General features: G+C 41.3%; 1 protein-coding gene across 2 annotated transcripts; it reads right to left on the bottom strand.

Moving 5' to 3' along the window:
* Nucleotides 1–17571: 17571 nt before the first annotated feature.
* Nucleotides 17572–53304, bottom strand: GLDN (gliomedin). 2 transcript variants are annotated; one of them, XM_077263741.1, is made up of 10 exons: nucleotides 52784–53304; nucleotides 45904–45955; nucleotides 37330–37347; nucleotides 27381–27497; nucleotides 23445–23600; nucleotides 23105–23233; nucleotides 20729–20812; nucleotides 19600–19728; nucleotides 19115–19265; nucleotides 17572–18337 (listed from the first exon to the last, which is right to left on the bottom strand). In XM_077263741.1, exons 1-10 carry the CDS (start codon nucleotides 53156–53158, stop codon nucleotides 17872–17874), a joined length of 1677 nt encoding a protein of 558 aa, XP_077119856.1. In that variant the 5' UTR covers nucleotides 53159–53304; the 3' UTR covers nucleotides 17572–17871. The 2 variants fall into 2 exon arrangements, with proteins under 2 accessions (XP_077119856.1, XP_077119857.1); XM_077263742.1 differs by lacking the exon at nucleotides 52784–53304 and adding an exon at nucleotides 52755–52772.
* Nucleotides 53305–72089: the final 18785 nt, after the last annotated feature.

Raw genomic sequence — 72089 nt, 5'->3', positions numbered from 1 at the left:
GGACTGTCCAAAGCAAAACTGAAGGAAAGTATTTTTGTGGGTCCGGATATTCAGAAACTCATGAAGGATGATGAGTTTGAAACAAAAATGAACGCTGTTGAGAAAAGGGCTTTGGGTTCTTTTAACCCCTTCATGACCCAGCCTATTTTGGCCTTAATGACCTGGCCGTTTTTTGCAATTCTGACCAGTGTCCCTTTATGAGGTAATAACTCAGGAACGCTTCAACGGATCCTAGCGTTTCTGAGATTGTTTTTTCGTTACATATTGGGCATCATGTTAGTGTTAAACTTAGGTCGATAATTTCTGAGTTTATTTGTGAAAAAAACGGAAATTTGGCGAAAATTTAGAAAATTTTGCAATTTTCACATTTTGAATTTTTATTCTGTTAAACCAGAGAGTTATGTGACACAAAATAGTTAACAAAATAACATTTCCCACATGTCTACTTTACATCAGCACAATTTTGGAAACAAATTTTTTTTTGCTAGGAAGTTATAAGGGTTAAAATTTGACCAGTGATTTCTCATTTTTACAACAAAATTTACAAAACCATTTTTTTTAGGGACCACCTCACATTTGAAGTCTTTTTGAGGGTTCTATATGGCTGAAAATACCCAAAAGTGACACCATTCTAAAAACTGCACCCCTCAAGGTGCTCAAAACCACATTCAAGAAGTTTATTAACCCTTCAGGTGTTTCACAGCAGCAGAAGCAACATGGAAGTAAAAAATGAACATTTAACTTTTTAGTCACAAAAATGATCTTTTAGCAACAATTTTTTTATTTTCCCAAGGGTAAAAGGAGAACCTGGACCACAAACGATGTTGTACAATTTGTCCTGAGTACGCTGATACCTCATATGTGTGGGTAAACCACTGTTTGGGCACACGGCAGGGCTCGGAAAGAAAGGAGCGCCATTTGACTTTTTGAATGAAAAATTGGCTCCAATCTTTAGCGGACACCACGTCGCGTTTGGAGAGCCCCCGTGTGCCTAAACATTAGAGCTCCCCCACAAGTGACCCCATTTTGGAAACTAGACCCCCCAAGGAACTTATCTAGAAGCATAGTGAGCACTTTAAACCCCCAGGTGCTTCACAAATTGATCCGTAAACATGAAAAAGTACTTTTTTTTCACAAAAAAATTATTTTAGCCTCAATTTTTTCATTTTCACATGGGCAACAGGATAAAATGGATCCTAAAATTTGTTGGACAATTTCTCCTGAGTACACCGATATCTCACATGTGGGGGTAAACCACTGTTTGGGCACATGGTAAGGCTCGGAAGGGAAGGAGCGCCATTTGACTTTTTGAATGAAAAATTATCTCCATCGCTAGCGGACACCATGTCACGTTTGGAGAGCCCCTGTGTGCCTAAACATTGGAGCTCCCCCACAAGTGACCCCATTTTGGAAACTAGACCCCCCAAGGAACTTATCTAGAAGCATAGTGAGCACTTTAAACCCTCAGGTGCTTCACAAATTGATCCGTAAAAATGAAAAAGTACTTTTTTTTCACACAAAATTTCTTTTAGCCTCAATTTTTTCATTTTCACATGGGCAACAGGATAAAATGGATCGTAAAGTTTGTTGGACAATTTCTCCTGAGTACACCGATACCTCACATGTGGAGGTAAACCACTGTTTGGGCACATGGTAAGGCTCGGAAGGGAAGGAGCGCCATTTGACTTTTTGAATGGAAAATTAGCTCCAATCGTTAGCGGACACCATGTCGCGTTTGGAGAGCCCCTGTGTGCCTAAACATTGGAGCTCCCCTACAAGGGACCCCATTTTGGAAACTAGACCCCCAAGGAACTTATCTAGATGCATAGTGAGCACTTAAAACCCCCAGGTGCTTCACAGAAGTTTATAACGCAGAGCCGTGAAAATAAAAAATAATTTTTCTTTCCTCAAAAATGAATTTTAGCCCAGAATTTTTTATTTTCCCAAGGGTAATAGGAGAAATTGGACCCCAAATGTTGTTGTCTAGTTTGTCCTGAGTACGATGATACCCCATATGTGGGGGTAAACCACTGTTTGGGCGCACGGCAGGGCTCGGAAGGGAAGGCACGCCATTTGGCTTTTTGAATGGAAAATTAGCTCCAATCATTAGCGGACACCATGTCGCGTCTGGAGAGCCCTTGTGTGCCTAAACATTGGAGCTCCCCCACAAGTGACCCCATTTTGGAAACTAGACCTCCCAAGGAACTAATCTAGATGTGTGGTGAGCACTTTGAACTCCCAAGTGCTTCACAGAAGTTTATAACGCGGAGCCATGAAAATAAACAATAATTTTTCTTTTCTCAAAAATTATTTTTTAGCCCACAATTTTTTATTTTCCCAAGGGTAACAGGAGAAATTGGACACCAAAAGTTGTTGTCCAGTTTCTCCTGAGTACGCTGATACCCCATATGTGGGGGTAAACCAATGTTTTGGCACACGTCGGGGTTCGGAAGGGAAGTAGTGACGTTTTGAAATGCAGACTTTGATTGAATGCTCTGCGGGCGTCAGGTTGCGTTTGCAGAGCCCCTGATGTGCCTAAACAGTAGGAACTCCCCACTAGTGACCCCATTTTGGAAACTAGACCCCCAAGGGAACTTATCTAGATGTGTGGTGAGCACTTTGAACCCCCAAGTGCTTCACAGAAGTTTATAACGCAGAGCCGTGAAAATAATAAATGTATTTCCTTTCCTCAAAAATATTTTTTTAGCCCAATTTTTTAATTTTCCCAAGGGTAACAGGAGAAATTTGACCCTAAAAGTTGTTGTCCAGTTTCTCCTGAGTACGTTGATACCCCATATGTGGGGGTAAACCACTGTTTGGGCACATGCCGGGGCTCGGAAGGGAAGTAGTGACGTTTTGGAATGCAGACTTTGATGGAATGGTCTGCGGGCGTCATGTTGCATTTGCAGAGCCCCTGATGTGCCTAAACAGTAGAAACACCCCACAAGTGACCCCATTTTGGAAACTAGACCCCCCAAGGAACTTATCTAGATGTGTGGTGAGCATGTTCAACCCCCAAGAGCTTCACAGAAGTTTACAACGCAGAGCCGTGAAAATAAAAAATCATTTTTCTTTCCTCAAAAAAGATGTTTTAGCAAGCAATTTTTTATTTTCCCAAGGGTAACAGGAGACATTTGACCCCAAAAGTTGTTGTCCAGTTTCTCCTGAGTACGCTGATACCCCATATGTGGGGGGAACCACTGTTTGGGCGCACGTCAGGGCTCGGAAGGGAAGTAGTGACATTTGAAATGCAGACTTTGATGGAATGGTCTGCGGGCGTCATGTTCATTTGCAGAGCCCCTGATGTGCCTAAACAGTAGAAACACCCCACAAGTGACCCCATTTTGGAAACTAGACCCCCCAAGGAACTTATCTAGATGTGTGGTGAGCACTTTCAACCCCCAAATGTTTCACAGAAGTTTATAACGCAGAGCCATGAAAATAAAAAATAATTGTTCTTTCCTCAAAAATTATGTTTTAGCAAGTAATTTTTTATTTTTGCAAGGGTAACAGGAGAAATTGGACCCCAATAGTTGTTGCCCAGTTTGTCCTGAGTACGCTGGTACCCCATATGTGGGGATAAACCACTGTTTGGGCGCACGTCGGGGCTTGGAAGGGAGGGAGCACCATTTGACTTTTTGAACGCAAGATTGGCTGGAATCAATGGTGGCGCCATGTTACGTTTGTAGACCCCTGATGTGCCTAAACAGTGGAAACCCCTCAATTCTAACTTCAACGCTAACCCCAACACACCCCTAACCCTAATCCCAACTGTAGCCATAACCCTAATCACAACCCTAACCCCAACACACCCCTAACCACAACCCTAACCCCAACACAGCCGTAACCCTAATCCCAACCCTAATCCTAACCCTAATCCCAACCCTAACCCTAATCCCAACCCTAACCACAACTGTAACCCCAACACACCCCTAACCCTATCCGTAACCCTAACTGCAAGCCTAATCTTAACCCTATTTCCAACCCTAGCCCTAATTCCAACCCTAACTCTAATTCCAACCCTAACCCTAAGGCTATGTGCCCACGTTGTGGATTCGTGTGAGATTTTTCTGCACGATTTTTGAAAAATCTGCAGGTAAAAGGCACTGCGTTTTACCTGCGGATTTACAGAGGATTTCCAGTGTTTTTTTGTGCAGATTTCACCTGCGGATTCCTATTGAGGAACAGGTGTAAAACGCTGCGGAATTCGCACAAAGAATTGACATGCTGCGGAAAAAACAACGCAGCGTTTCCGCACGGAATTTTCGGCACCATGGGCACAGCGGATTTGGTTTTCCATAGGTTTACATGGTACTGTAAACCTCATGGAAAACTGCTACGAATTCGCAGCGGCCAATCCGCTGCGGATCCGCGGCCAATCCGCTGCGGATCCGCAGCCAAATCCACACTGTGTGCACATGCCCTAACCCTAACCCTACCCCTAACCCTAACCCTACCCCTAACCCTAACCCTAGTGGAAAAAGAAAAAAAAATATTTTCTTTTATTTATTATTGTATTGGGGGTGATAAAGGGGGGGTTATTTATTATTTTTTTATTTTGATCGCTGTGATAGGTTCTATCACAGCGATCAAAATGTACTTGTAACGAATCTGCCGGCCGGCAGATTCGGCGGGCGCACTGCGTATGCGCCCACCATTTTGGAAGATGGCGGCGCCCATGGAGAAGACGGACGGGCACCGGGAGCCTCGGTAAGTATAAGGGGGGGAGATCGGGGCACGGGGGGAGATCGGGGCATGGGGGGGCATCGGAGCTCAGGGGGGTGGCATAGGAGCACGGGGGGAGCGGACAGGAGGACGGGGCAGCGGAGCACAGGACGGAGGGGACTACAGGACAGATCGGGGGCTTGGGGGGGCGATCGGTGGGGTGGGGGGGCTCACATCAGGATTTCCAGCCATGGCCGATGATATTGCAGCATCGGCCATGGCTGGATTGTAATATTTCACCAGTTTTTTAGGTGAAATATTACAAATCGCTCTGATTGGCAGTTTCACTTTCAACAGCTAATCAGAGGGATCGTAGCCACTGGGTGGTGAAGCCACCCCCCCTGGGCTGAAGTACCATTCCCCCTGTCCCTGCAGATCGGGTGAAATTGGAGTTAACCCTTTCACCCGATCTGCAGGGACGCGATCATTCCATGACGCCACATAGGCGTCATGGGTCGGATTGGCACGGGTTTTCATGACGTCATGGGTCGGGAAGGGGTTAAAGAAGTTGTGATTAAATTTGTAAGTAACGACAAAAATTCAAGATTTAAGTCCATCCTGGAGAACATGCTGAAAAGTTTCAAAGGCTTGGGTAGTATGATGAATTTGAAGTTACATTTTTACATTCCCATTTGTACTATTTTCCTGAACACCTGCTAGTGAAGAGCAAGGAAAAAGATTTCATCAGGATATCAAAGAGATGGAATGACAATATCAACGTAAATGGAATGTGAATATGATGGGGGACTACTGCTGAATGCTACATAGAGAAGATCTGCAGGCTTCCTATAAGAGAAGGGGTATTAAGAGAAGCTGTGAAGAGAAAAGGAAAAGGCACAAGAAATAATTTCCAATAAAGTTTCAGAATGAATGTTCTAATACATTTTTATGTTTTCAAATATTTGTATTGATTTCAAATAAATTTTTATAGTAAATATTTATAATAAATGCATATTTAAATAAAAAAACAAACTGAGCTCAGAGAATGAATCCTTAATTGGATTAGATTAGTGGTGTGAAAATTTTACAGTCTCAATATCCAAGTAAGATCAGAGGCCTGGTGCCCTCACTGTCTCTGGAGTAGATTCCTCAGATTTTGAAGTGAGTCATAAATCCACCTGACAGATTTAGTCCTGTGAAGGATATCAAAGACTTTAATAAGTTTGTATTCCCAACCCCTTCGTTGTTTTTGTGATTTAAAGTTTCTGTTTAATATGACAGCTTTCATATTGTTTATGTTGTGTCCTGGATACAGTACTGTTTGGCCACTGATAAAAAATTTTTTAATTGTAATCATATGGCAATGAGACCTCATCCTTGCTTTCAGTTTCTGTCCTGTTTCTCCTACATAGAGACCCCTAATAGGACATATAGTGTCGTGACAGTCATTCAGCCGCAACACATGCAGCTGCGGAGCCGAACAGCTGATCAGCTGGAGTGATCCTGGAAGCCGGGTTCCCTCTGTAGCTTATTCGGTAATTGCTATAGCTTGCCGAATAAACCCTGACCCAATCAAATTCCCTTATCTCTAATAGTGAGCATTTTGAACCCACAGGTATGACACAGAAGTTGCTAATATTAGGTTGTCGTATTGAATATGTCATCATTAGTGTTGCGCAAGTATTCACTACTCCAGTTTGCATTGAGTGCTTGGGTATGCACAGAATATCGCAGATGCTCAAGTGACATGCTCAAGTTCCTGCCTCTCATGCCTTGTGCCTGTTAGACACCCCAAAAAAAACATGCTGGGAGCCGCAATACTCCACACATACACGAGCACCCAAAGCAAACTTGAGTAGAGCGCACTTTCGCTCAACACTAGTCATCATATAATCATTTTTATTTTAATTTTGGAAAAAAATAAAAATTTCTAACCCCAACCCTAACCCTAACCAAACCCTAATGCCAACCCTACAAACCCTTACATTTTTTTTTATTTTAATCACTGTGATAGAGTCTATCAGAGTGATCAAAAGGATCCAATAGGAACAATTTTCTATTGTTGCCAGGTACCGGCAGATCTCGGCGGGCGCACTGCGCATGCACCCGCCATTTTTTTTTCCAGGAAGATAACGCTGGGCCGGGGACAGATCAGGAGTGCCCGGGGATGGTAGAGGTATCAGGTGTTCTTGGAGGCATCATTTCTCTCTCCTCTGACATGTATATCATATCAGAAGAGAGAGAAATCATTGTAACAACTGGCATACATTTTTTGTGATCGCCGTTATCAGTGAATAACCGAATAACTCGGGCCCTGATCATGTTCTCTGGGGTCTCAATTTCCAAAATGGGGTGACTTGTTGGCAGTTTCCACTGTTTAGGCACAACAGGGGCTCTGCAACCAAAACATGTTGTCCTCTATCGATTCCAGCCAATTTTGCACTCCAAAAGTCATATGGTGCTCCTTCCAGTAGCTTTTCACCACATATGGGGTAGTAGCACACTCAGTAAAAATTTCATAACAAACTATATGGTCCATTTTCTCCTCTCACTCTTGTGAAATTGCAAAATGTGGGGCTAAGTCAACATTTTTGTTGGAAAAAGTAAAATTTTCACTTTTTCCTTCCACATTGCTTTAATTCCTGTGAAGCACCTGAAGGGTTAATAAACTTCTTGAATGTGGTTTTGAACACTTTGAGGACTTTAGTTTTAAAATTGGTGTCCCTTTGGGGTATTTTCTATCTTATAGGCCCCTCAAATTCTCTACAAATGTGATGTTATCCCTACAAAAATTGGTTTAGTAAATTTCATTGGAAAATTGATAAATTTTTAACCCTTGTAATTTCCTACTGAAAAATAATGTTTACAAAATGATGCTTATGTAAAATGAACATGTGGTAAATGTTATTTATTAACTATTTTGTGTGATATATCACTCTGGTTTAAGGGCATAAAAATGACAAATTTTAAAACTGCGATTTTTTTTTTTGCCAAAATTTCGCCATTTTCACAAATGAATGCAAAAAATATTGGCCTACATTTATCACAAAAACACAGTCTCAGAATTAGTGGGATACATTGAAGAATTCCAGTTATTACCACATAAAGTGACACTGGTCGGAATTATTAAATTTGGCCTGGTCAGGAAGGTTTTCCAGGCTAGAGCTAATCTTCTTTAGACACAGTATCATACAGTGTAAACTACATTGTATATATTATATTATTAATATTATAATATTATAATTAGGATTCGGCTCTGCTTGCCAGTTTGATAAGTAGTCATGTGATCGTTCTTTAGCATACTTGTAATCCTATACCAACTAACTTCTCTCAATGCTTTAACATTAGCATTCAGAGAAGCAGGAAGATTAGCTAACTGTATGTGAGCGATCACCTGATTATCGTTCCAACTGGCAAGTTGAGCCAAATCCTAACATTGTGTAGACAGTGCATGACAAAAATTAGCCATGATCCAAAAAAACCTTCAATGATAATGCATTGATTTTGGATAGATGAGTCAAGTCCACTGGTAAGTCCAATGTTCCTTTGCCTGCACACCTTTTTAATTCTGAAAATAGTGACCTAAGATTACAAAAATCATCAATGTGATCTTTCACATCAAAATCAAATCAAAAGATTATCTTGACTGGAATTTCTCCATCAAACACTAGACCTTCACCCACAACTACAAGCCACTGAAAAACTAGTATGGTTACACAATTCTGAACTTCCACGATTCTAAGCATTTTAAATAGGCATCCTATGTATTTGGCATGAAATGTTGATTGTTCATAATTAAATTGAGTCAGTATGAGAGTTTTTTTTTATAATTTTGTATTATAAACGTCATTTAAAATGAAAATATATTCACAGGCTACCAACAAAACATAAAGCATTTACACAAATTACAGCATACAGAGAAGACAAGCCAGAACAACGTCTCCATTACTCACACATGCTTAAGGCTTGTTATTGTTAATCTTGTTAAATTCTAGAAATTATTTAGTATAATTATATTGCTTTAAGGTACTTTAACCTGTACAATATGATAACACGTGCTTAGCAGAAACCTGTCATGTTTCTAATGCTATTAACCTAAGATGTAAGGTTAAAGGGGTTTCCCACAAACAAAGTTTATTTTAATCAACATTTTAATCAATATAATAATAATAATTTCCACAGTTGGATGTGTTTAAAAAAATGTTCCTGTGCTGAGATAATGTTATAAATGTGCCCCTGCTGTGTACTGTGTAACGGCCGTGCCTGACCGTACAGGAACATGGTCTGATCATACCACAGCTCCTGGGCAGGGGAGGAAGCAAAAGAGAGTATACAGACAGGACAGCATGGGATCACAGTGGATTCTTACTTTGAGGTAAAACATTTCTTAAAAACAAGCAGTGAAATGCTTTGCCTCACAAAAAGAATCAGCTGCAATCCCATGCTGTAATGTCTGTAAAGTCTTTTGCTTTCTCCCCTGCCCAGGAGATGTGGTATGATCAGGCCATGGTCCTGCACTGGAATATTTTTTTTAAACACATCCAATTGTGGAACAGGTCATTATGAGTTCATAGACACCAAACATGTCTAGGTTCTTCTTTATCTAAGTGGTAAAAAAAAAATTCCAAAGTTTGCTAAAAAAAGAAAAATTGCTCAATTTTCCGATACCCGTAGTGTCTCCATTTTTTGTGATCTGAGGTTGGGTGAGGGTTTATTTTTTGTGCGCCAAGCTGACGTTTTTAATGATATCACTTTGGTGCAGATACGTTCTTTTGATCACCTGTTATTGCATTTTAATGCAATGTCACCACGACCAAAAAAATGTAAATCTGGCATTTCGAGTTTTTTTCTCACTACGCCGTTTAGCGATCAGGTTAATCCTTTTTTTTATTGATAGATCGGGCGATTCTGAACTCAGCGATACCAAACATGTGTAGGTTTGATTTTATTTTTATTGTTTTATTTTGAATGGGGCGAAACGGGGGAAGCACGGTGGCTCAGTGGTTAGCATTGCAGTCTTGGAGCACTGGAGTCCTGGGTTCAAACCCCACCAAGGACAACATCTGCAAAGAGTTTGTATGTTCTCTCCATGTTTGCGTGGGTTTCCTCTGGGTTCTCTGGTTTCCTCCCACATTCCAAAGCCATACTGATAGGGAATTTAGATTGTGAGCCCCGTCGGGGTCAGCAATGATAATGTGTGCAAACTGTAAAGCGCTGCAGAATATGTTAGCGCTATATAAAAATAAAGATTATTATTTATTATTATTAAATAGGGTGATTAGAACGTATGCTTTTTTTAAATTTTTTCATATTTTGAAACACATTTTTTTTTAACTTTTGGCATGCATCCATGGGAGACTAATAGATGCCACAACTCGATTGCCTCTGCTACATAGAGACGATCCTCAGATCACCCCTATGTAGTAGAATTACAGCATTGCTATGAGCGCCGACCACTGGGTGGGCGCTCATACCAATCCGGCAACAACAACCATGGAGGTCTCAAGGAGACCTCTGGTTGTCATCCCGATGCACCGCTGACCCCCGATCACGTGACAGGGGTCAGCGGTGTGTTTATTTCCAGCCCGATGGTCAGAAGTGCTCATTAAATGTCGCTGTCAGAGTTTGACAGCGGCATTTAACTAGTTATTATGCGTGGGCGTATTGTGAATCCGCCCACGCCTATTGCGGGCACATGTCAGCTGTCTGTTGAAAATTGCCAGAGCCCACCTCACAGCAGGGCTTCTGACATCGGACGTACTATCCCGCTCGACGTCAGAAAGGGGTTAATCAGAACGTTAATTGGATTACAATTATGTCTTGCTGGCTTACCAAAAGCATGGCTATCTGGAGAAAATGAACGTTATTCCTCTGGGAAGCCGCCAGCTTTCAGTCATAGAGGCATGCATGGAGTGGCTATATGCAATGGGCATTACATAGTGAGTAACGGCTGTAAGAAAACCCCTGCACTTTAATTGACAGCTCCCTCTGAACAGATGCACTGCAGAGCAAGCTGTCAATCAAAGTGCCCAAGTGTGATGACAGCTGTTGCTCATTGCGCACGGATCGGTAACATAAACGCTCCACGCCTCTATGACTGAAAGCTGGCGGCTCCCAGGAGGAATAAAGTACATTTCTCATGGCGTTTCCCAGTATTGTAATGCTATTAACCTGTAGATTAACCCTATATCTGTGGATGACAGTGTTTGGAGACATGACAGGTTCCTTTTAAGCTGTTAGCAAACACACGTTAAGATACAGTATTTCACATTGTGTTTGCTATACGGAATGTATTTAATTAAAATTCAGAGAAAGCCTTTTTCTATTAATTACCTCCTAAAGATGATGAAATTAGATGGAGATGATGATAAACTACAATACTATAAAATTACCATCTTTGTATTTTCATAATTAGAAATTTTAAGCAAAAAACTGATCACAATTTGTAGTACATAGGGAAACGTATCCAAACTGGTTGAAAGCAAAGATAGAATAACTGCTCACAACAACCAATCAGATTCCTTTAATTTCTAAGAGACCCTTTAAAAATGATAACAGCTATCTGATTTGTTGATATGGGAAACCACTCTGATTTGCTTTGAAAAGTGTTGATACATTTTCCTTAAAGTCTGTTTTCTTCTGTGGATCATCAGCATTGTCATTTGTGATATAAAAGATTTTCTTATGTAATAAATTAAATGCACAAATCTAAAATCTAAATGAGGTAGATCCATAAATATTATTCAGTTTGAGTCTTTAGAAATTTTCATAAAACTGTTGTGGTTTTGCCATTTTTTTCTGATATTTGATTTCAAGGAATGAATTTGATCATTTGCCCAGGGTTGGAAATACCAAATCTAGCTACATGCACCACCATCAGCATATTAATACATGACTCCAACATTTCCTCCCCTGGTACTCGATGAGCTATTATGAAGCCGACGGCTGGTAAGTATAATACAAGGGACAGGGAGCTTAGAATTGACTCCAATGGTAAAATGGAAAAAAATGCTGGAGTTGTGCTTTAACAGAAATGTGTAATTTACAATTCAATCAGAGATCTTCGAGGTTACACTACAATGATATGTGTTTCCTAATACTCCATACATCTCTATCTGTCTGTGAACATTGGTGAACATTTATTATGACAGATTCCTGGCATAATTAGTTTAAAAAATAGTATTAAAGGGGTTTTCCTATTTTTTTTTTAACCTCTGGAATTCCACCAACACTAAGAACATAGAGAAAGCATAGAGGCCCCGTCTCACATAGCGAGATCGCTAGCGAGATCGCTGCTGAGTCACAAGTAGGGTTGAGCGAAACGGGTCGGCAATTTTCAGAAGTCGCCGACTTTTGGCAAAGTCGGGTTTCATGAAACCCGACCCGACCCCTGTGTGGGGTCGGCCATGAAGTCGGCGATCTTCTGAATATGGAATCGGAATTCCGATACCGATTCCCGATATGTTTAAGATATCGGGAATTGGTATCGGAATTCAGATTTAAGTGTAAAATAAAGAATTAAAATAAAAAATATCGCTATACTTACCATCTGATGCGCCCTGGTACTAAGCGGGAACCTTCCTTCCTTAGAATCAGCCTTCCAGGACCTTGCGGTGACGTCGCGGTGACGTCGCGGCTTGTGACTGGTCGCGCGGCCGCCCATGTGACCGCTCGCGCGACCAATCACAAGCCGCGACGTCACCGTGACATCACCGAGGGTCCTGGAAGGGCTGATTCTTAGGAAGGAAGGCTGCCGGAAAGAAGCAGGGCGCGTCCGAGGGTGAGTATATACCTAATAGGAATATACTCACCCTCGGCTTCTTTCCGGCAGCCTTCCTTCCTAAGAATCAGCCCTTCCAGGACCTTCGGTGACGTCACGGTGACGTCGCGGCTTGTGATTGGTCGCGCGAGCGGTCACATGGGCGGCCGCGCGACCAATCACAAGCCGCGACGTCACCGCGACGTCACCGCAAGGTCCTGGAAGGCTGATTCTAAGGAAGGAAGGTTCCCGCTTAGTACCAGGGCGCATCAGATGGTAAGTATGGCGATATTTTTTATTTTAATTCTTTATTTTACACTTAAATATGGATCCCAGGGCCTGAAGGAGAGTTTCCGCTCCTTCAGACCCTGGGAACCATTGGAAACCCAATGCACTGCATTGGGTTTCTAGTTTCGGCCGACCCCGACCCCGACTTTTTTATAGGATCGGCCGATTTCACTCGACCCGACTTTTGAAAAAGTCGCGTTTCGTGAAACCCGACCCGATCCTATAAATGTAAAGGTCGCTCAACCCTAGTCACAAGTTTTGTGACGCAACAGCGACCTCAGTAGCGATCTCGCTATGTGTGACACGTACCAGCGATCAGGCCCTTGCTGCGAGATCGCTGGTCGTGTCGGAATGGCCTGGACCTTTTTTTGGTCGTTGAGGTCCCGCTGACATCGCTGAATCGGTGTGTGTGACACCGATCCAGCGATGTCTTCACTGGTAACCAGGGTAAACATCGGGTTACTAAGCGCAGGGCCGCGCTTAGTAACCCGATGTTTACCCTGGTTACCAGCGTAAATGTAAAAAAAAAAAACCGTACATACTCACCATCTGATGTCCGTCAGGTCCCTTGCCGTCCGCTTCCTGCTCTGACTGAGTGCCGCCGTACAGTGAGAGCAGAGTGCAGCGGTGACGTCACCGCTGTGATCTGCTCTCACTTTCCGGCCGGCAGACAGTCAGAGCAGGAAGCAGACGGCAAGGGACCTGACGGACACCGAAAGGCGAGTATGTACTGTTTGTTTTTTTTGGTAACCAGGGTAAACATCGGGTTACTAAGCGCGGCCCTGCGCTTAGTAACCCGATGTTTACCCTGGTTACCCGGGTGCTGCAGGGGGACTTCGGCATCGTTGAAGACAGTTTCAATGATGCCGAAGTCGTTCCCCTGATCGTTGGTCGCTGGAGAGAGCTGTCTGTGTGACAGCTCCCCAGCGACCACACAACGACTTACCAACGATCACGGCCAGGTCGTATCGCTGGTCGTGATCGTTGGTAAATCGCTATGTGAGACGGGGCCTTAACTTGCCGACAAACTGTCACACTTTTGGGAAAGTAGTGCTTCTTGTAAAATAATTAAAAGAAAAAAACTTTTGGTATCGTGTTAGACAGTTGAAAAAATAATGCGCTCAAAGGTAAAAACAAGATAATCTTGTAATTATGATTCCTTTTAGTGGCTAACAAAAATGAAATAAATGATGATACAAAGCAAGCTTTCGAGACTTCTTCATTAGGCATGGCATAACAAAGTATCTGAAGAAACACAAATATATCCACAACAAAAAATCGGATGCACGGCATAATAAATGCACATTTAAATAAACAAACAAACTGATCTCAGAGAATGAATCCTTAATTGGATTGGATTAGATTAGTGGTGTGAAAGTTTTCTGGTCTCAATATCCAAGTAAGATCAGAGGCCTGGTGCCCTCACTGTCTCCGGAGTAGATTTCTCAGATTTTGAAGTGAGTCATAAATCCACCTGACAGATTTAGTCCTGTGAAGAATATCAAAGACTTTAATAAGTTTGTATTCCCAACCCCTTTGATGTTTTTGTGATTTAAAGTTTCTATTTAATATGACAGCTTTCATATTGTTTATGGTGTGTCCTGGATACAGTACTGTTTGGCCACTGATAAATGTTTTTTTTAATTGTAATAGTATGGCAATGAGACCTCATCCTTGCTCTCAGTTTCTGTCCTGTTTCTCCCACATAGAGACCCCCAATATGACATATAGTGCACAGAATTAAGTGCACCACATTAGAAGAAGAACATGTGAGTGTCCCGGGAATCTTATAGTCCTGCTGTGCATTGCGGACCGGTATCCTGTCTTTGGTCTCTACATGAGTGCAGGTTTCGCTGCTCTTCACATTGCAAGCATAGCTTCATCTTAGCATATCTGAGGGCATTGAACTTCAGATCATGATGTTTCTTAAACTTGAAGGTTGCCTGTAGCACAGCAAGGGAGGATCTTTGAATATTGTTTTTAGCCGGGCATCGTTGTGTAGGCTGTGGTGAAGGTTTTTTAGCAGTTTTTCTCAGTACCTCAAGCTGTGGGTTGTAGGTCACCACCAGAGGACTTCAAGGGATCCTTGAGGCTTGAATGATCTGTTGCAGGCTGGTAGCCTTGGTTTGTGACATAATTTATTTTATTTTGTTAGCCATTAAAAGGTATCATAAGATTATCTTGTTTTTCCCATTCTTGTAATGTTTTTCCAATTTTTGTAAAATAGTTAATGAGAGCAACCTGGCACTGTTCAGTATTCGTGCTGCATTCGGCAATTGCTGAATTCTGTATTGAGATATATGACTTATGCTACCATACAATTTCATATTGGCTTATTAATAAGGAGTAAACCTGTGTTAGTAAATGTGTTCCATTGTATACCGTATTTTTTGAACTATAAGATGCACTGGACCATAAGATGCACCTAGGTTTTAGAGGAGGATATTAGGAAAAAAATTGAAGCAAAAAATGTGGTAAATTCTGTACTTAATATCCCCTATCCTGGTATATATGGTCCCCTCATCCCCATCCTGATACACATGGCTCCCTCATCCCCATCCTGGTATGCATGGTCCCCCTCATCCCTATTCTGATTTCCATGGTCCCACTCCTCCATACCCTGGTATGCATGGCTCCCTCATCCCCATGCTGGTATGCATGGCTCCCTCATCCCCATCCTGGTAGGAATGGTCCCCCTCATTCCTATCCTGGTATGCAGGGTCCCCATCTCATCCTAGTTTGCATGGCCCCATCTCTATCCTGATATGCAGGGTCCCATGCTTAACCTGTATGATTGGCCCCCATCCCAATCCTGGTATGCATTGTCCGATCCTTACCCTGGTATGATTGGCCCCATCCTTATTTTGGTATGACTGGCCCTAAACCCCGCTCCTGGTATGCATGGCTTCATCCTTATGATTAGCCCCCACCCAACCACCCCCAACCTGGTATGCATGGCCCTATCCTTATGATTGGACCCCACCCCATCCTGGTGTGCAGAAAACATTAAAAAACAAACCATTATACTTACCTTCCCATCGCTCCCTCGCAGCGTTCTGTTCCAATGCCAGCAACTGCTTTATGCTTGTAAGTAGTGCATGGCAGGGACATCATGCGCTCCTCACAAGCAGAGCACAGCTGCCGGAATACTCAATGCTCTGCATGCTGGGACTGTGTGCGCGCAAAGCAGTGTGTATTCATTGCTCTCTAGCAAGCACAGTGTCAGCCGGAGACTTCCTGCTGCTGCCGACGGTCACGTGTGCCGATACTTAAGAGAGATTAATATTCATGGAATGGGGTGAATATTCATTTCTCTTACATAGCGGCACATATGACTTCCAGCAGCAGCAGGAAGTCTCTGGCTGACACTATGCTGGCTAGAGAACAATGAATACTCACTGCTTTACACACACACAATCTTGGCATGCAGAGCATTGAGCATTCCGGCAGCTGCCCTTTAGCTTGTTAGCAGTGCATGATGAACCTGCCATGCACTGCGTACAAGCATAAAGCAGTTGCTGGCATCTGAACAGGATGCTGCGAGGGAGTGCCAGGAATGTAAGTATAATAGTTTGTTTTTTTAATGTTTTTTGATGGGGTCATGCATGCGAGGATGGGGGTGGGGACCAATCACACCAGGATAAGGAAAGGATGAGACCAATCATACCAGGATCCAGATGGGGCTAATCATACCAGGATGCCATTAAGGGAAATAAATATTCATTGCCCTCCACACCCATGGGCGTGGAATGCAGTGAATATTCATTTCTCTTTAGCAGCGGGTGCAGGAGTTAGCCACAGCAGCCGGCTCCTGCCTCTGTGACCCCCTGCTCTGCCGAAACCGCTCCCCCACCTCCCCTCCATAGCCAGAACTGGTACATCTAAACTATAAGATGCACCCCCCATTTTCCTCCACAGTTTTGGAAAAAAGTGCATCTTATAGTTCGAAAAATATGGTATAAAAAGGAATTGGATTGCGGTGAAAAGGTAAATTGGAAAGTTTGACACTTTTCCTGTGGAATCTATGTACAGAAGTTTTGGAGGACTAGATAATATCTCTTTAACTACCATTACAAATCTGTTTACCTACTTTCTTCAGGCTCTAAGGGTACCATTACACTAAACGATTTACCAACGATCACGACCAGCGATACGACCTGGCCGTGATCGTTGGTAAGTCGTTGTGTGGTCGCTGGAGAGCTGTCACACAGACAGCTCTCCAGCGACCAACGATGCCGAAGTCCCCGGGTAACCAGGGTAAACATCGGGTTACTAAGTGCAGGGCCGCACTTAGTAACCCGATGTTTACTCTGGTTACCATTGTAAATGTAAAAAAAAAAAAACACATACTCACATTCCAGTGCCTGTCGCGTCCCCCGGCGTCCGCTTCCCTGCACTCCTCCTGCATCCTGTGTAAGCGCCGCCGGAAAGCAGAGCGGTGACGTCACCGCTGTGCCCTGCTTTACGGCCGGCCGGTGCTGACACAGGATGCAGGAGGAGTGCAGGGAAGCGGACGCCGGGGGACGCGACAGGCACCGGAATGTGAGTATGTGGTTTTTTTTTTTTTACATTTACAATGGTAACCAGGGTAAACATCAAGTTACTAAGCGCGGCCCTGCGCTTAGTAACCCGATGTTTACCCTGGTTACAAGCGAACACATCGCTGGATCGGTGTCACACACACCGATACAGCGATGACAGCGGGTGATCCAGCGACTAAATAAAGTTTCAAACGATCTGCTACGACGTACGATTCTCAGCGGGGTCCCTGATCGCTGCTGCGTGTCAGACACAGCGAGATCGTATGGATATCGCTGGAACGTCACGGATCGTGCCGTCGTAGCGACCAAAGTGCCACTGTGTGACGGTACCCTAAGGAACAATCTTTTGCTTCATTGATTGATACTGACAGCAAAATGACTGTATACCTAATTCTGTCAAAAGAAATTTGCCAAAGCAAATACTTGCAACAAAGCAGAAACAAGTAAACAGCATCTCTTATCAATTGTATCTTTTTATGAAAATATTTATTTAAAAACGTAAAATGATGATTCCAGAATTATAAACCAGAGTTGAAGGCTCATAAGATGTCCATTTATACATGAAATGTGAACCCATTTTGTACATTTTGTAGGTACCCTGGTTGCAGTTTCCCTTATCTAAGTGCTGGATACAAAGCGCACCGGATATAACATCAGATATCCATCTTCCCATGCATATAAATGCTGATCTTTAGGGTTGTAGGACAGCATGGAAAGAACTGATGTTGATGATCTAAGGTCAAAACTAGCATCAACCTGCCTCTGTTTCAGGAGATCAAATGCAAAGGTCACCCTCAAATCTTTGGTGTCTGTAACATAAAGAATTCCACATGCAATAAAGGCATTGCCCGCTTTGGACTTTGGGTATGTTGTGTTAATGTGCTGAGTGACGGAGAAGGTTTTGTCATCCAGGTGAGCAACCATGATACTTTTATCTGTGTCAGAGGAGTAGATGATCCAGAGATCTTTCTCATCAGCTGCCACTTTAAAGTAAGATTTAGAATTTGAGAAGAGATAGCTACGATTGTGATAAGCTGCATTGTCAATGCCGAGAGTCTGGAAGATTTCAGTGTCAAGTTCATACCTAAAAGATGAAAAACACAAAAATAGTCATGTCTATTTCCCAAGTCAACAATATTCAGTATTTATTATTGGTCTGACCAAAGATAACTTGTTTGTTCTCCCCATGTTTGTGTGACTTACCTTTCACACTCCAAAAACATGTGCTGGTAGGTCAATGGTCCCAGAACCACAAACAAAAACTGCTGCACTAGAAACACTTTATGGGGTATGCTGCAATTTCTATCATACCCCATTGGCTGATGTCTAATATTTTTGTAGCACAAGAACAATATTTATTACTGTTATTACTTAAGGGGGTTGTCTAGATTTCTGATGAAAGACTACAGGCACTTTAAATGACTACAGACTTCTGAATCTTTACATTGGGTGCGTCACATGCTATCATGATTCTTAGGTGTTGCTGGTGAGAGCCAGCGATCACGTGACCAGAAGTATGTGATTTGCATACACATGGTCACGTGCCAACTAGACATGCTCAGCATGTCTAGCGAGAATGTGACCGGAAGTAGGTAAAGGTTATATGTACAGTCACGTGACCGACCGCTCTGGCTGACAATACTGGAGGATCCTGACAGTGTGACGTGCACACACCCTAAGTATTCAGAAATCTGCAGTCACTTAGAGCGCCTGTATTCTTTCATCAGAAGACTGAACAAACCCTTTAATGCTGTCTCCCAAATTAAATAGGGAAACCAATTCTCGGTCAGTAACTTAAGTCATGATGGCTGATTGTGAAGTGAAGAACATTCTTGTAATTGTGGATGAAGGAATACTTTACCTTACAATTTTATTAGATCCTCCCTTGTGGTAATACAGTGAATTGTCATACACTAGATGGCCGCATCCATGGTAGAACCAGCGCAGCTTTGTAGACTTGTAGTCATCGCTCAGCAGAGTACTTATATTTTCATATTGCTTTACTATTAATCCTGTAAAAAGGAATAAAGAAATAAAATATAAGCCAATACATGTAGGTCACATAACCCTGCTGCCACTGTCATGATAAGGATGCAATTTTTTTCAATTTTGGGGTCATCTTTGCATCCTCTGACAACTGGAGTATCTTATGACAGAACCATTGTACAGAAAGGTTCTTTCCACACTAAACATTTTGGCATATGCTGGGGCAATGGAGGATTCTAGAAACATTCGTCATATGTGCTTAGTGCTTTCCAGGTGTAGATGTCAAATGTAGCTCAGGAGCAAAGTAAATAAACTAATCAATGAAAAACGAATGTAACAAGCTTCACAGCAATGCTGCACCTGAGAAATGTGCCACAATCCAAATTCTTTCATCACTCGTTTGGTTTGAGAAATCCGTCATCCAAGCTCCAAAAGTCTCTTTTACTTTGGCAATGTGAATTGGATCCTCTATCGCCTTTATGGTGCAGTCTGGGTAACAAACACACGTTATTAGATATCAGCAGGGCATTAATAACGGGAGCCTGTCAGCAGGATTGTGCTCAGTAACCTACACACAGTGTCCGGTCGGCGCCGTTATACTGATTACAATGATACCTGGTGATGAATTCCGCCTTGTGGTTGTCTAATCTGTGTTTGTAATTTTCATTGTATGCTCGTGCTCTGGGGTCAGCCTGGAGAGGGTCTTCATGTGGTGCTCTGATTATATATGCATCTGTATGGCTTATGACAAGTCCCTGATCCCTCAATGACCTGACCCTTATTTTACATACTGAATATAATATGGATTGAAAAAAAAAATCACATTGAGCAGGCAGGTGGCGCCGCCTGCGCTGCAGCATGATCGCATGTATAATATGCATTTAATTGTGTTATTTGATGATATATATTTATTCATAAAAAAATTTTCTTTCAAAATGCAGTGGCATCTATCAGCAATCCATAAATGCTACTGGTGCCATTTTGCTAGAGAAAAAAAATAGTCTCCAAAAAGATGGTGCCAGCAGCGCCTGCACAGTACAATCTATCGGCTATGTGTTAGATCACCAATAGAGCTATTTTGAGAGAGAAATTATTTTTCTTTCAGAATAAATGTATATCACTAAATAAAATAATTTATCGCACATTATAGATAGAATTGTGCTGCAGCACAGGCGCCGTCACCTGCTGAATATGATTTTTTTTTCAATACATATTATATTTAGTATGTAAAATATGGGGCAGGTCACTGGGGGATCAGTGACCTGTCAGCAGTCTGCATCATGAATAGCCAATCAGAGCACCACATGAAGACCCCCAACAGGCCACCCCGGAACTAAAAATAAAGATTACACTACAACCACAAAACAGATCTCATCACCCCAGGTATCATTGTAATCAGTATAACGGCGCCGACCTGACACTGTCTGTAGGTTACTGAGCACAATCCTGCTGACAGGTTCCCTTTAAATAACATAAGAAGCTTATTTACCATCTTTCTTTGGAGGAACGCCATTGGTCTTCTCACTGGATTTACCAGCCATGGTGTCATCATTAGGAACGTCACAAGTCTCACCTTAGAATTCGATATGAGATCGGGTTAGTACATATTACAAGATTCAGCTACTTTATATATTTCTTATTAGGAAAAAAGCCTATAATTTATCAGGAGAGTAGCTTTATCCGAAAGCAGTTACGTGTCTGTGAGTTGGATGAGATAATACTCTACTACACCCCAATTTACATAACAGTCCCCTATTTCCAGAGAATTCTTCTTATATGGATCTCTAGGGCCATAATATAACCACCTCTTACATTATGGACAACACTCCTGCAGATAAAGGATTAATATTTGCTGTGCTATTTATATTATATACTGCGCTCACTATCGGTATAAGTAGACAAAAACAGATTCAAGTCTATGGTACACAATGACAACTCGTTCCCACGTAATGGTCCTCCATGGTGGAATAACACCTCTAATAATACCTGTATAACGCTGTATTCATGCCTCAGCAGGGGGCCACACTGAGACACACATACACGTGTATAAGTCCTAATATTTTGTATATGTTTGGTGATGTCTACTGGTAGTGCATGATTAGATCTAGCTGACGGATACATGAGTGCTATTTTCTTGATTTCTAACGTACACATTAACATTGGAAGAAATCCAAAAATGCTCTCTCAAGACGTTATCTGTCCCAGTAAAAGTGTCAAGGCCCATGACAGCAGCACATGGAAAGTCATCAGTGCGTATTTGGGTTCTGGTAAGTAAATACGTTTTCAAAACAATTAGACACTTTGTAGTAGTTATGTTAACTCCATGCGTCCATGTACAGTAATACTGAGTCCAACCATCTCAGTAAACATTATTGAGAAAATCACAACTGCAGAGAAATATAATTATGATTTGGCTTATTTTTATAGCACCATCATATTCCACCGCACTTTACAGATATCATCATCACTGGCCCCATTGGGGCTCACAATCTACATTCCTTATCAGTATGTCTTTGGAATGTGGGAGGAAACCGAAGTACCCGGAGGAAACCCACGCAAACACGGGGAGAACATACAAACTGCTTGCAGATGTTGTCCTTGGTGGGATTTGAACCTGGGACCCCAGAGCTGCAAGGCTGCAGTGCTAACGACTGAGCCACCCTGCTGCCCTATATAATATAGTGTACATTTATGTTTTATGGGCTCCCTGGAAATGATAACGATAGATAGATAGATAGATAGATAGATAGATAGATAGATAGATAGATAGATAGATAGATAGATAGATAGGCGATAGATAGATAGATAGATAGATAGATATGAGACAGATGATAGATAGATAGATAGATAGATAGATAGATAGATAGATAGATAGATAGATAGATAGATAGATAGATAGATAGAGTCCAAAAAGTCAGAGGCAGCACACCATTGCAAATGATTTCAAAAAGTGTTCAAGTTTAATAGCCCATCATGGCTTGAGAAAGGCTCTCCATGAGCTGAAACGTCGCCATGATGGGCTATTAAACTTGAACACTTCTTGAACTCATTTGCAATGGTGTGCTGCCTCTGACTTTTTGGACTCTCATTATAAGGTTTGGTACATGCCTGAGGGGCTTTGCACCCAGAATTTGGTTTTTCTGTGCTGCTCTCACTTTTTGCTATAGATAGATAGTTAGATATGTGATAGATAGATATGAGATAGCTAGATAGATAGATAGATAGATATGTGATAGTTAGATATGTGATAGTTAGATATGAGATAGATAGATAGATAGATAGATAGATAGATAGATAGATAGATAGATAGATAGATAGATAGATAGATAGATAGATAGATCTATGAAGAACTAAGAACAGAAGTGCAGTCAGGCTTGGTGTAAACAGGTCATGTAGAACATAGTGGTGCTAAATGGTAGAAAACCACCAACTTATTCCTTACCAAAAGGTACAATGTTCTTGGACATGAGTAGGGTCTATCATTCTCTGCCCCCAATAGTTGCTATGACTGTAATTACCTTCTGATATGTCTGTACGGGAAGAATCCTTATATATTTTGTAGAGATAAACTGATACAGCATAATGTTGAACCATTGGAAAATAAGCACGCATGACATGAGACACGCAAATGCATAGGTATTTATCACAGTTTGCCCCCATCCAGGAACTATAACAATAAGCTTTCTTAATTATCAGGAAGATATGTAAATTGCATGATTAAAGAAATCAAGCATGGAGAGAGGGAAAGGTTACCGAGTACAATTGCATAAAACATTTAGCTCTCAGTTAAATTATCCTGATTGACCTGTTTAGGGGACAATGTGGCAAAAAGTATATTCAGTAAATTATTAAGGAAATCAGTTACCTGTGCACTTTGTACTGAATTCCTGTACAACTGGCTGAGCTTTGACTTTCTTCCTGCCTGGAGGACCCATGGGACCAGGAGGACCTGGTGGACCTGGTGGGCCTGGAGGTCCCATTTCTCCTTTCATACCTACAGAATTGTTTACATATGATCAGAATGGCAGACATTGTATATTTCCTCCCTTTGGAGTTTTGTACCTTGAGTCCATGGAAGGTACACCCGTGTGGGAATACATAAAAATGAACATACTGTATTACATATGTACTGGGGACGGAGGTATTTTGTGGGGGTATTCATTCATTATTCAAGAAACTGCATTTGTTTTCCAATGTTCATCTACCTTCACTAAGGACGTCATTAGAAGTGTCACCTTGGTCCCCCTTCTCCCCCTTTTCACCCCTTTTTCCGTGCATGCCTTCTTTTCCAGAAGAACCAATTTCACCGGAATCTCCCTTCTCTCCTTTTTCACCTTGTTCACCTTTCATTCCTGGTTCACCTAAATAATAAAGAAAAACAAAACGCTCCATGTAATGTAACAACATTTTATGCTACCGCCTCTAGTTTGCCGAAAACCTGCGGATTATTGTTGGGTAACAGTTTGCTGATGCCATAGACATTACAGCACTCAATGTCCTTGGCGTTCATTTGTAATTCGAGCAGGTCATGTAGAATTTGTCTTTGGGTGAATGAAGAAGCAAATTATGCATTATGTGTCAGTGGCAGTTCACCTTGTTATGTACAGGAGCTTCCATGGACACTGGGACATGGCAAAATTGATTGGCCTGAACTTAAAAAGGAGTACGTGTCTGCCAAAGACTAAGAGATAGATTCACTTTTACAGTTGAACACTGTTTATTTATGCTACAGGAGAAATGGCTATCTGCCCGATGGAGAGAATTATGCTTCTGATATATTATCCTTTCACGTAAACATTGGTTTTAAGAATTTTCTGTATGCAACGCAGATAAGTAATATTAAGGTGCTCTTCAACAGTGGTATCTGTAAAAGCCATATTTAGATTATGTTCACATGTTGCATTTTTGCAGGCCCTGGCGATGAGCCTGCACCTTTTCCGGCATGTGACAGCTAATCTGATCAGCTGTCATGTTCCCTAACAGCCATGGCAGGAATCGTGATCCACCCGTGGCTGTTAACATGTTAAATGCCGCTGTCAATCTCTGACAGCGCCATTTAACATGCACGCGCCGTGTCACATGACCGCGGATCACCAATGGGTTGGCATGACAACCCGGGGTCTGCAGCTGACCCCTGTGGTTCTCATAGCCAGGTTGCTATGAGCGCCATCCAGCTGTCAGTGCTCATAGCAAGTCAGCATTTCTGCTACATAGAGCAGGGCTACAGACGGTCAGATGATCACAGCTTCAAGTCTCCCATGGAGACTATTGAAGCTATTGTAAAGTGGAAAAAAAAGTTTTTAAAAATATAATAAAAAATAAAAGATCAAATCACCCCCCATTCACTCCATTCAAAGTAAAACAAAAAATAAAAAATACACATATTTGGTATTGCCTCTTTCGTCTGATCTGGTATCAGTAAGCACGTCAGCTCGGCACGCAAAAAATAAGCCTTCATGCAGCCCCAGATCACAAAAAATGGAGACGCTACAGGTTTTGGAAAATAACTTTTTTTTTTTACAAATTTGGATTTTGTTTTCACCACTTAAATAAAGTAAAACTTATACATGTTTGGGATCTACGAACTCATAATGACCTGGAGAATCGTAATGGCAGGTCAATTGTAGCATTTAGTGAACATGGTAAAGAAACAAAGCAAATAACAATTGTGGAATTGCACTTTTTTTTGCAATTTCACCACACTTTGAATTAATTTTTTTCCCATTTTCTAGTACACTATATGGCAAAACCAATGTTGAAGTTCAAAAGTACAACTCGTCCCACAAAAAACAAGCCGTCACACGGCCATATTGATGGAAAAATAAAAAAGTTATGGCTCTGGGAAGGAGGGGAGCAAAGAATGGAGATGCAAGAATGGAAATACCCCTGGTCCTTAACCCCTTCACGACCTCCGGCGTACTAGTACGGCGAAGGTCGGATCCCCTGCTTTGAAGTGGATTCGGGTGGTGAGCCGAGACATATCAGCTGTTTTGAACAGCTGACATGTGCCGGCAATAGCGAGTGTGAAATCGCGATTCACCCACCGCTATTAACTAGTTAAATGCCGCTGTCAAACGCAGACAGCGGCATTTAACTACCGCTTCCGGCCATCCGGACTGAAATGAGTGCATCGCAGACGCGATGCGTCGGCATGACAACCTGAGGTCTCCTTGAGATCTCTATGGTTGTTGATGCCTGATTGCTATGAGCGCCACCCTGTGGACGACTCTCATAGCAATGCAGTATGTAGCAGAGCCGATCGAGTTGTGCCAGCTTCTAGCCTCCCATGGAGGCTATTGAAGCATGGCAAAAGTAAAAAAAAATATTTAAAAAAAAAAAAAATGTTTAAATCACCCACCTTTCGCCCCATTCAAAATTAAACAATAAACAAAAAAATCAAACATACACATATTTGGTTTTGCCGCGTTCAGAATCGCCCGATCTATCAAAAAAGGATTAACCTGATCGCTAAACGGTGTAGCAAAAAAAAATTCGAATCGCCAGAATTACCTTTTTTGGTCGCCATGACATTGAATTAAAATGCAATAACGGGCGATCAAAAGAACGTATCTGCACCAAAATGATATCATTAAAAATGTCAGCTCAGCACGCAAAAAATAAGCCCTCACCTGACCCCAGATCATGAAAAATGGAGACGCTACGGGTATCGGAAAATTGCGCAATTTTTATTTTTTTTGTTTTAGCAAAGTTTGGAATTTTGTTTTTTACCTCTTAGATAAAACATAACCTAGACATATTTGGTGTCTATGAACTCGTACTGACCTGGAGAATCATAATGGCAGGTCAGTTTTAGCATTTAGTGAACCTAGCAAAAAAGCCAAACAAAAAACAACTGTGGGATTGCACTTTTTTTGCAATTTCATCGCATTTGGAATTGTTTTCCTGGTTTCTAGTACACGACATGGTAAAACCAATGGTGTCGTTCAAAGGTACAACTTGTCCTGCAAAAAATAAGCCCTCACATGGCCATATTGACAGAAGATATGTATACTTTTATTGGATTTTTTTATTTACGTAAATAAATGTATTTATTGGAAAAATATTCGTTTCTTTTTTTTCGTTACTTAGGGATTTCTAAAAAAATATTTTTACACTTTACATTTTTTACATTGTCCCAGTATGGGACAGCACTTTATAACATCATATCGCTGATCTGATGTTCTGCAATTCATCTGCACTGCAGGGCATTAGACCAGGATCTGACAGGCAGGGAGGATGCGTCTCAGGTCCTGCTCTGAGCAGGCACTGACACGCCACCTTCCCTGAAGGACCACGTGGTCATCTTGTGGCCGGGGGTCTCCATGGAGACCATCAGGACAATGCAATCGAATCACGTTGTCCTGATGAAAGCGTGCAGGTAGCCCCATCCCTGCGCAATGCCCCTCTATATCACTGTCACTACTGACAGCGACATCAGAGGGGTTAAATGCCCATGATTGGTGCTAGCACCGATTGTGGATGTTCTTGTGGGCTGTCAGCTGTCACATACAGCTGACATCCGCACCCGATTGCTGCGGCGCTCAGCGTGCAGCCGCACGATCAGTGCGCCGCAGTTCCCGCAGAGCAGTACTAGTATGGCGCATGTCGGGAAGGGGTTAAAGGGAATCTGTCAGCAGGTTCTTGCTATGTAATCTGAGACCTGCATGATGTAGGAATAGAGAGCCTGCTTCCAGCAGTGTGTGACTTAACGGACTGATTAGTGACATTTTGATAATTTCCATGTTTTCCCTGCTGTAGATGTAGCAGTGGTCAGAAAGCTGTGTGGTGTATAACCCGGCCCACACGCCTGATTAGCAGATTCCTGTTTACACTATACATTGTCAGCAAGCTGGCAATCAGGGGTGGGGCGAAGTTACAATGACCAGTTAGCCCGTCAGTGATAATCTGCTACTGATAAAACGCTGATTGTACTGAAACTTCAGTACATAGCTTAATAAGTAACACGTCCCTGGAATCAGGCTCTTTTGGCCTACGTTACTTGCTGGTCTAAGATGAAATATCATAAAACTGCTGACAGATTTAAATATTGCATAAGATAGATAGATACATAGCTATTATTGTTAACATCTGCTACAACAATCATCTGTATTGGAACACAGCAGAGAAAACAATCACATTACCAATTTTTCCTCTTTTTCCAGAAGCACCCAGTTCACCTTTGTGTCCTGGAATACCAGGAACCCCATCAGAACCATTAAATCCTGGCATCCCATCCATTCCATCAAATCCAGGGGGTCCTACAACAAACATGTCAAATCAGTAAAAAAAACAGCCTGTAATGCAACACTTGCTGTATAATGCTTGGCATCAAATTGAAATCCTTACGTAAAATATTTTCTGTGTTGAAGGTCCAACTGTTTTTCCTGGCAAAGGAGCGTGTGTCAACAGAGGTGGCACAAGGATTTTATAAATATGGTAGCTGACCTAAATTATAACCTCTCTTGAGAAAATCATGAAAAGTTGATTAAAAAATGGTCGTCAACAAAATGGGTTCAGTATGCGTGTATCTGATGGACCTTAGAATCCGTATGTAAAAATCTAGTCTGAATAAGACGTTGGTTTACTCGAAGGTGGTCTTTTTGGGGCAGTGTCCCTAAATAACTATGTAACACTTTCTAATGTGACCCCCATACCAGATGCATCAAGATTAGTGATGATGAGCGAATATACTCGGTACTCGAGATTTCCCGAGCATGCTCGGGTGTCCTTTTTAGTGCTCGGAGATTTAGCTTTTATTGCCGCAGCTGAATGATTGACATCTGTTAGCCAGCATGAGTACATGTGGGGATTCCCTAGCAACCAGGCAACCCCCACATGTACTTATGCTGGCTAACAGATGTCAATCATTCAGCTGCGGCAATGAAAACTAAGTCTCCGAGCACTAAAAAGGACACCCGAGCATGCTCGGGAAATCTCGAGTACCGAGTATATTCGCTCATCACTAATCAAGATATCTTGATATAGGCTACTGCACTTTTGCAAAGTGAAATATCTCTTGTTCTTCCAACTTGACATATTTAAAGGAAACCTGTCAGGCAGCTCATGCTGTCCTAACTGTGGGCAGCACAAAGCACAGCTGGCGGTATGATTGCAGCAAGGTATATTCTTCTCTGAAATGCTCCAGCAATCTTGCCTTGCGCAGGCGTGTACTATGGAGGACAGAGAATGAACTTCAATCCAATATTGCAGCCAGCATGCAGCCAGCGGGTAAGGAAAGGGTGAATCAAACACCCGAAAACCCCGCCCATATGACTGAAAATTGTTCCCTCCAAATTCAGTTGACAGAGTCCCTTTAAGATCCGCAAACTATAATCACTCTGAAAACACTGGAGCATTTCATAGAATAATTTATTTGGCTGCAATTCTGCATCCAGGCTGCAGTTCAAGCAGCCCGTGGTTTCAACTTTCCATTAATTGCTTGTACTGGGAAATGTTTCAGTTTCCAGCATCACAATACTTTTCTGCACCATGGCATAGTTAATGCGTTAAGTTAAAAATACTACTTCTGCTTGCTGATATTTAGGGTAACAACTTATTAAATCGCACACGACTGCTTATATGGAACAGAACAGCCAAGACTTCCATGTGTAACATATAGAGAAAATCAACACAAACTTGATGCAATGGTGCCATGCTACATAGACTGAATCCTAGCCAACCATTTCCTCTATCTTTTGCAGATGTGGGGTTTCCCAAGGTACTATTTACCATATTTTTGGTGATTGCATTTTCATCAAACATTTCAGGGTTAAGTTAAGACAGCTGTTTTAGGCTATGTGCGCACATTGAGTATTTGCTTACAGAAATTTCTGCAAAGTTTCTGCATCTCTTGGCAGGAAAAACGCTGCTGAAAAAACACTCGTTTTTGCCACGTTTTTGTATGTGTTTTTTGTATGTGTTTTTGCAAGTGTTTTTGTACAGCAATCAATGCTTTTTTGAGCTAAGTAAAGATATTTTTTTAAAAAGTTTTGTGATGTAATTTTTTGGTTCAACACCACTTTTTTCACGCTGATGCAGTGGCATCGGTAATGGCATTAGGGCTTCAATAACACCTAGCTCTAGGCTTAGTAATGAAAGGTGTCAGCCCGACACCCTCATTACTAAGGCGATAAGTAAACACAAACATAAACACACACATTGTCACCAGCCTATGTAGGAGCGTTAACAGAATGAACCGACATATTCTGTAACCAGACAGCAACTGTTAATGTTAAACAAAAACAAGAAAAAAAAATTGTGTGGGCTCCTAATTAATTTTAATAACCAGCAAAGGGAAAGCCCACGGCTGAGGGCTGTTGTTAATATTCTGGGAAGGAGCCAATAGCCATAAAGGTTCCCAGGCTATTAATATCAGCTCACAGCTGTTTGCTTAGACTTTACTAGCTAATTTACAGGGGGATCCCAGAAAAAAATTGACATAGGGTCCCCCTACAAAATCAAACTAGCAAAGTCTAGGCAGACAACTGCAGGCTGATATTAATAGCATAGGAAGGGGACATGGATATTGGCCCCTCCCAGGCTAAACAGCAACTCTCAGCAGGCCGAGAAAATTTGCATCTATAAGATGCGCCAAATCTGACGCTTAGTGTTGCTTTTTCCACTTGCCCTGTAGCAGTGGCAAGTGGGGTTCATATTTGTGGGGTTGATGTCACCTTTGTATTGTCAGGTGACATCAAGCCCACAGGTTAGTAATGGAGAGGCGTCTATATGTCACCTATCCATTAGTAACTCCATAGTGAAATTGTATAAAAACACAGACACCCAGAATAAAGTCCTTTATTTGAAATAATGACACAGACTTCTTTAATAATCTTAATTAAACCATACTTACTGAACGCCTAATCCACCAAAGCCAACGTCTCCTGCAACAAAAATAAAATAAACAGCAATATTCCTTACTGGTCCACAGAGAAGATAATCCATAATGTCCCACGACAATCCTGATCACTTTGACAGCAGTTACTGATGTTACTGCTCTCAAAGACAGTCGGCGATACACTGATAAGAGGTAATCGCTCCCGCAGTGTATCACTGAGCTGCCCTGAGAGAGTTCACTGGAGTTCATCAGCTGATCAGCTCTGGTGATATCCCTTAAGGCACCACTGCTGCATGGGAAACTTCCCACACAGCGGTGCCATAAGTGAGAACAACGGAGCTGATGAACTCTGGTGAACTCTCACGGCAGCTCAGTGGTACATTGAGGGAGCTATTACTTCCTGTCAGTGTATCGCCAGCAGCTGGGTAGAGCAGTAACATCTCCTGATGTGACTTTTCTACACGTGAGATCGCCGTGGGACACTTGGGATTACATGGACTACGGCGGACAGATGAGCATATGTTGGTTTATTATTTTACATTATTTCTATGAAACTAAGGCTTTGGGGATTTGGTGTTAGGCGAGTATAATTTTTTTAATTTTTATTTGAATATGTATACAATGTTACTCTTTTTTTTTAACTGTGAGCACAGACTTCGGCAGATGAGACTACGTCTCCCATCAGCTGCACCTGCTGTCACAGTTATCAGTGACACCAGATGTAGCCCGATGAGAGCAGTAGTCTCATCAGCCCACGCCTGCGGGTCACAGTCACAGCTGCGGGGTCACCCTGACATCTGCCAGCATGATCCCGCAGCGCTCTGGTCAACAGTACTGGCGGTAGCGTTATAGTGGGTGACAGTCACAGCTGCGGGGTCATGCTGATATCTGCCAGCATGATATTACAGTGCTCTGACCAATGCTCTTACCAGCAGTAGCGTTACCACCGATAACAACTACCGTACCGATGTTTCTCACGCTGTCACACAGATGACAGCTTGAGAAACACCATAGAAAGTCAGTAGAATGCAAAACAAAAACTCAGCAAATCTGCAAACATTTTTATACCTGCGTTTTTGCTGTAGATATGACTGACTCAATTGAAGTCAGTGGGTGAAAAACGCTGCAGAAACGCACAAAGATTTGACATACTGCAGAAAAAAAGCACTGCAAATACTTAAGGAAATGTACTGGTCATGTGCACAACACTTCAGGACTGTCATTAAATTAGCTTGCATAAGGATTCCATAGCATTTTTGGCCCATTTCCGCACGGAAAAAAAATGCTGCAAAAACACATGAAAAATGGCACTGTGTGCACATAAACTTAGAGGGGTTTTGGAACTGACCTCCTTTTGGACCCATTATCTTACTTACTAAATGTCTCTCCATTTCCAGTGGGAAATAACCACCAGACTGTTCCTCTATATTTTAATGGCAGCAAACTCACTGTCTCATTGACAGACTTTGGTAGCAACCTTTCCCTTGTATGTAAATGACCAGAATGTTGGATATATGGAATATGTCACTGCATTAATTAATAAACTGGATCGCTTTATGTGCATTTGGTCTCTGAGGGATGCACACTGGATCATGCATCAACTCTAATTCTTGGTCTCATCAGATTTTAAGGCTCATCTTTCTTGCTTTTCCTTTCTATATCCCTGCATCCTCTCCCTTATGTGTTTAGTCCTGTTTTACAGTCGGTAAGGAAAGTATTCAGACCCCTTTAAATTTTTTGCTCTTTGTTTCATTGCAGCCATTTGGAGAATTCAAAACAGTTCATTTTTTTCACTCTGCACCTCATCTTTACTGGAAAAAAAACAGGAATGTAGAAATTTTTGCAAATTTAATAAAAAGGAAAAACTGAAATATCACATGGTCATAAGTATTCAGACCCTTTGCTCAGACACTCATATTTAAGTCACATGCTGTCCATTTCCTTGTCATCCTCCTTGAGATGGTTCTACTCCTTCATTGGAGTACAGCTGACAGGACTTGATTTGGAAAGGCACATATCTGTCTATATAAGACCTCACAGCTCACAGTGCATGTCAGACCAAATGAGAATCATGAGGTCAAAGGAACTGGCCAATGAGCTCACAGACAGAATTGTGGCAAGGAGCAGATCTGGCCAAGGTTACAACAGAATTTCTGCAGTACTCAAGGTTCCTGAAAGCAATCATGGGAGAAGAGCCTTGGTGAGAGAGTTAAAGAAGAACCCCAAGATCACTGTGGCTGAGCTCCACAGTTGCAGTAGGGAGATGGGAGAAAGTTCAACAAAGTCAACTATCACTGCAGCCCTCCACCAGTCTGGCCTTTATGGCAGAATAGCACGATGGAAGCCTCTCCTCAGTGCAAGACATATGAAAGCCCTCATAGAGTTTGCTAAAAAAACAGATGAAGAACTCCCAGACTATGAGAAATAAGATTCTCTGGTCTGATGAGACAAAGATAGACCTTTTAGGTGATAATTCTTAGCGGTATGTGTGTAGAAAACCAGGCACTGCTCATCACCTGCCCAATACAATCCCAACAGTGAAACATGGTGGTGGCAGCATCATGCTATGGGGGTGTTTTTCTGCTGCAGGGACAGGATGACTGGTTGACATTGAAGGAAACATGAATGCGGCCAAGTACAGAGATATCCTGGATGAAAACCTCTTCCAGAGTGCTATGGACCTCAGACTTGGCAGAAGGTTCACCTTGCAACAAGACAATGACCCTTCGCACACAGCTAAAATAACAAAGGAGTTGCTTCAGCACAACTCTGTGACCATTAGTGACTGGCCCAGCCAGAGCCCTGACATAAACCCAATTGAGCATCTCTGGAGAGATCTGAAAATGGCTGTCCACCAACGTTCACCATCCAACCTGACGGAGCTGGATAGGATCTGCAAGGAAGAATGGCAGATGATCTCCAAACCTTGGTGTGAAAAACTTGTTGCATCATTCCTAAGAAGACTTATGGCTGTACTAGCTCAAAATGGGGTTTCTACTCAATACTGAGCAAAGGGTCTGAATACTTATGACTATGTGATATTTTGGTTTTTCTTTAATAATAAATTTGCAAAAATTACTGCATTTCTCTTTTTTTCAGTCAAGATGAGGAGCAGAGTGTAAATTAATGAGAAAAAAATGAACTTTTTTGAATTTACCAAATGGCTATGTAAAAGAGAAGTGGGCACCACTAATATATAAAGAAATAATGTTGATGGCGGGGTGCTACCATTGCGCCCAAGTGGAACAAATTTTATCAAATGGCTGCAATGAAACAAAGAGTGAAAATGTAAAGAGGTATGAATACTTCGCGTACTCACTCTATGTCCACATGAAAAGAAAGAAAAGTGGCACTCACCACATCCTGGAATTTAAAAGTACTTTAATCCAAAAAACAGAACATCCAGGTGGTACACAGTAGGAGTGCAAGAGAGAGGTGGATAACAGCTGTTTTGCACTACCACAGAACTTCTACGGGTTCATCTTGGACCCATAGAAGTGCTGTGGTAAGGTGAAACTGCCGTTTTCCACCTCTCCCGCCCACCCCTTGTGCACCGCATGGATGTCCTGGTTTTTTTTAAAAATCCTTTCAAGACCTGTAACACATAGGTAAGTCATGAGTCATGTATCCCATTTTGATGCGGGCATCTTTCAGGCACTCGACAGCTGATCTAATCAGCAGTCAAGTGCACCTAACAGCCTCGGATGGAATCTTGATCCACCCATGGCTGTTAACATGTAAAGTTCTGCTGTCAATCTCTGACAGTGGCATTTAACATGATCGAGCTGGAAGCGTGTCACAAATCACGCCCATCGGCACCCCTGTCACATGATTGCGGAGTGCTGAAGGGTTGGCATGACAACCGAGGGTCTGCAGAAGAACCCTGTACTTTTCATTGCAGATCTGCTATATGACCGGCGTTCATAGCAGATGATGATGATTTTTGCTACACATAGCAGGGCTGAATCCCTGCTATGTGTAGCATAATCAATCAGATTATTGCAGCTTCATGTCTCCTAAGAGACTATTGGAGTAAGTAGAAAAAATTGTTTTTAAAAATATTTAAAAAATTTAAAAATATAAAAGTTCAAATCACCCCTCCTTTTGCCACATTCAAAACTAAATAAAAAAGACATATTTGGAATTGCTGAGTTCAGAAATACCAGATCTATCAAAATCTAAAAACAGTTAATCCGATCGATAAACTACGTAATAAAAAAAAGTCAAAACGCCTAAATTACATTTTTGGTCACTGCAAAATTGCAATAGCAGGCGATCAAAATATCATATCTAGCTCAAAATGGTAGTAATAAAATCATCAGCTTGGCACGCAAAAAATAAGCCCTGACCCAGCCCCAGATTCTCAAAAATAAAGATGTGAGGGGTCTCGGTAAAATGTTGCCATTTTTTTTGTATTTTATAAACTTTGGATTTTTTTACCACTTAAATAAAAAAGAACCTAGACATGTTTGGTGTCTCTGAACTTGTAATGACCTGGAGAATCATAATTGAAGTTCAGTTTTAGCATTTAGTGAAATAGTGTAAAAAAAAAAACAATTGTGAAATTGCTCTTTTTTTGCAATTTAACTGCACTTGGATTTTTTTCCGCATTTTCCAGTACACTATATGGTAAAATCAATGGTGTTGTTCAAAAATACAACTCATCCTGCCAAAACCAAATCCTCATACGGCCATATTGAAGAAAAATAAAAAAGTTATGGATGTGGGAAGATGGGGAGCAAAAATGGAAACTCAAAAATGGAAATTCCTATGTTCATGAGGAGGATAAAGGACTTATGAATTCCAAGATATGGTGAGTGCCGTATTTCTTTCTCTTCCTGTGGACATATTCACTTACTCTTGCTGACCACCACTGGAATTCCTGCTGACTTTAATGTCATTTTATATAAGTTGAAATGTGTGATATTTCAATTCTATTTTAGATATGTTATGTTGTGTTATACTTCCTTTGGCTGCTAGATTACAGGTCCTTCTCAAAAAATTAGCATATAGTGTTAAATTTCATTATTTACCATAATGTAATGATTACAATTAAACTTTCATATACTATAGATTCATTATCCACCAACTGAAATTTGTCAGGTCTTTTATTGTTTTAATACTGATGATTTTGGCCTACAACTCCTGATAACCCAAAAAACCTGTCTCAATAAATTAGCATATTTCACCCGACCAATCAAATAAAAGTGTTTTTTAATACCAAACAAAAAAACCATCAAATAATAATGTTCAGTTATGCACTCAATACTTGGTCGGGAATCCTTTGGCAGAAATGACTGCTTCAATGCGGCGTGGCATGGAGGCAATCAGCCTGTGACACTGCTGAGATGTTATGGAGGCCCAGGATGCTTCAATAGCGGCCTTAAGCTCATCCAGAGTGTTGGGTCTTGCGTCTCTCAACTTTCTCTTCACAATATCCCACAGATTCTCTATGGGGTTCAGGTCAGGAGAGTTGGCAGGCCAATTGAGCACAGTAATACCATGGTCAGTAAACCATTTACCAGTGGTTTTGGCACTGTGAGCAGGTGCCAGGTCGTGCTGAAAAATGAAATCTTCATCTCCATAAAGCATTTCAGCCGATGGAAGCATGAAGTGCTCCAAAATCTCCTGATAGCTAGCTGCATTGACCCTGCCCTTGATGAAACACAGTGGACCAACACCAGCAGCTGACATGGCACCCCACACCATCACTGACTGTGGCTACTTGACACTGGACTTCAGGCATTTTGGCATTTCCTTCTCCCCAGTCTTCCTCCAGACTCTGGCACCTTGATTTCCGAATGACATGCAAAATTTGCTTTCATCAGAAAAAAGTACTTGGGACCACTTAGCAACAGTCCAGTGCTGCTTCTCTGTAGCCCAGGTCAGGCGCTTCTGCCGCTGTTTATGGTTCAAAAGTGGCTTTACCTGGGGAATGCGGCACCTGTAGCCCATTTCCTGCACACGCCTGTGCACGGTGGCTCTGGATGTTTCTACACCAGACTCAGTCCACTGCTTCCTCAGGTTCCGGTCACCTCTTCTCGTTGTACAGCGTTTTCTGCCACATTGTTTCCTTCCAACAGACTTACCATTGAGGTGCCTTGATACAGCACTCTGGGAACAGCCTATTTGTTGAGAAATTTCTTTCTGGGTCTTACCCTCTTGCTTGAGGGTGTCAATGATGGCCTTCTTGACATCTGTCAGGTCGCTAGTCTTACCCATGATGGGGGTTTTGAGTAATGAACCAGGCAGGGAGTTTTTAAAAGCCTCAGGTATCTTTTGCATGTGTTTAGAGTTAATTAGTTGATTCAGAAGATTAGGGTAATAGGTCATTTAGAGAACCTTTTCTTGATATGCTAATTTATTGAGACAGGTTTTTTGGGTTATCAGGAGTTGTAGGCCAAAATCATCAGTATTAAAACAATAAAAGACCTGACAAATTTCAGTTGGTGGATAATGAATCTATAGTATATGAAAGTTTAATTGTAATCATTACATTATGGTAAATAATGAAATTTAACACTATATGCTAATTTTTTGAGAAGGACCTGTATAGTCAATAGCCTTCATTCATCAAGACCGGCTATTTTCTTGATGGTCTTCGTGAGGGGTCGTGATGGAGTTAGTGGAGTTGGTTTTGTTTGAATGCCTCTTCATGAATTTGGAGCATCTGACAAGTGGCTGGAGTAAGACTTCTGGTGTAAGGAACGCCACAGCTGGTCATGAATTAAACGAGTTGTGGCATCACGGTCCATCGCACAAAAGTCACACAAATTCTTCCAGACCTGGGAAACTGCAAAAAGTTCCAACATTTTTGTGCAACTCTGAGTTGCGACAAAATTTAGTGACTTTTCAAAGCAATTTATCCCAGACTTCTGGCTAAATTACTTTGATGAATTGGGGCCAATATGTCTACTATGTTTGATCACCTTGTAATAACCATAACTACACAATGTACTAATTTATTCTGACTTTATTATGATGTTTTCCATTACCTACACTATATATAAACTTTTAATAACAATGCAGTTAATTAAAAAAAAAAAAGCCATCTATGCTTCAGCTCCAAAAAGAACAAAGTTATAGGCATTAGCTGTTCAAAGTGCACATAACAATTACACTACTTATATACTGTATGGGCCACTTGCCAGGTGGGATTGCCACAATTATACTTTTTTTGATTCATGAAGTGATAGTATTTGAACATTACGAAATAAGATTACTGGTAATTAAGAAGGTGAAATATTACTTACCTGGAGGCCCAGGCGGACCTGCAAATAAAATGAGTATAATTATTAAAATTGCGAACACTTTAAATTATATTGTTAAAATATGCTGTACAGCTGGAATTTACAGGCAGCCCATGCAGAGAATAGATTAGGCATCACTATGTATCTTCCTAATGAGCAAGGAAAATAAAATGGAAAGGACCAATAGTGAAAACCAATTTTCAACATTAAATCAGTTGTCTGGGATTTTTTTTCTAAGATTGGGAGAGGGGCAGGACAGAAAAGGTGTTAAAATAATGATATAAATATTGTAGGGCAGCTGTTTTGTTTGTCCTCATCAGTCCTCCAGTGATAAGATCATCAGTCATGTGACACATGACTGTGGCAGCCAATTGGCTTCAGCAGTGTGGTCACATGATTTAGGGTATGTGCACACGCTGCGGATTTTGCTGCGGATCCGCAGCTGTTTTCCCTCAGTTTACAGTACCATGTAAACGTATGGAAAACAAAATCCGCAGTGCACATGCTGCGGAAAAAAACGCACGGAAACATAGCGTTGTTTATTCCGCAGCATGTCAATTCTTTGTGCAGATTCTGCAGCAGTTTACACCTGCTCCATAATAGGAATCCGCAGGTGTAAAACCGCAAGTGGAATTCGCAAAAAGAACGCTGTAAATCCGCGGTAATTTCGCAGGAAATCCGCAGTGCGGATTACCTGCGGATTTACAAAAATCAGTCCCGCAGCGTGTGCACATATCCTAAGGGCTGTAATGTTAGCATTGCAGGAAGGGAAAATAGCAGAGACAACTGGAACAGTCGTTCCGACATGGTGGGGTTTGACTAGGTAAATAAAATATATTTTATTATGTTATTATCACACCTCCTGTTCTTACCTATTTTTTTATTTTTTTTTTAAATATCAAACAACTCCTGTAATTGTGATGCCTTTGAGACATAATAGGGTTAAACGATGTGGGTTTATGCTCATTTGAGAGTATAAAAGATATGGGAAGAAAAAAAATTAACTCCATCTGTGCAAAACCACAGTGTTTTTGGCTGCTAGATTTGTGGCTTTTTTCATGATGTCTCAGGAATTTATCAAAAGCTGCACACAATTACAGCCAATATTGTAGCATTATGAGATTATACAGTACATACAGCATGGTAGCACTAGGAGACAAGACTATAGACATTTTATTGTAGCACTATGAGACTATACTATATACACAATATTGTAGCACTATGAGACTAAACTTTCCACACAGTATTGCAGCACTATGAGACTAGACTAGACTATATACACAGTATTGTGGCACTATGGGACTATACCATACACACAGTATTGTAGCACTATGAGACTAGACTATTCACACAGCATTTTAGTACTATGGGACTATACCATACACACAGTATTGTATCACTATTAAACTATACCATACACACAGTATTGTAGCACTATGAGACTAGACTATACACACAGCATTTTAGTACTATGAGACTATACTATGCACACAGTATTGTAGCACTATGAGACTAGACTATACACACAGCATTTTAGTACTATGAGACTATACTATGCACACAGTATTGTAGCACTATGAGACTAGACTATACACACAGCATTTTAGTACTATGGGACTATACCATACACACAGTATTGTATCACTATTAAACTATACCATACACACAGTATTGTAGCACTATGAGACCATACGATGCACACAGTATTGCAGCACTATGAGACTATACCATACATACAGTATTATTGCACTGAGACCATACGATACACATAGTATTGTAGCACTATGATACTAGACTATAAACACAGTATTGTAGCACTATAAGACTATATCATACACACTATTGCAGCATTATGAGACTAAACTATACACACAGTATTGTAGCATTATAACAGTAGACTATTCACACAGTATTGTGGCACTATGACAGTAGACTATACACACATTATTGTAGCACTATGAGACCATGCCATATACATGATATTGTAGCGCTGAGACTCTAACATACACATAGTATTGTAGCACTATGAGACTCTATCAGATGATACAGTATTGTAGCACTATAAAACTAAAATATACAGACAGTATTGTAGCACTAGGACACTAGACTATAAATACACTATTGTAGCACTTTGAGACTATACCATACACATAGTATTGCAGCACTATGTGACCATATGATACACATAGTATTGCAGCACTATGAGACTATATCAGACGATACAATATTGTGGCACTATGAAACTGGAATATACACACAGTATTGTAGCACTATGAGACTATACTACACACACACACAGTATTGCAGCATTATGACACTGGACTATACTATACACAAAATATTTTATCACTGTGCCACTATACCATACACGCATAATTGTAGCACTGTGAGACTATACTACACACACAGTATTAAAATCATATAGAGAACAAGCACCACCAAGAATCAATAGATAAAAAGATATCAAAGCTTTATTGTAAACAATTACATAAAATACAAGGAAGTGACAGAGGTAAGCCAACCTGAGTGGGATCACAATATGTACCAGGCACCAACAGGTGTATAAGAATTAAGTAATTTATATATACCCAACAGTAATAGTAATATAGGACCTTAAATAGGAAAGTATATACCAGAGCAAGCAAACTCCAAAAGGGCTGTGTACCACATCTAGAGACAATCAAACAAGAGGTGTCTGAATCCGATCATACGATCATGATAATTACCTGGGAGTGCCTGGAGCCATGCGATGCCCACCTTCCCCAACGTGCGTTTCGGCGCTACAGCCTTTCCTATTTAAGGTCCTATATTACTATTAGTATTTCAGTGAATCCATTCTTTCTATTCCACATGTTTATTTTGATTTTTGTGGATATAGGCCTTGTGTGTGTAGCATTTTGACACTAGACTATACTATACACACAATATTGTAGCACTATGCGACTCTAGAATACACAGAAAATTGTAGCATTATGAGAATATACTATCCATACAGTATTTAAAACCAAGGAAATGAGCTGTAACACATGTTGGTATAAGTGCAATGTAAAGGTGCCCACTCACAATGTGGCTATTTAACAGACAGAACCTAAGATAAAAACAAAATGAGCAAATACACTGCAGTAAGTATATGAATAAATAGGAATAGTTGACAATATTTTGATCACAAAAGAGTAAAAGTCATCCCATCGTAAAAAGGTGTATCCATATGGAACAGACCATAACTCTTGTATTTGACCTCATTATGTGTCAGGAGACCTCAATATGGATGGGGACAAAGCAGGACAAAGATCCAGCTATTCAGACTCCTGCCCATAGGAAAGCCATACAGACAAAACACTCATCCCAAAAAGGGGGAGGTCCCCCATCCATTGTGTAAGTGTAACAGTGTGTAAAGGCCCCGTCTCACATAGCGAGATCGCTAGCGAGATCGCTGCTGAGTCACAAGTTTTGTGACGCAACAGCGACCTCAGTAGCGATCTCGCTATGTGTGACACGTACCAGCGATCAGGCCCCTGCTGCGAGATCGCTGGTCGTGTCGGAATGGCCTGGACCTTTTTTTGGTCGTTGAGGTCCCGCTGACATCGCTGAATCGGTGTGTGTGACTCCGATCCAGCGATGTCTTCACTGGTAACCAGGGTAAACATCGGGTTACTAAGCGCAGAGCCGCGCTTAGTAACCCGATGTTTAACCTGGTTACCAGCGTAAATGTAAAAAAAAACAAACAGTACATACTCACCATCTGTTGCCCGTCAGGTCCCTTGGCGTCTGCTTCCTGCTCTGACTGCCGCCGTAAAGTGAGAGCACAGCAGTGACGTCACCGCTGCGCTCTGCTCTCACTGTACGGCGGCTCAGTCAGAGCAGGAAGCAGACGGCAAGGGACCTGACGGGCAACAGATGGTGAGTATGTAGTGTTTGTTTTTTTTAGTAACCAGGGTAAACATCGGGTTACTAAGCGCGGCCCTGCGCTTAGTAACCCGATGTTTACCCTGGTTACCCGGGTGCTGCAGGGGGACTTCGGCATCGTTGAAGACAGTTTCAATGATGCCGAAGTCGTTCCCCTGATCGTTGGTCGCTGGAGAGAGCGGTCTGTGTGACAGCTCCCCAGCGACCACACAGCGACAAAACAGCGACGCTGCAGCGATCAGCATCGTTGTCTGTATCGCTGCAGCGTCGCTGTGTGAGACGGGGCCTTAACAGTGTAACAGTGTCAGTGTAGCGACGGTAACCTGACAATGCCTGTAGTTTACTTAGTTTAGTTAGATAAATCTTGATGACAGGTTTGCTTTAAATTATCATTACCGGGGCTTAGTTAGCACCAGTCTGCATTGTTTTTTTGTCCCAAAATTGACACGCCCCACTATTAATTCACCGTCTAATGCACCAGAAGATTTGGGAAAGAGTTGGTTACCCCATAAACAGACCACCCAGTGTGATAGTCTGTGCCTGGGAAAGCTACAGATTATTATTTTTAGTTTCTATATCTAAGGACCTTCCCATCCCGATAGGATCAGTTTGCTGGAGTTAATCTGGTATTGGCTTGTTATGAAAATGTGCAGACTCACAAAAAAATGAACAACTAAATACATTAAGTTTTTTCGCATGTAAATATTTTATCCTCTGTTAGCTTTAAAATGTAACTGGGGGTTAAGAAGGCAGAAACTACATGCTTCTAAAGAAAGCTCGATATTGCATAAATGAAGAGTTAGAAAACAAAATGGGTCCTTCCAAGGTGAAAAGTACAGCAGCAAACTGATACTATCAAGATGGGAAAGTTTGCTGATATTGGTCCATTCACACCCTAAAAAGACCAGTCAGCAGTCACCCCAGAGGTGGCCTGTCACATTGAATGGTCCCATTCTGAGAGTTAACCTGGCTCTTCTAAATACCCTTATGTTGGGTTAATTAAATAATAGTGAATGTGTGGGGGATGGGCAGCCCTTGGGCGACAAACAACAACACTGACTGATACCAAGTTCCAGCAATAATAGTGGAAAGGTGTCTGTAAGATTCATTATACTAATGCTGTAATAGAGTGTTAAAAAAATAACAATTCTTTGCTTTAAAAAAATCCTGCCCCTCTGTGACCATTTTATTAAACATATGGATCCCATGATGGCCCAATGTAGTCCATCAAATGCCATGTAGACCAAATGGGAAACCTGCAAAAAAAGTCAAAGTGCTACAAAAGCAAGGTTTCCATAATGTTATATTTTGATAGAATGGACTTTTTTGACTTGCTAAATATGTTTATTTTTGTATATTTTTTGAGCAAGGGGGTGATGAATGTTTATATTTTTTTTATTTATTAGACATTTTTTAAACATTTTCTTTACTTTTCTTCATTTTTTAGTCCCTTTTGGGGATTGTCTAATTGCTTAGACAACATACTTCAATACTTCTGTATTGCATTATATAAAGATGCTGTGGCTCTAATGCGGAGTTCAATCTGTGACTGAGCTTCAGAGGGGGATCAGACAGCAAATACAGGGCTATTGGTTGTATCATGGGGAAGCCAACAAGAGCAAGTGCACACTTATCATTTAAGTGCCACTGTCAGAGACTGATCACAGCTAGTGATGAGCGAGTATACTCGTTGCTCGGGTGGTCTCAAAGTATTTATGACTGCTCGGAGATTACATTTTCATCACCTCAGCAGCAGGATTTACAGCTATTAGCCAGCTTGATTACATGTGGGGATTCCCTAGCAACCAGGCAACCCCCACATATACTCTGCCTGGCTAGTAGCTGTAAATCATTCAGCTGCCATGATGAAAACTAAATCTCCGAGCACTAACAAATACTCGGAGGTCACCCGAAAACCCGAGCAATGAGTATACTTGCTCATCACTAATCACAGCATTTATGTGACTAAGCTATGGTGAATGGAGCTCACTCGTGCCGCTACAGTTAGAGGCAGATGCCGGCATGGTATCACCTGGGATCTGCCGGGTATAAAGTAGAATCATCTCCTCACCAGCTTCATACACTCCTTATCGCCTTTTGATGCAACTGTACGTCATAAGTCATTAAAATGTTAAACAATAGCATATGGACAGCGCACATCTGTGTGTTATCTGTTTTTTTATTTCACTGACCTGCACTGCTGAATTTGATCAGGAACACAGATCACAGTAAAATATGTTTCAGTTTGTTGGTAAAACCAGAAATAAAACAGTGAAAAAGCAAATTCACTGTAATGGGTCCAGAATCTATCGGCAAAATTGATGACTAGCACATTTACCAAAAATATCTGATGTGTTAGAGTCAAAAACCAAGACGGTATTATGGGGTCTTAGAAGAAAGAAAACCAAAGTGGAGAAAGATATCTGATAGATAGAGTTTGTGTTGTCATCACCAGACACAACTTTTTTGTCCTTGATCTGGGACATTACTCTAAACATTTCTTGTCTATATCACTCTGAAATATTTACCAGTTTATATAAAGGCATATGAAATATATACTTATGAGAGTATTATCTTTCTTCTGTAACATTGATCCATATCCCTGCATGGCTCATTGCTGACTAGGCACATAGGATCATACATCTTATATATGCACTTTAAGCACTTTATGCAGGTGTTGATGGTGGCTTTGTTAAGGAGTCCTTTCTGAGAGTCAGGGAGGGTCAATCTACGTGGAGCAGAAGCACTATTTCACTACCCAGGGTGCCAACCTCTGCTGTAAGGACAGGATAAATATAGGATGGCGCACTATCTATCTTCCTTAGGCTCTTCCTTTTGTGTTATTTATTAGCGCCAAAATCCACAAGCTATTTTTTATTTGTTTTTTGTATCTCAGTGGACAATTTCTCTGGGATTACCTGTATCAGACCCTCGAGAAACTCTTTGTTATATACAAGAGGATTTTTTGGTATTTTCAAAAGTATTAATAAAAGTAATTTTTAAGGGGTTTCTTTCTCCACTTTGGCTTTCCTGATGTGTAAAAGAGCCCTTATTGACAGAGATGGGAAATGGGAGTGGACCCTTAGCCAGTTATAGCCTCACTAATATAGAAAGAGAACTTTGTCTAACTCTCTACCTTTGCCATAACTGATTGAAGCCCGTAGGTCAACCCACGCAGCTGACAGTAAGTGTGAGTGTATACATATGTATACAGATTATTTATACTCATGTATTATGCGTGTATAGCTGTCAGTGTCAGTATGGGGGCCCTCATTCAGTAAAAGACATTGTCTTTACAACAAAGAATATAGGTAGTACTGCAGAACTCAAAGTAGATGTCAGTACTACCTTATAATATGCTTCAGACTTCAGCCAAATTGTCTCTGCTCTAAACGTTCAGAATGAGAGGGCCCACCGGAGGATCATCAGGTGCTCTGCTGGGCCAGTCCAACACTAGAGAGTCCTTTTTCTAATACTAGTCACTTTGTCAATGGTCGTAGTTTTAAAGTATATATTCTCTGAACAGTCCCAAGTTCAGGCTCCATAAATCATCTAGAAAGCTCTCTTTGATGCTTCTAGTGAGAAGCCTGGAAACAAATTTCTATAATTTGACTATGCATCTTGTAACACTTGTCAGGTTCATGGGGGCATAATGGGGTTTTATCATCATCATAACTAATTGATAAAATTGCAAACCGCTATTAAAAATAAATACGTTTGCAATTTTTCTCTAATTAAAAATCCTCACTGTTTTCAAAAACCAAGAGATTTTTTTTCCTAGGCTATCGGCAACCGTTGCAGTCTATTAAATGTGCCATGTTTTCTGAGCAAAGAGAGCGAGCTTGCAATTTCGTTGCTATAGAGTATGCAAGCGCTGCTCTGAAGGTAGCCGAATCACTGGATAAAATATGTTGTTCGTTACATCAGCACAACCATGCCAATGGCTCGAACTATTAATCTTCGGAAGTGCACCGCCCCCCAGAAAGCAGAAAGTTAAATTAGTCACATTATATTCTGCATTATTTTTGAAATGTAAAATGGATAATATTGTGCTGTCTTCTGTATGAGAACCACTGACAATTTATCAGGTTTACTCTGATTTAGTGTATGAATATGTGAAAGGAAATGAAAAGTGATATTGTTCCACATCAAAATAAGCCCAAAGCTTATGAGTCCCTAGATAGCATTAACAATATGTAAAGCAAAAAAGAGGGAATGTCTAAAAGTGCATAATCATATGAAAATCGCTACACAAAGGTAGTTAGAAAATCCAGAAGAAAGAGCAAAATCCAGAAACAATGTTACCTGGTCTGGGAATAAAGAACATGTTTCCCTCTTGATTCTTCCGTTGAGAGCCATTACTATTTTATATGTAATACCTTACCATTAGCACAAAATTGTGGTTCCAATTATTATTGTATATTACTTATTTCCAGACAAAGCAGTGTTGTTTTCTCTCGTTTTTTCTGGATTTTTTTTACCACCTTTGTGTAAGCTTTTTTGTTTCATTATGCAGTATACTTTAAGGTATTCTCTAATAAAGATTACTATAATTTTTAGTGCATTGAGTTCTGCACTTAGACTTTTTGTTATGCACATGAACTGACAAATCTCCCCATTCATATTGATTAACTCCATTCCTATCACATATGGGCACAAGTATGGACATACCTGTTAGACATATTCCTCTTGTACTGTTGCACAAATCAAGCATGACACGAACCTATAATGAAAGTGCATTTTATGAATAGCATGCAACTACATTGAGTCCTGAGAGAAGTGTAGAGGAAGAACAGATAAGCAGGCAAGAAGATTGCAGAAGTGAAAGAGAACTCAACTCCAAATTTAAAGTATGTAAATCATTACTTACAATAAGCACTGTACATTTGGCTACAATTAACAGAACTCAGCGAACTGTGCTAAGCTCTCGCACACAGTTGTTGTTATGATGCCCCCATGGATAGTTCTCATAGTGGGCCTCCATTTTTATGCTCAGCTCAGGCCAATATATGTTTAATTACTAGGTGGTATGATGAATAGTGTTGAGCGATACCGTCCGATACTTGAAAGTATCGGTATCGGAAAGTATCGGCCGATACCGGCAAAGTATCGGATCCAATCCGATACCGATACCCGATACCAATACAAGTCAATGGGACTCAAGTATCGGATGGTATCCCTGATGGTTCCCAGGGTCTGAAGGAGAGGAAACTCTCCTTCAGACCCTGGGATCCATATAAATGTGTAAAATAAAGAATTAAAATAAAAAATATTGCTATACTCACCTGTCCGACGCAGCCTGGACCTCAGCGAGGGAACCGGCAGCGTTGTTTGTTTAAAATTCGCGCTTTTACTTGGTTACGTGAAGTCCCGGCTTGTGATTGGTCAGGGCGGCCATGTTGCCGGGACGCGGACCAATCACAGCAAGCCGTGACGAAATTACGTCACGGCTTGCTGTGATTGGTCCGCGTCCCGGCAACATGGCCACCATTAACCAATCACAAGCCGTGACGTCACGGGAGGCTGGACACGCGCGCTTTTTAAAATACGCGCATGTCCAGCCTCCCGTGACGTCACGGCTTGTGATTGGTTAATGGCGGCCATGTTGCCGGGACGCGGACCAATCACAGCAAGCCGTGACGTAATTTCGTCACGGCTTGCTGTGATTGGTCCGCGTCCCGGCAACATGGCGCCGTGACCAATCATAAGCCGGGACGTCACTGGAGGCTGGACATGCGCGCTTTTTAAAATACGCGCATGTCCAGCCTCCCGTGACGTCACGGCTTGTGATTGGTTAATGGCGGCCATGTTGCCGGGACGCGGACCAATCACAGCAAGCCGTGACGTAATTTCGTCACGGCTTGCTGTGATTGGTCCGCGTCCCGGCAACATGGCCGCCCTGACCAATCACAAGCCGGGACTTCACGTAACCAAGTAAAAGCGCGAAATTTAAACAAACAACGCTGCCGGTTCCCTCGCTGAGGTCTAGGCTGCGTCGGAGACGTGAGTATAGCAATATTTTTTATTTTAATTCTCTCTTTTACACATTATTACATTAATGTTGTTGCGATACCCGATACCCGATACCACAAAAGTATCGGATCTCGGTATCGGAAATTCCGATACAGCAAATATCGGCCGATACCCGATACTTGCAGTATCGGAATGCTCAACACTAATGATGAAACACATACAGAATTGTGATAAAATGTTTGCCTTCTTACTGATTTCCTATTCTTTTGCATCTTTGTCACACTTAAATGTTTCAGATCACCACACAAATTTAAATGTTAGAGAAAGATAACAAAGGTAAGCACAAAATGCAGTTTTTGAATGAAGTTCTTTATTAAGGGAAAAAGAAATCCAAACCTACAGGGCCGTGTGAGAAAAAGTGATTCCCCCTCTCCTCTTTTAAACAAATTAACTGTGTAGTATCACATATTTTGGAGGCTGAGTTCAAATTCCTTAGCCACACCCAGGCTTGATTACTGCCACACCTGTTCTCAATCAAAAAATCACTTAAATAGAACCTGCCTGACAAAGTGAATTAGATCAGAAGATCCTCAAATGCTAGACATCATGCCACATTCCCAAGAAATTCTGGAACAAATAAAAAACAAAGAAATTGAGATCTATCCGTTTGGAAAAAGTTATAAAGCCATTTATATAGCTTTGGGATTCCAGCGAACCACTGTGAGAGCCATTATCCACAGATGGCGAAACATGGAACAGTGGTGAATCTTCCAAGGAGTGGCTGGCCAACCAAAATTTCCCCAAGAGCCCAGCGATTACTCATCTAAAAGGTCACAAAGACCCCACAACATCATCCAAAGAACTACAGGGCTCACTTGCCTCAGTTGAGGTCAGTGTCCATGGCTCCATCATAAGAAAGAGACTGGGCAACAATGGTCTGCATGGCAGTTCCAAAACAAAAACTACTTCTAAGCAATAAGAAAATAAAGGCTCTTATCATTGTGCCAGAAAATATCTTGATGATACATAAGACTTTTTGCAGAACACTCTGTGGACTGACAAGACAAAAGTTGAACTTTTTGGAAGCTGTATGTCCCATTACATCTGGCGTAGAAGTAACACAGCATTTCAGAAAAAGAACATCATACCAACAGTAAATTATGGTGGTGGTAGTGTTATAATCTGGGGCTGTTTTGCTGCTTGATGACCTGGAAGACTTGCTGTGGTAAATAGAACCATGAATTCTGCTGTATGCCAAAAAATCCTGAAGGAGAATATTCGTGACTTCAAGCTGAAGCGGACTTAATAATATACAGCAGGAGAATGTTCAAAAACACACCAGCATGTCCTCTTCTGAAAGGCTTAAGAAAAACTGAATTAAGACTTTGGAGTGGCCTAGTCAAAGTCCTGACCTAAATCTGATTCAGATGCTTATGCCATCACCTTAAAAATGCAGTTCAGGCTCGGAAACCCAGGAATGTGGCTTAATTACAACAATTCTGCAAAAATTCCTCCAGAGCATTGTAAAACACTCATAGTCAGTTATCGCAAACACTTTGCAGTTGTTGCTGCTAAGGGTGGCTAAGCCAGTTAATAGGTTTAGGGGGCAATCACTTTTCACACAGGGTCCGGTAGGTTTGGATTTCTTTTAAAGACCTTCATTTAAAAACTGCATTTTGTGTTACTTGTGTTTTCTTTGTATAATATTTTTTATATTTGTTTGGTGATCTGAAACATTTAAATGTGACAAACATGCAAAAGAATAAGAAATCAGGAAGGAGGCGAACAGTTTTAAATACCACTGTATATTATAAGTTAGTAGAGTTCTGGTCTAGACCATAACTGCCTTTTGTTAGAAATGAGAGAGGGAGGTGGGGTGCAAGCCCTGTACAACAAAACTTGTTGCAATATCAAAATAATTAACATATTCTAAATTCATTTTGTTACAGAATGAACTCTGTGGTCTTTCTCACACGAGCATATATCTTGTCTGAGACCTATCTGATGTTTTATTATGTTATTTATTATGATAGCACTCGGCCGAATGCTATACTATGGGGCACTGCTTTTGTGCTATTTTTTTTTTCATTCCGATCCTGAAAGAGAAAAAAATGCAGCATGCTGCGAGTGGTTTCGCAAATCGGACACATTCAAGTTTATGGATGCGAGGAAATCAGACTGCACTCGTATGCTATACGAGTGAAGTCCAATTTACGAGGACCCAGACAATGGAGAAGATGGAGAAATTAAGTACTCCATCTTTTTCACACCTGTGATACAATTCTCTCATGGGAAAGAATCGAATCACAGTAAACTGACAGAGTTTGAGCAGAGTGTCATTAGCATAATCGGCCCAATTCTCTCACATGGGAGAATCAACGCTCATGTTTAACCACCAGCCTGAAAGGGAGTAGTACTAGATGAATAGGTAGTATTTAGCGCCAGAGGCCAGGTGTGTACTGTGCACGATATTTATTGGGAACCAGTCTCATGTTTCATGCTACCTGAACTACAAGCTCCATGAATCAGAGCCGGGATGCATGATTGGGGTCAGGTATAATTTTCCCTGAAACGCTTCAGGAACATATATTGTCATCAGAGGACTATATCTGGAGATCAGAGTAGTCCAGTACTTTCCCTGGTTGAATATTCCCAGATCTGCTGCAGATGATTGACAGCTCTCTACATATAGTTCAAACGTCAGGCTGCAGTTTTCACTCATCACGTGCACTGAGATCCCTCAAACCCATCTACAATCGATGCAATAAACAACGTTCATGAATACTGATATTTCAATTTTGAAAATTTTTCTTTTCAAAGCCATATCACAAATTCTCTTCATGGCAAACAAATGCAGAAATAGATTTTCAAATTTTAACACCAACATGCCCAATAAAAAGTTCATGAATATCTTAAGAGATGCCACACAGAATTGATTAGACATGGAACAACACACCTAGACGTTTCAGGGTTGTCCTTTCCATGAAGAGAATTTGTGACAACCGAATCGTTAATGTCTAAGAGAAAAGTGTGGCTGGCAGCACTTACTGACAAGGACGCATGTTTGAGTCCCCAAGGAACCCTGCTTAGAGGTACATATGTAAATGAAGAAAAAAAAGCGTCCACTCTAATTGATCAATTGAGTCATCAATGTCTGTGAATATGATGTCATGGATTTACAGATCTATCCCATAATAAGAGACCTGTCACTCACCTTTAGCAGTGCCGGAGAAGCCAAATGGAGGAGCCGGACTAGTCTGACTTCCGCCTATGGTCCCCGGACAGATCTTTAATGTAGGGTATATGTTCTCTGAAATGCTGAAGCATTTTAGAGAAGGGTATGCAGGACTGTGATCATACAGCCAGGCTCTCACTCATGCTGCCCATGTTTGAGCAGTAAGGATCATGTGACAGGCTGCTTTGTTGCATCTTTTCCATTTCAACTCTTTACTAAAATTAGAAGGAACCTCAAAAGTTGTTCCATATCATATTCCTACCACTGTAAGAGAAGACTGAAATAATCCACAATAAATCTTGCATAAAAGAAATGTACATAATTTATATACACAAATGGATGCATTAACTGTCAGATTTATTCAAATTTTTATTTTTTTGCAACTCTTTCCATTGATTGAAAAACTGACAAAATTTTGTGTTGATTTGTAAAGGTACAAACCTCAAAGCAAGCTGAACATGTGACATGTTAAATGCTTTATGTACAAGTGCAGGAACATAAAAACCTGGGCTTGCAATCCAGACACTTGTCCTGTCATATGGCCAAAAATGGCATCACTTGTAGCGAGCCTTATACTGATCAACCTGTGGTACAATAATTATAATTGCATTGTAATATATTATTGTTTCTATAATGGTAAAAATGATGCTACATTGTCTTCAAAAGTGCTACAAAATAATAGGAATGCTCCTGAAGAGGTTTTGCAAAAATTCAGGAGCAAAATTGCTTGAAATGTTGCAAAAAATATTTGCAACTGTTAGTTGAGCAAAAATGCTGAGATTTTTTGCGTTTTGAAAAATGCAAGGAACTTTGTTGTGATGTTACCAAATTTATCATAATTTACGCCACGAAGGTGGTGCAAATTATGATGGAAATACTGTATGTCAGCTCTTGCCTTGTGTACATTTCAGGCGGCGGCGCACCACAGTAGAGTGATGATTCAAGATCATTAAAAATTTGGCGCATCTTACTCCAGTGCTCCCATCATACAAAACACCGGTCTTAAATAATACACAAATGTAAAACTAGTAACCTTTCCTATATGCACAGAAACGGGAGTAGAATTTCTATAAAGTCACCAGACAACATAATCACAGCCTGAAATGGTCATTACCTTGGATCTCTGGGTTGTTACAGTTCACCTAATTGTATTAATGAAGAGTGAATGCCACGTGTCTGTGTAAATTATAATCCTGTAAACCTCATTATCATTATGTATGGTCACTTACTATAACCTTTTATATGTCTTATTTGATGATTGGTATAATTTCTTATGTATCGTACACCATTAACGAATGTTAGGGCTGGTGCATGCTTCCTTAAAAATTGGACAAGTGCTATCTGTAGTTTTGATGGCTAGCATTCGTCTCCATGTTTTTGTCAATAAGGTCGTGCACATGTCCAATTTTTTTTCTCAGACCGTGAGGTCCAAGGAAAAAAATCACAGCATGCCCTATTTTCCTCCGATAAACAGAATGTACATGACAATTCACGTCCATGGGTCCGTGAAAAATCGAATCACAGTCAGATAACATCTAAATACAGTCGGATTTCTGCGGACAGACTGGATAGAGAAACTTATTTTTCTATTTTTTATTTTCCACATCTTAGAAAATCAAATCACACTCTGATCAGAGTGTGATTAGCATAATCAGATTGATTTTCACAGATGAGAGAAAAGCAGTCATGTGACCCTAGCATTAGAGTATTATACTATATAGATCAGTATAAAGCAACTAACTTGTGTGGTTGGAGATAACAAAGTTAAGAATGCATTTGTGATGAAATATTATAGTTAGGGGCATTTTCTGCTATTCTGCAATTTGTAAATGTTAAGAATTGTAGGCAAACACTGGAAGTCCACATTCAATGCATGACTGGAAGAGTGATGTCATTTAGGCTTTATTCACATGTCAGTAGTTTGGTTAATTTTTGCATCAATATTTCTAAACTACAGAATACAACAGGTGTAAACATTTTTATTATAGTGTTTCCCTCTGTATATAGAATAACTATAAAATACTGATATAAAATAGTGACATGGAAATAATGCCTAAAGACCAACAGAAGATCTTCTGTGCTATAAACATTTCGTGCTTTCTGTCCCACTAGAGGAGCAAAAACGGAAAAATAACTATATGTTGGATCCATCATATACCAGGCATAAGTACTACCCCATAGGCTATAAAGGACTTTTCTGGGTTCCTTCACAGAGTCCATCATTTTACCAGACTAGAAATGCTTCGCTCTATTTTTCTCCAGCACAATCGATGGACTCTATGAATCTAGCCTAATAATAAATCAGTTTGATTACATGGTGATAAACGTATGTTTCCAGATTACCGGGACCAGTGAATATGTCATCATCATAAGCATGTCTTCATTCTCAGCTCGGATGTAGGATTCTTGCTGCCTGTGGCGATGGCTTCTTTTATTTCTGGAGACCTGTGTTCTTGTTTCTTCTAACTCTTTATCCTTTATTTCTGAAACTAACTGGTTCAGGTGAGCTGTCAACATGTCCTCCTGGGAAGGTTTTTGAAAGGATTCCAGTTCCTTAACCCTAGAAGCAAGATCTCTCCATTGCAGTAGGATAAATAAGGTTCCACCTACATTGAGCAGTGTGACAATGGCCAGGACAGCTATCACACCTCTGAGGACCACACTATAGCTTCCTCTTTCAGAACAAGCCACCAAACTCACAACCCTTTCTGTCCCCATGCCAATGGTCGTTTTAAAGCAAGCACACTCTGCTCAGCGTCCTCTTCTTAAAAATCTCCAGAAGAAAAACGTCTTCTCTTGGATAACAAAGTGCTTTTTATGGGCTGGAGTCTGTTTAAATGTCTTGACTTGCCGTGGGCTGTTTAACAAAGATTATACTTTCAGATCCAAATTAATGATGTGGAAGTGATGGCAGAGGCGTGTGTCTGGGAGAGGCAAGGAGGGGCCCCATAAGGGAATGAAGGGTGTCTTGGAAACAGCAGTCATAGTCTAAGCTTCTTTTGTAAAGAGGAGCAGTCAATTACCAGAAGATGTCAGAAAACTTGACAAGGAAGGCTGACATTGTATAGAAATATCATAGACAATAAGCCTATTAGGCACAAACTTCAGCCCTGAGGTGAAAATCTAATCTTTGTATAAGGCAAGAAATTGGAAAAGCTCATCTTTAAGAGCAGTGCTAGTCACTACACTCAAAGAAAAATAAATCTGTCATTGTTCAACACTTACAAATACAATATAAACTAAGCTTGTTCAACGCACACGTTTGTTTATTTTGTCTGGGTTATAAGTTTTCAAAATTACATCAAAATGAATGGCCTATTAAATAACTAATAATAATAATTAATAAATATATATGCCATTGGAGAAAATATATCCCATATGGACATACCTTAAATATTCAAAATAACTGTAAAAAATAAAACTAAATGTTTTTACTTTTATGCATCCTTGTTCTTTAACTCCTTAGTGACTGAGCCATTTTTTAACCTTAAAAACCTGGCCAATTTTTTATAATCTCACCAGTGTCACTTTATGCAGTAAAAACTCTATAACGCTTCAACAGATCCCACTGATTCTGAGACTGTTTTTTCGTGACATATTTTACTTCATAATAGTGGTAACATTTGTTCGATATGGCTTGTGTTTATTTGTGAAAATATCGGAAATTTGGCAAACATTTAGAATATTTCGCAATTATCCAAATTATAATGCTTATGCCCTTAAATCTGAAAATTATGTTACACAAAATAGTTAATAAATAACATTTTCCACATGTCTACTTTGCATCTGCATCATTTGGTAAAAAATATTTTTTTGTTAGTAAGTTATAAGGGTTAAAAGTTGTTTAGCAATTTCTAATTTTTCCAACAAAATTTACAAAACCATTTTTTTAGGGACCACATCACATTTGAAGTGACTTTGGGGAGCGTATATGACAAAAAATATCCAAAAGTGACACCATTCTAAGACATTTATTAACCCTCCCGGGTTCTTCACAGGAACTAAAACAATGTGGAAGGAAAAAATGAACATTTAACTATTTTCGCAAGGGTAGCAGGAGAAAATGGACCCTAAAATTATCTGTTCAATTTCTCATGACTACGCCGATACTCCATATGTGGGGGAAAACTACTATTTGGATGTATGGAAGGGTTCAGAGGGGAAGTAGCACCATTTGACATTTTAAACACAAAAATGGCTGGAATAGAGAGTGGACATCATGTCGCGTTTAGAGAGTCCCAGATGTAGCTAAACAGTGGAAACCCTTCCACAATTGACACCATTTTGGAAACTAAACTCCTTGCGGAATGTATCTAGATGTATGGTGAGCACGCTGACCCCCCCAGATGTTTCACAGAAGCTTATAACGCAGAGCTGTGAAAATAAATAATCACATTTTACCCACAAAATTGTGCTTTAAGCCCCAATAGTGAAAAAAAAAACCACAAGTGACCCCATTTTGGAAACTAGACCCCGTAGGGAACTTATCTAGATGTTTCATGAGCACCTGGAACCCCCAGATGCTCCACAGACGTTTATGATGTACAGCTGTGAAAAATACAAAATCACATTTTAACCAACAAATGCACTTTCAGCCACAATTTATTTTATTTTAAGGGTAACAGGAGAAATTGACCCAAAAATTTGTTGTGCAATTTCTCCTGAGTAAGCCGACACCCCATAAGTGGAGGAAAACCACTGTTTCGGTACACAGCAGGGCTTGGAAAGGAAAGAGTGATGTTTTGGACTTTGCTGGAATGGTCTGAAGGTGTCATGTTGCGTTTAAAAAGCTCCTGATGTGCCTAAACAGTGAAAGCCCCCACAAGTGACCCCATTTTGGAAACTACACTCCTCAAGGATTTTATCCAGGCATATGGTAAGAATGTTGAACCCACAGGTACTACACAGAATTTGATAACATTTGGTCATCATGAAAATGTTCATGTTTTTCACAAAAATGTTGTTCTTGTCCCAAATTTGTAATTTTCACAATGGATAACACTGGTCTACAAAAAAAAAAAAAAAAATTTTCTGGCATGGACTTTAAGAACTGTTTTAGACTAATTTGAGGGTGCTGAATTCAAATCTGATCTTATAATTTCTCTATCACATCACATTTTTGCGCTATAGGTATATAGCCCATTTTCATGAATTCCATGATAAATATAAGTAGTGTATTAAAAGTTCCGGTTTATACGGTTCACTAAGGTAAATTTAGTTTTCATTTAGTCTCCCAATAAATGTGAGAATATCTTTGTTTTCTTTGAACATGCATAATGTTGTTTTCTGTGCTACTGGGACAGTAGAGCTACAGCAGAGCATTGGGTGAAACATGAATGGCCTCAGCGACAGAGTTTGGCATCTGGCGATAAGAATGTCATCCATGATCCTCTAGTGGATAGGAAGGACATTGTCTTTCCTCCCTTACACATACAACTTGGATTGATGAAGCAGTTCGTCAAAGCTCTCAATCAAAGTGGAGAATGCTTTAACTATATATGTTCAACTTTTCCTGGTCTTAGTGAAGAGAAGAAAAAGGCTGGAATATTTGATGGACCTCAATTAAGAACACTTATGAGAGACCCAAATGTTATCACATCAATGAATGAGACAGAAGAAAGAGCTTGGAATGCATTTTGTAATGTGGTGCAGAATTTTCTAGGGAATAAGAAAGCAGACAACTATGAAGAGATTGTGGAAGAGCTACTAATGAGTCTGCAAAATCTTGGATGTAGAATGAGTATCAAGATTCACTATTTACACAGCCATTTGGACTTTTTTTTCCAGAGAACCTTGGGGATGTGAGAGAGGAACAAGGGAAGTGTATTCATCAGGACATTAAAACAATGGAAGAACGGTATCAAGGCCGGTGGGACTCACATATGATGGCTGACTATTGCTGGAGCTTGATGAGAGACAACCCAGAAGCTGTGCATCACAGATCAGCCAAGAAAACATAAAACATTAGGAGTAATTTTCATCAAAACTTGAAAATATCTCGAAATCCAGATGTGATAGCCAAAAACGGAGTTCATATTCGTAATCAGCAGCTAAAATTGACTTAAAATGTGTTTTAAAACCTTTTGCCAGAAAAATTGCGTTGACCAGTGTGATAGGAGAAAAGAATTGTTGTGCAATTTGTCTCAAACGGACTATACCCCATATGTGGTCAAAAACTTCTGCTTGGGCACATGGAAGGGCTAGAAAAGGAAAAAGTGCTATTTGCCTGTGATAGATTGTGAATGCCATGTCGCGTTTGAAGAGCCCCTGACATGTAAAAACAGCAGAAACACCCCACAAGTGACCTCATTTTGGAAACTAGACCCCTCAAGATATTCTTCTAGTGGTGTAGTGAGTATTTTAAACCCCAAGGTGCTTCACAGAATTTTATAACATTGAGACGTGGAAATATGACATTTTTTGTGGTAAAAATGTAATTTTTGTATTTGTTGCAAATTTCTCAGGTACACAAGGGTTAATAGGTTAAACTAGACCCCACAGTTTATTGCGCAATTTCTCCCGAACGCAGCGCTTCCCCATATGTTGTCAGAAATTACTGTTAGGCCACACCTCACTGCTGAGAAGGAAGGAGCGCTTTTTGGCTTTTGGAGCACAGATTTTGCTAGAATAGTTTCTGGGCGACATCTGCGAAGACCCAAAAGTGCCAGAACAGCAAGAAATGTTTTTCACGGATGCCACGTGTGCCCTACTTGACCTACGGTGCTGAACTCATGTCCATGTTTTCCCAGCAGCACAGATGACAAGGGCCAATACAAGTCTATGAGTCCGTGCTGTCCATGTGCCGTCCATGTGCCGTCCATGTGCCGTCCATGTGCTGTCTGTGTGCCATACGTGTGCCGTCCGTGTTAAACATGGAAAGTATATGAGAAGCTTTGTAATTTCATTTCCATTATCCATACCGGAAAAACACGGATGGCACATGGCTGGATCACTGATTGAAAACACTGGTGACACTGATATCGGTGTAAAATGTACGTGTTTTATATGGACACTTTGAATTTTGCCTAGGGCCCCAATTTGTCTAAAACCGTCCCTGCATACAAGCCAGGCTTTTTTCCTGGAGAATTGCAAATCTGCCTGTCTAGTACACATATATTGTGTGCCCATACAGTGTAGAGCCCCCATATATTGTAGCACCCCCATACATTGTGCCCATCTCGTGTTTCTTGCGATACACACCATAAATTAAGTGCCTTCTCCCCATTATAATAATGTCAAACATGTGGCCACTTACTGTGGTTTAGGCACAGTGAGGCTCAGAAGGATTGTGGCATTTGGATTTGGGAGTGCAGAATTCACTGGATTTTATTTGAGGAGGCAGGAGACAAGTCGCTTTTCCAGAGTATTTGTTCTACCAGTAACATGAGAACCCCTATATTTCCAGTGACAGATGATGCATCTTTGTGGGGGCTATTTTTTTGTGGGATAAATTAGGGGTTTTGTTGGTAATATTTTGGAGTATGTAATACTTTTCAATCGCTTCCAGTGTAAGACGGGAACACATTCTTGTGTCCTACGCTGAGCACTTACCTCTGGATTTCCGTATAATTCCTACATAAATGCGATTCAGATTAAATCCCCAACGGAACTACCCACCATGAAGCAGATGGAGACACTTTGTACTCCATTTGGCATCTGCTTTTTAGTCATGCACAGATCTGTGGTCACCCACACTTGTGCGCTAAAAAGACACCTAAAATGATGGGACACTGCTGGAACACTGACAAGTCCAAAGTGATTTCATCTGTCTCATAAGTGAGTGGTTCATCAAGGGGTTTTGTCTGAATCGCCGTTTTAGGGAATTTACTAGGAAACCCAGATGCAAGTGCTCAGCGGAGAGCGCAGGATATTTGTGAGCCGAGCCTTATTCTGATTTTTGGGATGTAGAATGAACAAATAGACAGCAGTAGAAGATTAGTTCTTATTTTTATTTTTGCGTGGTTCACTGTGCGGTATAAGTGATAAGGTGGACTTATTATTCAGGTTGATGCGATTACAGTATTACCAGATTTATATTTTTTTTAACCCCTTTACCTCCAAGGGTGGTTTGCACGTTAATGACCAGGCCAATTTTTACAATTCTGACCACTGTCCCTTTATGAGGTTATAACTCTGGAACGCTTCAACGGATCCCCGTGATTCTGACAATGTTTTCTCATAACATATTGTATTTCATGAAAGTGGTAAAATTTTTTTGATATTACCTGCGTTTATTTGTGAAAAAAATGGAAATTTGGTGAAAATTTTGAAAATTTAGCAATTTTCCAAATTTGAATTTTTATGCAATTAAATCACAGAGATATGTCACACAAAATACTTAATAAGTAACATTTCCCACATGTCTACTTTACATCAGCACAATTTTGGAACCAAAATTTTTTTTTGTTAGAGAGTTATAAGGGTTAAAAGTTGACCTGCAATTTCTCATTTTTACAACACCATTTTTTTTTAGGGACTACATCTCATTTGAAGTCATTTTGAGGGGTCTATATGATAGAAAATAACCAAGTGTGACAACATTCTAAAAACTGCACCCCTCAAGGTGCTCAAAACCACATTTAAGAAGTTTATTAACCCTTCAGGTGTTTCACAGGAATTTTTGGAATGTTTAAATAAAAATGAACATTTAACTTTTCTTCACAAAAAAATTACTTCAGCTCCAATTTGTTTTATTTTACCAAGGGTAACAGGAGAAAATGGACCCAAAATGTTGTTGTACAATTTGTCCTGAGTACGACGATACCCCATATGTGGGGGTAAACCACTGTTTGGGCGCATGGGAGAGTTCAGAAGGGAAGGAGTGCCGTTTGACTTTTCAATGCAAAATTGACAGGAATTGAGATGGGGCGCCATGTTGCGTTTGGAGAGCCACTGATGTGCCTAAACATTGAAACCTCCCACAAGTGACACCATTTTGGAAAGTAGACTACCTAAGGAACTCATCTAGATGTGTTGTGAGAGCTTTGAACCCCCAAGTGTTTCACTAAAGTTTATAACGCAGAGCCGTGAAAATAAAAAATATTTTTTTTCCACAAAAATTATTTTTAGCCCCCAGTTTTGTATTTTTCCAAGGGTAGCAGTTGAAATTAGACCCCAAAAGTTGTTGTCCAATTTGTCCTGAGTACGCTGATACCCCATATGTGGGGGGAACCACCGTTTGAGCGCATGGCAGAGCTCGGAAGGGAAGGAGCGTCATTTGGAATGCAGACTTAGATGGATTGGTCTGCAGGCGTCACATTGCGCTTGCAGAGCCCCTAGTATACCTAAACAGTAGAAACCCCCCACAAGTGACCCCATATTGGAAACTAGACCCCCTAAGGAACTCATCTAGATGTGTTGTGAGAGCTTTGAACCCCCAAGTGTTTCACTACAGTTAATAACGCAGAGCCGTGAAAATAAAAATTCTTTTTTTCCCCACAAAAATTATTTTTTAGCCCCCAGTTTTGTATTTTCCCAAGGGTAACAGGAGAAATTGGACCACAAAAGTTGTTGTCCAATGTGTCCTGAGCACGCTGATACCCCATATGTTGGGGTAAACTCCTTTTTGCGAGCACGGGAGAGCTCGGAAGGGAAGGAGCACTGTTTTACTTTTTCAACGCAGAATTGGCTGGAATTGAGATCGGACACTATGTCGCGTTTGGAGAGCCCCTGATGTGCCTAAACAGTGGAATTTATTATAATTATAACTGAAACCCTAATCCAAACACATCCCTAACCCTAATCCCAATGGTAACCCTAACCACACCCTTAACCCTGACACACCCCTAACCCTAATCCCAACCATATTTCCAACCATAAATGTAATCCAAACCCTAACCCTAACTTTAGCCCCAACCCTAACCCTAACTTTAGCCCGAACCCTAACTGTAGCCTTAACCTTAGCCCCAACCCTAACCCTAACCCTAGCCCTAACCCTAGCCTTAACCCTAGCCCTAGCCCTAACCCTAACCCTAGCCCTAACCCTAATGGGAAAATGGAAATAAATACATTTTTAAAATTTTTTAATTTTTCGCTAACTAAGGGGGTGATGCAGGGGGGTTTGATTTACTTTTATAGCGTTTTTTTAGCGGATTTTTATGATTGGCAGCCATCACACACTGAAAGACGATTTTATTGCAATAAACTATTTTTTGCGTTACCACATTTTGAGAGCTATAATGTTTCCATATTTTGGTCCACAGAGTCATGTGAGGTCTTGTTTTTTTGCGGGACGAGTTGACGTTTTTATTGATAACATTTTCGGGCATGTGACATTTTTTGATCGCTTTTTATTCCGATTTTTGTGAGGCAGAATGAACAAAAACCAGCTATTCATGAATTTCTTTTGGGGGAGGCGTTTATACCGTTCTGCGTTTGGTAAAATTGATAAAGCAGTTTTATTCTTCGGGTCAGTATGATTACAGCGATACCTCATTTATATCATTTTTTTATGTTTTGGCGCTTTTATACGATAAAAACTATTTTATAGAAAAAATAATTAGTTTTGCATCGCTTTATTCTGTGGACTATAACTTTTTTATTTTTTCTTTGATGACGCTGTATTGCAGCTCGTTTTTTGCAGGACAAGATGAAGTTTTCAGCGGTACCATGTTTATTTATATCCGTCTTTTTGATCGCGTGTTATTCCACTTTTTGTTTGGCGGTATGATAATAAAGCGTTGTTTTTTGCCTCAGGTTTTTTTTTTTTTTTTTTTACGGTGTTCACTGAAGGGGTTAACTAGTGGGACAGTTTTATAGGTCGGGTCGTTAAGGATGCGGCGATACTAAATATGTGTACTTTTATTGTTTTTTTTTGTTTAGATAAAGAAATGTACCGTATTTATAGGAATTTTGGGGGGAATTTTTTTTAACTTTTTTTACACATGTGAATATTTTTTTTTTACACTATAACATTGCCCCAGGGGGGGGGGGGGCATCATGTTATAGTGTAAGATCGCTGATCTGACACTTTGCTGTGCACTGTGTCAGATCGGCGATCTGACGTGCACAGCTCGAGGCTTCCTGGCGCCTGCTCTGAGCAGGCACTGTGAAGCCACCTCCCTGTAGGACCCGGATGCCGTGGCCATTTTGGATCCGGGCCTGCTGCAGGGAGGAGGAGGTAAGAGACCCTCGGAGCAACGCGATCACATCGCGTTGCTCTGGGGGTCTCAGGGAAGCCCGCAGGGAGCCCCCTCCCTGCGCGATGCTTCCCTATACCGCTGGAACAGTGAGATCGTGTTTGATCGCAGTGTGCCGGGGGTTATTGTGCCGGGGGTGGTCCGTGACCGCTCCTGGCACATAGTGCCAGATGTCAGCTGCGATAGTCAGCTGACACCCGGCCACGATCGGCCGCGCTCCCCCCGTGAGCGCGGCCGTTCGCATATGACGTACTATCCCGTCGGTGGTCATACGGGCCCACCCAACTTGACGGGATAGTACGTCCAATGTCAGAAAGGTGTTAAGCATTTGCTACTATCACACAGTAAAAATGCTTGTCTATAAAAAGTTGTTTTTTTTGTCGCCATAGTCTGAAAGCTGTAACTTTCTTATTTTTTGGCAAACAGAATTGTACGATGGCTTATCTTTTGTTGGATGAGTTGCAGATTTTTTTCCATTTTGGTGCACATAATATTTTATTGTTTTTTATTCCGATTTTTCAGACACAGAAGGTACAAAACCAGCAATTCAGTTAAAGTACGCCTGCGCAGGAGCCGCGACAGGAAGCAAGGAAGAGGACGTAATCGCATGAAGATGGAAGGCGCCAGACCCGGACCACGACACCTATCGGACCGGACCGCAGCGGACCGCCCCCCCAGGTGAGTATAATCTAACTTTTTTTCCTCATCTTTCAGGTTACATCGGGGGCTCTCTACAGCATTCCAGAATGCTGTAGATAAGCTCCTGATGGCGGTGGCCGAAGTTTATATACGAAAAAGTAGGTGACAGATTCCCTTTAATCAGCTCCGATTGGATGCAAAACTGTCCAGGGCCTATACTGCAGGGTGTCAGCTATCATGTAGAGATGACACCAGCGGGAATCACCGCCATCGGGTGGCACTATTCCTTTATTCCCCATCGCCCTTTTAAAACACTGATGAGTGAACATGAACAAGTACCCTTACCTGTTGACTGCTGTACTTTTCTCTGATGAGACTGGTGTACTAAATTTGAAATTCCCTGAAAAAAATGGATGTATAATTCAGCTAAAAAGTGGAAAATCTCATGAGTTCACATGTATGCAATCTCACTACACCCAGCATGACTGCCAGCAGGTTGAGGTGAGCAGTGTAAGATCTCAGCAGCAGGGCAGAGGGACACTCAGGAATTGCCAGGCAAGGTGGGTGAAAAATTAGTTTTAACTTATCACCATTCCAACATGAATTCTAAAACTAAGTGCTCTGGCCTCAGAAATCTGTAAAACAATGCATGTAGCTTATATTGTGAAATTTAGAGAATCGCCTACTTTAAAATACAATTTGATAGTGCAGAAGACAATACAAGCCAAGTATAGACATTATAAACACAACTAAGCAAATGCCATTGTCATAAGCAACCAAAAGGAAGAAATACTAGATACTTTCAAATACTGACATATGTAAAACAATACAGTGGGAGGGAAGCCAGAGAGGTGAATAGATAAAAGACAGGCAAAAAGCTCTCTCTCCCCTGAAGTATGTGTTTACCTTTACTACACTTAGCTTGTATTATCTTTTGAGCAAAGTTTATGAAGTGTTTTTTCATGGGAATCTGTCAGTAGGATCAACCCTCCTACAGTAAGTCGTCTATACTGATACCTTGATATCTGTGATCCGATGTCTTATTCCAGAGAAATCCACATTTTTCTTATACAGTATGTTAACAAACTGTTCCAGGCTATGGACACAAATCTGCATGAGGATCTGACTCCAGGGTTTACCGTATATTAAATAACAGGAGGTGTTATCAGTAATGTGTAATGGCCGCTCTCTGGTCTCCTGAGCTCACTGCAGAGCTGTGTGTGATTATAACTGACACATCTGAAGGTTCTTCTCAGCTTCGATCACACAGGCAGACAGGGTTGCAATACAGCAGAGCTGTGAGAGCTGCAGCAAATGTGTTTGTAAGAAGACAAAGTTCCGATCTACTGTTGTTTGTTAGTTACATGTCTCACAATGGTAATGCCTACTTTTATTAAAAATAAGCTTTGGAGGCAAATTCTCATACAGATCAAAGTCCGGCCCATGGTTCTGGACAGCTCATTCACATACTGTATAAAAAAAACATGGATTTCACTGAGATAAAACATCAGATTTCAGATATCAAATTATCACTTTACTCAGTTACTTATTACCTACTTGTTCATTTAGATGGCTTAGGAGAGTTGATCCTACAGACAGATTCCCTTTAAAAAGTATCTAATAAACGTTAATTTTTAAAGGCAATCTTAGTGATAGCTAAGTATGTTATTACAACAAGGAGCATAGCCTAGATCGCAAAACATGTTAATAACACTTTACCACTCAAGATAATCAGATTGTTTCTAGAGATACGCATATTTTCTGACATTCGTATTGAGTTGGACTAGATTAATTAAGGAAAGAAAAAAAAGACCTGAACCAAATCGATTTGTCACAATTCAAAAGGCTCCAAAGCCTCCAATTGCACTGAAAAGAGATTCATTTCACTCTGAAGTTTCCTACAACTGTATCCAAGCCACTTAAAGTTTTTTAATGCAAACAAAACCTTGGTAACGACCAGACGTAGTTTTGTTTTTGCATCTTCGTTTCCTGTTTCCCTTCTTCCCAGAGCCATAACTTTTTTATTTTTTGATCAAAATGGCCATGTGAAGGCTGTTTTTTTGCTGGACGAGTTGTACTTTTGAGCAATACCATTGGTTTTATCATATTGTGTACTGGAAAATAAGAAAAAAAATTCCAAATGTGATGAAATTGCAAAAAAGTGCAATCCCACAGTTGTTTTTTGTTTTTTTTTAACATATTAAATGTTAAAACTGATTTGCCAATATGATTCTCCATGTCATTACGCGTTCATAGACACCAAACATGTATAGGTTATTTTTTATTTAAGTGGTGAAAAAAAATTCTGGAGTTTCGACTTTTTTTCTCGTTACGCTGTTTACCGATCGGGTTAATTATTTTTTTATATTGATAGATCGGGCGATTATGAACGCAGCGATACGTGTATACAGGTGCTTCTCACAAAATTAGAATATCATCAAAAAGTAAATTTATTTCTGTACTTCAATACAAAAAGTGAAACATATATTATATAGAGTCATTACAGAGTGATCCATTTCAAGTGTTTATTTCTGTTAATGTTGATGATTATGGCTTACAGCCAATGAAACCCCAAAAGTCGTTATCTCAGTAAATTAGAATACTTTATAACACCAGCTTGAAAAATGATTTTAAAATCCAAAATGTCAGCCTACTGAAATGTATGTTTAGTAAATGTACTCAATACTTGGTCTGGGCTCCATTTGCATCAATTACTGCATCAATGCAGAGTGACATGGAAGCAATCAGCCTGTGGCACTGCTGAGGTGTTATGGAAGCCCAGGTTGCTTTGATAGCAGCCTTCAGCTCGTCTGCATTATTGGATCTGGTGTCTCTCATCTTCCTCTTGACAATACCCCATAGATCCTCTCTGGGTCTAAGGTCAGGCGAGTTTGCTGGCCAATCAAGCCCAGTGATACTGTTAACCAGGTATTGGTACTTTTGGCAGTGTGGAAAGGTGCCAAGTCCTGCTGGAGAATGATATTTCCATCTCGACAAAGCTTGTCGGCAGAGGGAAGCATGAAGTGCTGTAACATTTCCTGATATAAAGCAATGACTTTGGTTCTTGAAGCAATGACTTCAGCAGCAGTCCACTCCTCGAGAAGCTCCCACAATTTTTTGAATGTTTTTTTTCTGAATAATCCTTTCAAGGCTGCTGTTATTCCAGTTGCTTGTTCACCTTTTTCTACCACACTTTTTCCTTCCGCTCAACTTTCCATTAATATGCTTGCACACAGCACTCAGTGAACAGCTAGTTCTTTAGCAATGACCTTTTGTGGCTTACCCTCCTTGTGGAGTGTGTCAATGACTGCCTTCTGGACATCTGTCAAGTCAGCAGTCTTCCCCGTGATTGTGGAGCCTACTGAAACAGACTAATTGACATATTTAAAAGCCTTTGCAGGTGTTTTTTTTAATCAATAATTCTAATTTACTGAGATAACGACTTTTGGGCTTTCATTGGCTGTAAGCCATAATCATCAACATTAACAGAAATAAACACTTGAAAGAGATCACTCTGTTTGTAATAACTCTATATAAGAGTTTCACTTTTTTTTTTATTGAAGAACTGAAATAAATTAACTTTTTGATGATATTCTAATTTTGTGAGAAGCAGCTGTATTTGATTATTTTTTATTGTTTTATTTTGAATGGGGGGGAAGGGGGGTGATTTGAACTTTTATATTTTTTAATTTTTTTATTATTTTTAACAACTTTTTTTTTACTTTTTGCATGCTTCAATAGTCTCCATGGGAGACTAAAAGCTGCAGTACTTTGATCGGCTCTGCTACATACAGGCAATGATCAGATCGCCTGTATGCAGCAGAAATGCTCACTTGCTATGAATGCCGACCACCGAGAGGCGCTCATAGCAATCTGGCTATGACAACCATAGAGGTCTGCAGGAGACTTCTTGTTGTCATGCCGACCCATTGGTGACCCCCGATCATTTGACGGGGCCACCGATGGGTGGGTTTAGTGATGTGCATCTGGTAAGCGCAAGTTAAATGCCGCCGTCACAGATTGACAGTGGTATTTAACTAGTTAACAGCCGCAAGTGGATTGCGATTCCTGTTATGATCCTTAGTGGCTGAGGATCACAGAACTGACTAGCTAAGTTACTGAACATAGAACGAGCTCTAGGGAGGTGGTAACTGGACTGACCGCAATACTGATCCTAAACAAACACACTAAAGGTAGCCGGTGAACGTGCCTGAATTCCTAGACGTCTCGACGCAGCCTGAGAAACTAGCTACCCCTAGAGAGAAGAAAGTAAGACCTCACTTGCCTCAGAGAAATAACCCCAAAGATATAGAAAGCCTTCAACAAATAATAACGGTGAGGTAAGGGGAAAATACAAACGTAGAAATGAAACAGATTCAGCAAATGAGGCCCGCTAATACTAGATAGCAGAAGACAGATAGGAAACTGTGCGGTCAGTAGAAAACCCTATACAAAATATCCACGCTGAGAATTGAAGAACCCCCGCACCAACTAACGGTGTGAGGGGAGAAACTCAGCCCCCTAGAGCTACCAGCAAGCGAGGAAATCACATATTAGCAAGCTGGACAAGGACTGATAATAAACCAAGAAACATATTGAACACTGATGATCAAAAAATGAACAAACAGAAACTTAGCTTCTCTTGGAGAGACTGATAATGAAGGTAGTCAGGAGAGATCAAAATAGCACTGAATACATTGACAGCAGGCAACAACTGAAAGTCCAGGAGAGCTAAATAGGAAACCAACCAGCAGATAATGAGACAGCTGATCCCAGCCACAAACCTGCAGAATGACAAAAAGAGCCACCAGAGGGAGCCCAAAGATAGCACTCACACAGTACCACTTGTGACCACAAGAGGGAGCCCAAAAACAGAGTTCACAACAGTACCCCTCCCTTGAGGAGGGGTCACCGAACCCTCATCAAAACCCCCAGGGCGATCAGGATGAGCAACATGGAAGGCATGAACCAAATCGGCCGCATGAACATCAGAGGCGACAACCCAGGAATTATCCTCCTGACCATAGCCCTTCCACTTAACCAAATACTGAAGCCTCTGTCTAGAAATACGAGAATCCAAGATCTTCTCAACCACGTACTCCAATTCGCCCTCAACCAGCACCGGAGCAGGGGGCTCAACAGAAGGAACCACAGGCACCACATACCTCCGCAACAAAGACCTATGGAACACATTATGAATGGCAAACGACGCTGGGAGGTCCAAACGAAATGACACAGGGTTAAGGATTTCCAAAATCTTATAAGGACCGATGAAGCGAGGCTTGAATTTAGGAGAGGAGACCTTCATAGGAACATACCGAGAAGACAGCCATACCAAATCCCCAACACGAAGTCGGGGACCCACACCACGACGGCGGTTGGCAAAGCGCTGAGCCTTCTCCTGTGACAACTTCAAATTGTCCACCACATGGTTCCAAATCTGCTGCAACCTATCCACCACAGAATCCACCCCAGGACAGTCAGACGGCTCCACCTGACCCGAGGAAAAACGAGGATGAAAGCCAGAATTACAAAAAAAAAGGCGAAACCAAAGTAGCAGAACTAGCCCGATTATTAAGGGCAAACTCGGCCAATGGCAAAAAAGTAACCCAATCATCCTGATCAGCAGAAACAAAACATCTTAAATAAGTTTCCAAGGTCTGATTAGTTCGCTCGGTTTGGCCATTCGTCTGAGGATGGAAGGCAGATGAAAAAGATAAATCAATGCCCATCTTAGCACAAAAGATCCGCCAAAATCTGGACACAAACTGGGATCCTCTGTCAGACACAATATTTTCAGGGATGCCGTGCAAGCGAACCACATTCTGAAAAAATAGAGGAACCAAATCGGACGAGGAAGGCAACTTAGGCAAGGGCACCAAATGGACCATTTTAGAAAAACTATCACACACCACCCAGATGACAGACATTCTCTGAGAGACTGGAAGATCCGAAATAAAATCTATGGAAATGTGCGTCCAAGGCCTCTTCGGGACAGGCAAAGGCAAAAGTAAACCGCTGGCACGAGAACAGCAAGGCTTAGCCCGAGCACAAATCCCACAGGACTGCACAAAGGAACGCACATCCCGTGACAAGGAAGGCCACCAGAAGGATCTAGCCACCAAATCCCTGGTACCAAAAATCCCAGGATGACCTGCCAACACCGAAGAATGAACCTCAGAAATAACTCTGCTGGTCCATCTATCTGGGACAAACAGTCTCTCTGGTGGGCAACGGTCAGGTCTATCCATCTGAAATTCCTGCAGCACTCGTCGCAAATCTGGGGAAATGGCAGACAAAATCACTCCCTCTCTGAGGATACCAGCCGGCTCTGAAACTCCCGGAGAGTCAGGCACAAAACTCCTAGAAAGAGCATCAGCCTTCACGTTCTTCGAACCAGGCAGGTATGAGACCACGAAGTTGAAACGGGAGAAAAACAACGACCAACGAGCCTGTCTAGGATTCAGCCGCTTGGCAGACTCGAGATAAATCAGATTTTTGTGATCAGTCAAGACCACCACACGATGCTTAGCTCCCTCGAGCCAATGTCGCCACTCCTCAAATGCCCACTTCATAGCCAACAACTCCCGATTACCAACATCATAATTCCGCTCGGCAGGCAAAAACTTTCTTGAAAAGAAAGCACAAGGCTTCATCACAGAGCAATCAGAGCTTCTCTGCGACAAAACAGCCCCTGCTCCAATCTCAGAAGCATCAACCTCGAGCTGAAAAGGAAGAGAGATATAAGGCTGACATAAAACTGGAGCCGAAGAAAACCGGCGCTTCAGCTCCTGAAAGGCTTCCACGGCCGCAGGAGACCAATTAGTCACATCAGAACCCTTCTTGGTCAAATCCGTCAAGGGTTTAACCACGCCAGAAAAATTAGCAATGAAGCGACGGTAAAAATTAGCAAAACCCAAGAACTTCTGAAGACTCTTAACAGATGTAGGCCGAGTCCAGTCATGAATAGCCTGGACCTTGACTGGGTCCATCTCAATAGTAGAAGGAGAAAAAATAAAGCCCAAAAAGGAAACCTTCTGTACTCCGAAGAGACATTTTGAGCCCTTCACAAATAAGGCATTAGCAGGCAGGACCTGAAATACCATCCTGACCTGCTTCACATGAGACTCCCAATCCTCAGAAAAGACCAAAATGTCATCCAGATACACAATCATAAATTTATCCAGAAATTCTCGGAAGATGTCATGCATGAAGGACTGAAACACAGAAGGAGCATTAGAGAGTCCAAAAGGCATCACCAAGTACTCAAAATGGCCTTCGGGCGTATTAAATGCTGTTTTCCATTCATCCCCCTGCTTAATACGCACAAGGTTATACGCACCACGAAGATCTATCTTGGTGAACCAACTGGACCCCTTAATCCGAGCAAACAGATCAGACAATAATGGCAAAGGATACTGAAATTTGACCGTGATTTTATTTAGAAGACGATAATCTATACAAGGTCTCAGAGAACCATCCTTCTTGGCCACAAAAAAGAATCCTGCACCAAGAGGGGATGAGGACGGCCGAATATGTCCCTTCTCCAAAGACTCCTTTATATAACTCCGCATAGCGGCATGTTCTGGTACAGACAAATTAAAAAGTCGTCCCTTAGGGAACTTACTACCAGGAATCAAATTTATAGCACAATCACAATCCCTATGAGGAGGTAGGGTACCGGATCTGGGCTCATCAAATACATCCTGGTAGTCTGACAAAAACTCAGGGACCTCAGAAGGAGTGGAAGAAGCAATTGACACCAAAGGAGCATCGCCATGAATCCCCTTGGCAACCCCAACTTGACACAGACATAGCTTTCCAATCCAGAACTGGATTATGGGCCTGCAGCCATGGCAGACCCAAAACGACAACTGTTATGGTTTCCAATGGCAAGGAAACATCAGAAGCATAGAATAAACGGACAAGCTCTCGGGTGATGGAAACTAGAGCTGACCGCGATGCTAAACCTACACACCACACTAGAAGTAGCCAGGGGGCATTCCTGCGCTGTCTCTAGATGCCGCGCGCCAGCCGGAGAACTAACTACCCCTGGTAGAAGAAAACACAGTCCTGGCTTGCCTCCAGAGAATGTCCCCACAGGAGATAGCAGCCCCCCACATATAATAACGGTGAGAGCAGATGAAAAGACACACGTAGTATGAAAGCAGATTTAGCACAGAGAGGCCCGCTAACTAAATAGCAGAAAGATACAACAGAGGACTTCGCAGTCAGCTGCAAAACCCTTCAAAACACCATCCTGAAATTACCTTAACTCATGTGACAACTCATGACACCGGAGTGGTAATTTCAGCCCAACAAGAGCTTCCAGCTGCAGAGATTCACATAAGTGCAAACTGGACAAAACATACAAAAATAGACTTAAGGACTAAAGTGTCCAACTTAGCTGAGCAGAAAACTGGGAGCAGGAACATGCAACAGAATCACTCTGGATACATTGATGGCCAGCATTAGAATGACTGAGGAGCAAGGTTAAATAGGATACTCCCACATCCTGATAGGAACAGGTGAACTGAGAAGGCAAAGCTTGCAGGACACCAGTACCACAAGAGACCACCGGGGGAGCCCACAAACCGAATCACAACAGTACCCCCCCCTTAAGGAGGGGGCACCGAACCCTCACAAGAACCACCAGGGCGATCTGGATGAGCCCTATGAAAGGCACGGACCAAATCAGAAGCATGAACATCAGAAGCTGTAACCCAAGAATTATCCTCTTGACCGTAGCCCTTCCATTTCACCAGATATTGAAGTCTCCGTCTGGAAACACGGGAGTCCAAGATTTTCTCCACCACGTACTCCAATTCACCCTCAACCAGCACAGGAGCAGGAGGCTCAACAGAAGGCACAAGTGGTACCTCATACCTCCGCAATAATGACCGATGGAAGACATTATGGATAGCAAAGGATGCTGGGAGGTCCAAACGAAAAGACACAGGGTTAAGAATTTCCAAAATCTTATAAGGACCGATGAACCGAGGCTTAAACTTAGGAGAAGAGACCCTCATAGGGACAAAACGGGAGGACAACCACACCAAGTCCCCAACACGAAGACGAGGACCAACACGATGATGGCGATTAGCAAAACGTTGAGTCCTCTCCTGGGACAACTCCAAATTGTCCACCACCTGCCCCCAAATACGATGCAACCTATCCACCATGGTATCCACTCCAGGACAATCCGAAGACTCCACCTGACCAGATGAAAAACGAGGATGGAACCCTGAATTGCAAAAGAAAGGGGAGACCAAAGTGGCAGAACTGGCCCGATTATTAAGGGCAAACTCAGCCAACGGCAAAAAGGAGACCCAGTCATCCTGATCAGCAGACACGAAACACCTCAAATAAGTCTCCAAGGTCTGATTAGTACGTTCCGTCTGGCCATTTGTCTGGGGATGAAATGCAGACGAAAAAGACAAATCAATGCCCATCCTGGCACAAAACGCCCGCCAAAATCTGGACACAAACTGGGATCCCCTGTCGGAAACGATATTCTCCGGAATACCATGCAGCCGAACCACATTCTGAAAAAACAGGGGCACCAACTCAGATGAGGAAGGCAGCTTGGGCAAGGGCACCAAATGAACCATCTTAGAAAAGCGGTCACACACCACCCAAATGACGGACATCTTCTGAGAAACAGGGAGATCAGAAATAAAATCCATAGAGATGTGTGTCCAAGGCCTCTTAGGAACAGGCAAGGGCAACAACAACCCACTAGCCCGAGAACAACAAGGCTTGGCCCGAGCACAAACATCGCAAGACTGCACAAAAGTCCGCACGTCCCGAGACAGGGAAGGCCACCAGAAGGACCTAGCCACCAAATCTCTGGTACCAAAAATTCCCGGATG

Source organism: Ranitomeya variabilis, chromosome 5 (genome assembly GCF_051348905.1).
Source record: "Ranitomeya variabilis isolate aRanVar5 chromosome 5, aRanVar5.hap1, whole genome shotgun sequence".
Taxonomy (NCBI): Eukaryota; Metazoa; Chordata; class Amphibia; order Anura; family Dendrobatidae; genus Ranitomeya; species Ranitomeya variabilis.
The sequence above is the reverse complement of the archived record's forward strand: the minus strand, read 5'-3'. Positions and strand labels throughout refer to the sequence as shown.

What these genes read in the sequence shown, in the direction of transcription:
- GLDN (XM_077263741.1), bottom strand. Translation starts at nt 53,158, where the DNA reads ATGGGGACAGAAAGGGTTGTGAGTTTGGTGGCTTGTTCTGAAAGAGGA. An exon ending in TGACATATTCACTGGTCCCG is followed by an intron (nt 45,956 to 52,783) that starts GTAATCTGGAAA and finishes CTTTCATTATAG; the next exon opens with GTTCGTGTCATGCTTGATTT. An exon ending in ATTCAGTACAAAGTGCACAG is followed by an intron (nt 20,813 to 23,104) that starts GTAACTGATTTC and finishes TCGAATTCTAAG; the next exon opens with GTGAGACTTGTGACGTTCCT.